The 72089-nt window shown below is 35.4% G+C and overlaps 4 protein-coding genes and 1 pseudogene across 6 annotated transcripts; 2 read left to right on the forward strand and 3 right to left on the reverse strand.

The window, feature by feature from the left end:
• The first annotated feature begins 21345 nt into the window (after positions 1-21345).
• On the forward strand, positions 21346-26706 carry LOC127102418 (synaptotagmin-2). The gene is made up of 9 exons (XM_051039787.1): positions 21346-22396; positions 22995-23236; positions 24204-24222; positions 24616-24833; positions 25080-25189; positions 25273-25371; positions 25670-26120; positions 26242-26367; positions 26470-26706. The coding sequence occupies exons 1-8, from the start codon at positions 21600-21602 to the stop codon at positions 26328-26330; spliced, it is 2025 nt and encodes a 674-aa protein (XP_050895744.1). The 5' UTR covers positions 21346-21599; the 3' UTR covers positions 26331-26367; positions 26470-26706.
• A 1288-nt stretch (positions 26707-27994) lies between these two features.
• On the reverse strand, positions 27995-36047 carry LOC127102420 (uncharacterized). Of its 3 annotated transcripts, none has more exons than XM_051039788.1 (6): positions 35929-36047; positions 33621-33764; positions 33111-33225; positions 28985-30253; positions 28652-28883; positions 27995-28573 (listed from the first exon to the last, which is right to left on the reverse strand). In XM_051039788.1, exons 4-6 carry the CDS (start codon positions 29405-29407, stop codon positions 28086-28088), a joined length of 1143 nt encoding a protein of 380 aa, XP_050895745.1. In that variant the 5' UTR covers positions 29408-30253; positions 33111-33225; positions 33621-33764; positions 35929-36047; the 3' UTR covers positions 27995-28085. The 3 variants fall into 3 exon arrangements, with proteins under 3 accessions (XP_050895745.1, XP_050895748.1, XP_050895747.1); XM_051039791.1 differs by lacking the exon at positions 35929-36047 and adding an exon at positions 35814-35904 and having other exon boundaries at positions 33621-33754; XM_051039790.1 differs by lacking the exons at positions 33621-33764; positions 35929-36047 and having other exon boundaries at positions 33111-33597.
• Positions 34174-36580, reverse strand: LOC127102419 (pentatricopeptide repeat-containing protein At1g09820-like; annotated as a pseudogene).
• A 721-nt stretch (positions 36581-37301) lies between these two features.
• On the forward strand, positions 37302-53880 carry LOC127102421 (pre-mRNA-processing protein 40C). The gene is made up of 17 exons (XM_051039792.1): positions 37302-37503; positions 37652-37729; positions 37839-37933; positions 38014-38169; positions 39474-40101; positions 40196-40356; positions 40737-40774; positions 41535-41613; positions 45234-45704; positions 47565-47648; positions 48106-48246; positions 48358-48464; positions 50296-50419; positions 52024-52167; positions 52572-52718; positions 53076-53198; positions 53375-53880. Exons 2-17 carry the CDS (start codon positions 37666-37668, stop codon positions 53690-53692), a joined length of 2880 nt encoding a protein of 959 aa, XP_050895749.1. The 5' UTR covers positions 37302-37503; positions 37652-37665; the 3' UTR covers positions 53693-53880.
• Positions 53881-59467: 5587 nt separating this feature from the next.
• Positions 59468-60659, reverse strand: LOC127102422 (U11/U12 small nuclear ribonucleoprotein 25 kDa protein). Its single transcript, XM_051039793.1, has 3 exons — positions 60174-60659; positions 59994-60093; positions 59468-59896 (listed from the first exon to the last, which is right to left on the reverse strand). Exons 1-3 carry the CDS (start codon positions 60464-60466, stop codon positions 59801-59803), a joined length of 489 nt encoding a protein of 162 aa, XP_050895750.1. The 5' UTR covers positions 60467-60659; the 3' UTR covers positions 59468-59800.
• Between the last annotated feature and the right edge of the window lie 11430 nt (positions 60660-72089).

Below are 72089 nucleotides of genomic sequence, written 5' to 3' on the forward strand. Positions count from 1 at the left end.
AGTTCGGCTCACGCACGCCGAAACAAAACACACGCAAACAGGCAAACATGGAAACCGAATGCCAATCGTTGGACTTACATCAGACTCTGAACTAAGAAACCCACACTGGAAACCAAACGCCAATTGCTGGACTTACGTCGGACTCCAAGCACACAACAATAGGATACGGAATGCCAATCGTTGGGCTTACATCCATCTCTTAACTCACACAAGAAGGTTAACAAGCAACAAGTTACTAAGGAGTCTGGCACTCGAGCCTAGCAACTGTCAAGCAAACACACACAAAAAAGAAAAAAGGATGCCCGGAGAGATCTCGTACGACCTCCTGCCTACGTACCTCATCTGGTATGAGGATCAGGGCAACGTAGTTCCCCTGAACAGGGGAGAAACTTTCTCCTAACCAGAGACTGGGAAATGACCAACTAGAAGGGAGACTGACTCGAGCCTAATAGTTATCATGTATTCCACAATGGTCCTAGGTTGAGTTTTCTATCTAACTTGCATCGGCTGCAAGCTATCCTAAACAGGTAAAGCAAAGCATGCAAGCATAATCAAAATAAAGCAAACACACACAATTAGCACACACTATATACAGACAAAGTGGGGCTCACACAAGGGTTAGGCTGCAAAAGCAAGCCAACTGTATCAGGTGATGTTAGCTCTTAACCCTAACATTGAGAGTTAGGGTGAAGCAGATGAAATGGGAAGTGAGGGGTGTGCCTCACAGCTCTTATCCCTGGCCAGGGAGAGCTTCAGATAATAGGAAGTGTGGGTTCAGAAAGTGGGAACCCTTCTACACTTATGACTGACTCAACATAGATCTTGGGTTAATATCCACAATGCATCAACACCAGTTGTATGAGCAAAGGGATGACTCAACTGAATAGCAGGAGATGGATTGCACATCTCTTGTATCTTCCAATTGCCTTATCAAAGGACTTTTCCTGCTTGGCACAAATATAAACAAACACAAGCATTGCCTCTTAAGGAGGACTTCAGACAGGTGCCTGACCAAGTAACAGGCCAGGTCTTCCAGACTACATGAAGTCAAAGAATTCTACCTCAATTGGTTAAGCAACCAAGCAACAGCAAAAGCAAGTTCAAAGAACTTAAGCAACTAATGTACCTGAAAAGAATCTAGCTCAGTTAGTATTCAACTCAAACAGTCAAACAGACAAACTAATGGTCAACAGTTAACTGTACAAACAGACAACAAGCAATGCATCAAAGCAAAGCACAAGCTCAACTCAAATGACTTAGAATCCACCTACAAAACAAACTCAAGATTAGTTCAACATTGACCAATTAGTCAACTCAAGCAAGTGAATCATTTCCCTCATAGCCATATGCTCTTTGTCCTGAAAACACAACTCAAACATAAGCAAACCCCTAGGACAAGGCCTAGGGTCAAAGAGGGAGAAATAATTCAAAACAGAACATGAAAATTGACAATAATCAAGTTCAATCAAATTAAAACATCATCCAAAAGGTCCCATGTTCATATCATGCACCAAAATTATTTCACAAGTCATCTAAGGCAAAGCATGCAATTTGAAAGCTCATTGGACCAAACAGAATGAATCAATCCAAACTAACTCAAAAATAATTCAATAAATCTCCAGAAAAATCATGGCTAAACAGCACACATCACATGATCATCATACCAAAATTCAAGTCATTTGGACAAGTGGAAGCAAGGCAATTAAATTCTATAAGGCAAGGTAAGCACAAACAAGCTCAATTAGGGCACAATTTCATGCATCAACTTCACACAAGCCTAAAACAGAATATACACATGATAAATGTCTCAAACCAAAGCCAAGATAAACTTCAAAGTGTCTAGAATCAATGTACAAAAGTTCAAGCTCATAGGATAAACATCAAGAATTTCACAAATCATCTAAGTTCATGACTATCAAAAGGTCCACAAATGACAAGCCAGAAGAGAAAATCTCAAACAATATGGAAATCATTCCAAAAATTCCAAGAAAATTCACAAGCAATTCTAACATCCAGAAGTAGCATCATGCAAAAATTCACATCATTTGGCATTGAATTGGCATGGCAAAGAAAATCAACAAGTCAAGCAAGCAAAGGTGTGACACACATTGTCACACCTACATTAATCATGTCATAACTCATCAACCAGAAATGGGAAAAATACAAACTCTATACCAAAATGTCCATTAAGGTGTCTATTTTAAGCATGCAAAATTTCAAGAGTGTTGGATAAAATCTCATCATTTCACAATCAAAATGGCAAGGCATGTCAAGAAAACACATGTACACATAATCCCTAGCCAAAACTAAAATCCAACAGTGCACAATTTCTGGAAAAATCATCAAAAAAAGTAGAGATCATGAGGATCAGCATGCAAAAAATCCCAGGCAATTTGGATCATTAATCAATGAGATATGATTTTTTGAATGGAAGAGAAAAAATAAAAAAATGCATGGAAGCTTGTACATGAATATGGATAGCATGAGGAAATAAAATACAAGGCATGGTTGGAAATTACATGAGCCAGGGATCGAACCGGCTAGGTTTTTGAAAGTGGCGCGTTCACAAAGTGAAACGCTGCGTTTCACTTAAAGGCCAGGACACGTGGTCCAATACATGGCCAATAAACACGGAAACGCATGCAGGCAATGCTAAAGTGGATCAAACGCGTTCTGGATTTGAAAATTTTAGGGTTTATACGTGTTCTTCATCATTCATCAACTCAAGAACATTTTCTCACAAAAATCCACAACACCTATACCATTGCACTCCTCTCACAACAAGCAACACGAATCTAAGCTTGCTTTTACCTAATTCGACCTAGGTTTAAAGATTCGAAACAAAACATTTTCACTCATCAAACTTCTAATCAATGTAACTACCTCATTTCTCCATGGAATTCAATGAAACAAAGTGCAGATTCATCACCTAAGAAGGATCTACAAGATACATCCATTAATTTCAAGAATCATGCAAGTCGAAATCTAACCTCAATGGAATGGCAGAAGTGAAAATGTTGGATTCAGGCCTTGGCAAGCAAAAACAGGTGATCTAACACTCTTGTATGATGCTTTAGATGAATGCTTGAGAGTTAAATTGGCACGATCTAGCTCAAATCTCCATTTCCCATTGATGAACACATGCTTCAACAGTTCCAAAAGCTGCTCGAAAATGGAGGATTCTTGCTTCCATTCAACTCAATTATGCCTCTTGATGATGGTTTGATCAAGGAAATCGCAAGGCTTGTGAAGAAAATTGAAGAAAAAGTGAGAGAGAAAATTGAAGAGTTTTTGGAAAACTAGATCTAGATCTGAATTCTGTTATCCTTATGAAGAAACAGTTATGATTAGTCTTATATATGTTCTGTTAAGCATGTTTGCTAATCATGATTAGGCCAAACCAAAGTAATTAGTGGAAATGCAAGTGTAATGCAAATTTGGTAATTCACCCTCATATGCATGAATCCAATGGAACAGTGTTCGTGGCTTGCTGGTTAATTCACTTTGAAATATGGTTTGGAGGCAAATGCAAGTGAAATTATCTGTGGAAAATGCTTAATTTTTGAATTGGACTTTTTCCCTCCAAAATTCAAATGCAATTCAAATGAAAAATGCAAAAATTTTGTAAAGGAGATGTGTGGTTTTTGATGCATGTTTTGGATAGCTCATGTTGAAACAAGAATGTGGCAAAAAATCCCACTCCATTTGGCCTTTTGGTTCAAAAGTTATGCACTTTTGAAGTTCAAATTTTCTTGACCAAGATTTGACCATAACTTGCCAACCATACATGAGAAATTCATGTTCTTGGACTTTTTGGAAAGGTGAGAGCAATATCTTCAACTTTCATGTTGGACAAAATTTCATTTGAAGCATTTTTGGACATGTAATCTTAAGGAGAAGACCTTTCCATTTTTGGCAATTTTGAATTACAAGTCACTTTCTATTTTTGGAAAGTTTTCATCTGACTTTATTTTCTTCAATGTTGATGTTTGAAATGTCAAATGAAACTTGTTTGGACATGAATGAAGTGTTTCTAACCCTCTCCCACCTCCAAAACCAACAATTGACTTGTGGTTGACTTTTTTAGTTGATAGATGAATTGGCTATGCACAGATGAACTTGAGCCTCAATCTCCTGATGAAATGGCTCCAAAATAAAACCCTAGTTTACACAAGCTCCAAAAAAACCATATAATGACCCCCATCTCCATGAAAGACCCCATCTCCTTGCAAAACCCTGATAGGCATAATACAACTGATTAGGGTTGACCAGAGGTCAAAACCCTAATCCCAAGGAATCTGATCAGGAACAATGAACCTCTTGGTGATGATAAGACCATGATGATTGTGATGTACCATTTTAACCAAGATAATACCCAATCTCCTTGAGAGACCATTAAACCCTAATCGAAGCATAATCCTCAGATGATTAATGATCAATCCATGAGACCTTCAAGCTTGAATCTTTTAACCTCTTTATTTTCTGAGCAAGACTTAGGAGGATGACTTGCTTATGGTTTCCATATGATATGCAAAGATGTAATGCCTAATGTCCTAAAAAATGAAATGCAATATGTTAAGCTAGTCCCAAGAGAGGAGGGCAAATTTTGAGGTGTTATAGTAACCCCGAGTAGTTTATAAGAGAAGTCGGCACCATCTTAATAGCAAACTACGTGGAGAGTCGATGAATATAAGTGAATGATTCCCAAAATAACATATTAAAAATCAGGAAATGCACTAATTAAGTTAGGTGATCCTTACCCGATCATTTAATCCAAAGGTTGCGGACCCTACAAAAAAAACATAGTATGAACGATTCATTGTGAGTTGGTTCAGCGGTTTCTGGTGCTGAACTTGGTAGGACGGACTACGGTCCGATCCCCCGCAATTTGCAATGGACTAAATAACGAAGTTATCCAACTTATGTACCAGAACTTCTAGCTAAAAGGGGATCAGAATCGCTAACCGGTTACTCCACTATGTGCGCGAAAAGATAAAGGGCTTAATGTGATTTCGCTAGAATGAAAACGGGTGAAATAAGAGTAAAAGAACTAGGCTAGCTATAATAGCACGACTCAAACTGGTTTGCATAAGGTGGGGTTATCTGATGTTGTGACGGTAGTTGTTGATGTTAAGACTAAAATCAGGTTATTCCTAAACGAGATTTACTTGCAATCTAGTACGAATTGATGTGTGTTTGGAAATTTCATCTGGCTAATATTTTAAATCAATCTCTACATTGTATCTTGCTTGAGGACAAGCAAAAGTCTAAGTATGGGGGAGTTTGATAACATGAAATAATATCACATTTTTGGACTTGATTTAATTAAATTATAGTGTTATTTGATTCGATTTATTTTATATTATTCGATATTACTTGGTATTCTATTATTATTTATTTCAGGTAGCATAAACTGAAGCATGTGTGAAAAGGAAAGAAAAGGGGTGCAAAAAGAGGATTCTCTAGGAAAAGCATTTCACTAAAGCCCAGCCCACGCCAACTACAAGGAAAATGGCCTGTGACGACCGCCACACTCATGTGACGAACGTCACGCCCCTCTACTTAGTGTTACGAGCGTAACACATGGTGTGACGGACGTCACACCCCCCACTCCTATTTTTCTGCCTTTGACGCGCGTAACAGAAGCACTTCTTCCCTATTTCTCCGCTTGACTCGTTGACGCGTTAGAAACCATACTGAAGGAACTTTTGGGAAACGGATACTTTATGGAGGAATATAAATAGACCTTAAGGGATCCAATTGAAGCTCTCCTCTCTCTGCCGTATCTCTCCACGCCGTGCAATATTTTTACACCAATATATTTTCTTCAGCATTCCATTTTCTTCAGCATTTTATTTTCTTTGCTTTTGCTTTTCTTTTCTTTGCTAGCTTAATTTACTAAGCATTCAATTTATTTTCTCACAATAGTTTCTACACCGGAAACTATTGTGTACTTTTCACTGGATCTAACCTTACGTCGGATCACAGTATTTTTATTTCTTTGTTTTTACCTGTCTTCTCAAGAATTGTGAAGAACAAATCCAACCGACTTGTGGTGGAGTGTTCGAACATCGAAGCTAGGAACAAAACCAAGATTTCTAGTAATTTACCAGGTTCATTAATTAATTGAGTTATTGTTTTAATTTACATATGCTCTGTGCTGCTGTTTATACATATTGTCTGTTTGATATGGCTGTATTTATGCATGATTATTGTTTATGCGTGTTTGCCATGTCCGACTAATTAATTTAGATATTGGTATGTAAAGTAAGCGGAATAAAGGAATCAAAACTAGTTGGTTTAAATTTGTTTCAAAATTTAGTCACTCTTTTTATGGTCTCAATTTAGAGAGTTAATACCAAAGTTTTTGTACGAGAGTAAAAGACATAAAGAAGTTAAAATCAATAGAACGGCAGTTTGAGCTTTTAACTGGACATTGTAAATTGAACATTAATTTTAAATCAGGGCTAAAGCAATTTTTAAAGTTAATTAAATTCTAACCATTTTCAAAAATTATTTTTAAAGGTTAAATGTGAGGACGAGAGTTAAGCATTTAAGTTTAATCATATAGTCTAAGTCAACAGAGCGAGAGTTTGAGACGAGGGCGTTTAAACGGTTAGTATTTTCTTAAAAAGAGTTTCTATAGATTCTATTGTTTTCAAAAAGTGATTTTAGATTTAACTAAATAGTGAGAGCGTACGTTAATATAAAGTCATAGTCTGATTCAACAGAGCGAGAGTTTGAGAAAAGACTTTTAATTAATAGTGTCTACTGAAAAGACTTATTTTAAAACTAAGAAACCAACGAAGATTTGATTCCCTAATTACGACGAACTACATACCGATATCCGCATTATTTGATATTTAATTTAGATCCAATTTTAGTTTTACTTTTCCCCCTAATCATCAAAGTATCATCCGCCTTAGCTTTACGAAGTAACCCTAGAAAAATGGTATATCGATTCATTAAGTCCCTGTGGGATCGATATCTTTTAAAACTACGCGATTAGACTGTGCACTTGCAGTTAATACCCCAATAGACTCATAAAGTCGCGATCAATTAGTCCGCAGAGCAACAACAAAGATGAAGACAAACCTAACAAAAACAAATGAGCATAATGTTATGAGAGTGAAGGGTTTGGTCACATTAAAATTAAATGCACTTCTTTTCTAAATAAGCAAAAAAAGGGACTTCCAATCACTTGGTCTAATTCTGATGATGAAAATGAAGGAGAAATAGTAAATAAGTTGATGGCTTTCACTAGAAAATATGACTCTTTTAGCGAGTCTAATGATAAAGATATCTCAGAAGAAGAGCTAGCTGAAACATATTAACATTTGCTCACTGATTGGAAGGAATCTTGCTTAAGATAAGTTAAATAAAAGAAGACCATAAATGATCTACTTTTGGAAAAGGAGAAGCTTGGCTCAACAGTTGTAGGTATACAATAGGAAGTCACATTGTTAAAGTCCAAACTTGAGAATATGACAAAATTTGTATGTATGTTGAATAGTGGTTCTGATATGTTAGATGAGATCTTGGAGATTATGGAGAATAAGGCTATAGGATTTTACTACAGTTCCATGAACAAAAAAGTCAAAATTCCCACTAAGAAGTTTATTGCTCCTGAAAAGAAAAATGAGTTTCTGATGAATAACCACATGTCCCATCATCCTGCTCGACATGTGTACCCTTATAACAAATGAAACAAAAGATTGTCTTGGAGGTGTCACAAGTGTTGTAGATATGGTCATATAAGACATTTTTGCTATAGACTTTATGGTTATCCTCATTCTTGTAGTCAACCAATGCTCAATAGAAGGAAAGGGAAGAAAAATCAAGCTAAGAAGGTCTGGAAACCCAAGGAAACTGTCACATATCTTATATGACATATATCTCTTAGAGTTTCTACAAGAGAAGCTTGGTATTTTGATAGTGGATGCTCAAGGCACATTGTCGCATCTCGAAAAATACGATTCCTCGCGATGGTCGCAAAAAAATTTAATATTCGAACAGAGTCGCCACCGAACTTTATTTATCCCAATGAAGGAATAGGAAAATATCGATAAAACCTTTAGAAAGTAGAATAATGGTCGTCGCAACGATATTCGGGTTCGGGAGTGGATTACGTAAGGGGAAGGGATTAGCACCCCTTACGTCTGTTGTATTCAATGGGAACCTTTTAGTTCTAATGTGCGTTTCGAGTGTTAATTTATGTTTGTTTGTTATCATTGGGTTATAAATATATTGAAAATAGAAATTGATGGGAACCTCAGAAAGGGAAAAGGGGAGGTTTTTTTATTAGTGTGCTCGCGAAGATACATCAATCTCCTGCCTACGTATCCTTAAATAAGGAAATCAGAGCATTCGTAGTTCGGGGAACTATGGTTGGTTGGTGTCTTTTACCGAACAGTTGTTTAGATCGCATTTTAAAGGCTAAACATTGGCTTGTCTACTCTTGGTGGAGGCTTAAGCACTAGTTTGTTGTACGCATTAGAAAGGATTAAACAATGTTCTTTCTGAAAAGAGTTTTGGACACACGGGGGTGACAAGTTAAGTTAATATGTTTGATGTGTTGTATGGTTGGTTTCAATCATATGAGGGCGAGAAAAGATAGATTGGTTATGTTGAGATTTTTTGGTTGGATGGTCGAGTAAGACAACTCGTATCCTAATAGTCGGGAAAGGGAATAGAAGGCTCTAGACCGCTTTCTGTTTCATCTGAGTAATTATGAAAAAGATTGGATAATAATTAAGGTGTTTTGAATGGATGACGATTACTCGGATAATCGAGTAAGACAACTCGTATCCTAATAATCGGGAAAAGGAATAGAAGACTATAGATCGCTTTCTTTTTCATCCTTAATTGTAAAAGGATTTTAATGATGATTAATGTATTTTGAATGGATGACGAATACTCGGATAATTGAGTAAGACAACTCATATCCCAATAATCGGGAAAGGGAATAGAAGACTCTAAACCACTTTCTTTTTCATCTGAGTGACTATGAAAATAGGCTTGTGTATGTTTGATGTATTTTAGAATGAACGACAAGTACTTGAACGACTGAGTAAAACAACTCACATCCAAGCATTTGAAAAGAGGAATTGAAAACTCAAGACCATCTCTTTTTTCATTTCACTTATTATGACAGTGTTTTGATTTCATCGGGTTTAGAAGTTTGTAGAGAAACGACAACTATTTGACTAACCAAGTAAGAGAACTTGTATTCAAATAACCGAAGAGAAAAATTGAAAACTCGAAGTCATCTCCTTTTTCGTTTCTTATTATAAAATGATTCGATTTGTTTGTGCTTAGGTGGATAGAAGTGACGACCATTTGACTAACCGAGTAAGAGAACTCGTATTCAAATAATTGAGGAAAGGAGTTGAAAACTCAAAACCATCCCCTTTTTCATTTCCAAAGGAAATGATGTTTAATTATGATTAGGTATTTCAATTTAATTTTAAATAAGAATACTCGATGTTGGATCGAGGTTTTAAATTTGTGTTTACGAATGAAATCGATTTTATTAGTGAATCAATCATCTATTCGACTAAAAAATCGAATAGGTCTCATTGTAAGAAAGCCCAAGAGTAAGCTATATGAGGTTGACGGTGATGATTTAAAAGCGATCGACTTACAAAGGTTTTTTGAAAATGGGATCGATATTAAATCGAGAGTTGTGTGATTTTTTATTTTGAGATTGGTTTGAATTGATCGCAATATGCTCAAAATCGATTTGTACGAAATGACAAAATGATTAATGTCGTACGCAAAAGTCATAACACGATGAAAATACCAAATTAATTCGATGATATGACGACACATGACTTACATTGAAACCAACAGATTCAACCCAATTAACAAAAAAACTAATTATCTAATTAAGATCTAATTAAATAGAAGTTAATAAAATAGTTAAATACTAATTCAAGTAGTTAGATTAATAAATAATAGAATAAAAAGGTAAAATTAAAAGGGAGGAGATTAGGTGTATAAATAGGCGGTGGGGTAAAAAATTAGGAAGTCTGTTTAAGCCCAAAATTGACAAGCTCATATTTAACAATGTCTCATAACCTAAATTCTAACATAATATGAAAACAAAATATATTATGCACAATAGAGAAACCGTAAATCCATTTTATAACATTCAAATAACCATAATCCATGGGAGTAAGACACATGGCACGCCCCTATTTGTGAGAAAAATAATATATATAAAAAAAAGATAGAAAATTGTAATGAACGAGAATTGAAGCAGAATACATTTATCACTGTAAAATAACAATCCTCCTTCATGCTTCAATATCTCTCTATTAAAAACAAAATCATATTCAAACAATACTTCTAATTTGAAAGCAAAAACAATAAGTTGAAATGAAGAGAATGCAAGAAAGTTACCGTACCGGAGGATTGTAAACTATCGGATGGTGAAGGTGACATGTGGTTTTGTTATGAATGAGAGGCGTTAATGGAGGCGGTGGTAGACAAGGATGAAGGGAAGTATGCTCCGGTGGCAGTTCGTAGTTGTTTCCGGAGTGATTCGCGGCGGATTACAACTTGTGTTTCTCAGGCGTGTTTCTTCGTCGGCGACTAGTTTGGAGGTGGTGTGTTATTTTTTGTGAAAGAGTGTTGTTCAAAGTTTGAAGTTTGGTGGTGATAGTTTATTATGCTCGTAGGAGATTTTACTGTGGTACATCGAAGTTTCACGGTGATGCAAAAAATGAAGATTCACAGTTTGTATCAAACATTGTCAGTGAGCATCATTCAATAATTTGCTACATGAAAATAAATGGTGAAGTCGAGTCTTCGACGAAGATGAAAGAGATGTGTTACAACTTTTTCTTTTGACTTGTTTTCCTTTTCTTTTTGGAGAAGTTTTGGTATATGTATATGGCTTTGATGAAAAATAAAGAAGGTTTTGTTTTTTTAATGGAATGACTATGAGGTTTAAGGTGGAGAAGTGGAAGAGAAACAATGGATGTGAGTGTGTGAAGGTTCCAGTGTTTAGTTCGCCGGTGATGGCGAAGGAGCTTCGGAGGTTATTCACGGTGTGAAAAGTGTATAGGTTGTGGAGATGTGGAAATGGTGAGGAGTGATGGGGGTGGTTACCGGCGTGCAATGGTGTTGGAAGGTGGACGAAGGGCGTCGGAGGAGGAAGACGACGTCTTTCTTTTCTTTTTTGATTTCCTTTTTTTTCTTTCTCAGAGTGTGTGGTGGGAGATTGACATGAGTGGAGTGAGTAGTGTTAGGTGAAGTTTTTATTATTATTATTTTTTGTAACGTTGGTCGGAGAGAGTGAGTAGAAGGGTGAGGTGGTAATGAGTGTGAGAGAGGGTGAAGTCAGTGTGATAGCTGAGAGAGTTGTGAGGGAAACGTGAGAGGTAAAGGGTGTGATGGAGACGTGTGAAGGTGATGAGTGGTAGGTGTTTAGCTGGCGCAGAGAGAGACGTGTGTGAGACATCAGTGAGAGACGTGTGGGAAGCGTGAGAGAGTGATGCAAGCTGGATTTTCAGTACTGTTGGAAGTGTACCAGCAGCAAAAAAAAAGGAATTCAATGTTAATTTCATTTTATTATTTTTTTAAAAACAATTACTATTATTTAGAATTTCCTATTTAAAATTTCTAATAAATATTTTGATTTGAATAAATTCTAATTATTTTAGTTGAATAATTAACCTAACAAAAATAGTGATCGATTATAAATATAAGTCGGATAAAAATTTGCTCGAAAAATTAAATCAGACACACTAAAATGATCAGCACAAAATATACTTATTGAAAAAATACAGCGTTTCTTCAAATTCTGAGATAAGTTTGCACCGGTTAAAAGGCTCAGGCAGGTCAAAACGCAACTGAAATAGCTACTGAAAAATACAACGAGCACACCAGGTTAAACTACATGAACTGTAGATTAATAATACTGGTGTCTGTAATTTTAATTCTGAAACTTTTTACCCGCTGATTTTACATGTTCTTGAGAAATGATTTAATCAATTTGTCTGTATTTTCAATAAATTTATTCTGACTGATATTTTAGGTTTTATTCATGATGAAATGCATGTCATGTTGTGCGTATGATGCAAATTAAAAATGAAATCAAATTTACGAAAATTTAAATATGGCCGGACAAAATTGGGGTATGACACACATGACTTGTGAAAAGAGATATCTTAAATAAATGAATTCATATTCTAATAGCTATGTCAATTTTGATGATGGAGCTACAAGAAGAATCAAGGAATAGGAAAACTATTTAGTCCAAGTTTTCTTTGTCTTAATGATGTGTTATTGGTAGAAGGATTAATTGCTAACTTGATCAACATAAATCAACAATGTGATCAACGTCCTAATGTGAGCTTTAACAGGTGTAAATGTATTGTTTCCAACAAATATCAAGAGTTGTTAATGAAAGGATCTCAATCCAAAGACAATTTTTACATGTGGATATCTTAAAACAAAAGTCATCCCTCAACATGTTTGATATCCAAGGTTAATATGACTAAGTTATGCCACCAGAAACTTGGTCATCTTAACCTTTAGAGTATGAGATATATCATATCTGAAGATGCTATCAGGGGATTGCCAAATATCAATATTGAAAAAGGTAAAATATGTGGTGAATGCCAAATAGTCAAGCAAACCAAGATGTCCCACAAGAAACTCCAACATCTTGTCACCACCAAAGTTTTAGAGTTACTTCATATGGACCTCATGGGGCCTATGCTAGTTGAAATTATGGGTGGGAAAAGATATTTTTTTGTGCGTGCAGATGATTTCTATAGGTATACTTGGTTCAAGTTTATCAAATAAAAATATGACACTTTGATGTTTTCAAAGAGCTATGTCAACAACTCCAAAGAGAAAAATAGAGTGAGACAGTGAGGATAAGAAGTGACCATGGCAAAGAGTTTGAAAACTCACAATTATCTGAGTTTTATTCCTCTGAAGAGATTGGTCATGAATTATTAACACCTATCACACCTCAGCAAAATATAATGGTTGAAAGGAAGAATATTACCCTGCAAGAGTCGGCTAGAGTTATGTTGCATGTCAATAACCTACCTTACTAATTCAGGGTTGAACAAATTAACACAACTTATCACATTCACAATCATGTGTCAATAAGATATGGAACCAAAGCTATTAAGTATGAAGTGTCTAAAGGGGGAAATCCAACTATTAAATACTTCCATGTATTTTGTAGCAAGTATTACATCTTGTTAGATCATGAACAAAGAAGGAATATGGATCCAAAAAGGGACGAAGGAATTTTCCTTGGATATTCCATCAATAGTGGAGCTTTCATGGTATATAACAATCATACCAAGACAATGATGGAATCTATAAGTGTTGTCATTAATGATAATCATGAAGATAAGTAAGAAGATGATGTATCTCCTCAACAAATAGATGTCTCAACAGATGTCCCAGACAAGGGGTCTGACATTGAATCAGAAATCAACAAATTATGAAGATACTCTTATCAATAAAGGACCATCTATAAAAATTCAGAAGGATCCTCCCATTGTAAATTTCATAGGAAATATGAATGATGGAGTCATCGTCATATTTAGATACATGATTTCCAGCTCTCGCTTCATTTCCAAGATTGAACCCAAGAATATCAAGGAAGCACTGACTAATGAATTATGGATTAATAATATGCAAGAAGAGTTGTGTCAACTCAAAAGAAATAATGTATGGGAATTAGTTTCAATACTTGAAAATGTAAATGTCATTAGAACCAAATGGATTTACAAGAATAAATCTGATGAACATGATAATGTTACAAGAAGCAAGAAAAAGTTGGTTTCCCATGGGCACACTCAAACATAATGACTTTATTTTGGTGAGACTTTTTCTCCAGCTGCTAGACTTGAGTCCATTAGGTTGTTACTTGGAATTTCATGCATGTTGAGAAACCAAAGGGATTTGTTAATCCTGGTTTTCCAAATCATGTGTTAAAGTTAAAGAAAGCTTTGTATGGTTTAAATCAAGTACCAAGCGCTTGGTATGAAATATTAACTAAGTTCCTGGTCAAATGGATATAAAAGAGGTGGAATAGATAAAACACTCTTTGTGAAGAATGATAGAGGAAAGCTCATGATTGCACAAATTTATGTTGATGACATAGTCTTTGGTGGGATGTCAAACCAAATGGTGGAAAATTTTGTTCAACAAATGAAGTCTAAATTTGAGATTAGTCTTGTAGGATAACTCATTTACTTGGTCTTCAAGTTAAGCAAATGGAAGACAATATTTTTTTATTCTCAAAGCAGTTGTGCTAAGAGTATAATGAAGAAGTTTGGGCTTGAAAATGAAAGTCACAAAAGAACTCTTCTCCAACACATGTGAAAGTAATCAAAGATGAAAAAGGTGTTAATGTAAATTAATGTTTATATAGAAGCGTGATTGGGAGTCTGCTTTACCTCAGAGCAAGCAGACTTGACATCACTCTCTCTTTAGGTGTTTGTGTAAGATATCAAGCAAAATCCAAGGCTAGTCATCTCACTCATATAGTACCAAATAAATAATTGTAGGGTGTTATGATGTTGATTGGTCTGGAAGTCAAGATGATAGCAAGAGCATATTTGGTGGATGTTTCTCTCTTGACAATAATCTAATCTCATGGTTTAAGAAGCAAAATTGTGTCTCATTATCTACTGTTGAAGCTAAGTATATTGTTGCATGGAGCAGTTGCGCACAACTGCTCTAGATAAAACAAATGTTGAAGGAGTACAATGTTGGACAAGATATCATAAAATTGTTCCATAACAATTTGTGTGTTATTAATATTTCATAGAATATTGCTCAACACAGTAGAAGCAAGCATATTGACATTCTTCATCACTTCATAAGAGAGCTTATGGAAGATAAAATTGTAAATCTTGAGCATATAAAAAATGAAAAATAGTTGGCTGACATACTCAATAAGGCTTTGGATGTAACTCAGTTTGAAAAACTAAGGAGTGCAATTGGTATTTGTATTTGTGAGAATTTGTAGTAGTCAAAGCTAGGGAGGTGTACAAGGAGAACAAGAAAATGTCTCTCTTCTATGGTTTATGGTGCATGTGAAATAATGTTGATTACAAAGTTGTTTTTTATCTAGTCCATCGTTACAAGCAAGGATACACTTTTTCTCTTTCTCTTTTGGACGCATAATATTGTTCACTCTCACTTGTCTCTAGACTTTCCACTCTTGTAAAAAATGAATCAATCATCTAGAAAAGCTAAAGCTACAATGCTAGAAGACAAGTCTGAGGAGAAAGATATGGCTTCATAATCAAAGAAGGTTGAAAACCAAGGTGAATACATATGTTGAGCCATCTGTTGGAGCACTTGTGACTAGGAAGAAGTCTATGACAAAGATGAAAGTCTTTGAAGAAGATACATGTTTAAACACATGATTATGATTCAGATGTTAATGAATATTGGGTTATGTTTATTGAATCAGGTGGTTGGTTTGAAGATCAAGTCCTAAGGTTGATTTTTACAGGTGCTTTTGTTATGTTCCTTTTGCCCTTTTATTTGGGCAGGTTTTGTTGTTGGATCTGTAATAATTCCTAAACATTCTTGGATATGTTATGTTATTCTCTCTATTTGGCATTCGACCATGTTTGTGGTTTGATACCCTCTGATCTAATTCTATTTTACCTTTGCCAAATTATGGCAAAAATGGTGAGTAATGCTAATAGTAGTGTGTTCTAACTACTAACTATTATTGTAGAGCATTGTTTAATTTTTATGCTGCAAGGTGTATGTATTATAGTATAGTTGTATGCTCACATGTTAGAGCATCTGGCATGGCATCTTGCCTTTGAGCATGTGTGAGATGATCTATTAAATGTGTATGAACTCTTAAGTTCTGATGCTTGATGTGTAGTGTAGCAGTATATGTCGACTGGCCTGACTAACTACTAACTACTTATTTGTGTGCATACTGACTAATTATGTCCCTGAATTTATGAAGCATTATGTTTGATGTATTATGTTGTAGCAACCATAATTCACGTCTTCTGATTGTCCTACTTTTTATGTCGTTCTTGTTTGCTCTGTGTGCCTATGTGTGGTGTGCCTAATGCTCAACTTATGTTGCATATCTTGTATGTTTTTTGAAAAGTGTTGTTTTGTCAAAAGTTTCCAAAGGGGGGATTGTTGTTTCTTTTTGGGTTGGTTGCATTATGCAAAACAACATGGTGTGCAACATCGGACCCTTGTCAGCATGCCAATGTTGTAGTTATTTTATGTGTTATTTTCTGGTTGTTTCAATCAAATTTGTTGTTATATTTTAGCAATGCATTTACATGGATTTGTTTGATTAGATTAGACGTGATCAAATCAATTTAAATGTTGATTTAAATTTGAAACAACTCAAATATTTTTGGAGGATATTTGAAAAACAAATCTTAACAAGATATCCTACAATTCTAGATGTTATCAAATGCCCATTGGAAAAGTCCAGAATATACATTGCTATTTAAAAAGACTCTTTCTAAAATTGAAGACTATGAGTTTGATTGAAGATTCTTCGTGTTAGGGTTTTATTTGAGTCATTTGTTTGTGTTTCTTGTATACCACACTAGTGACCACATTCAAATCATAATGCATATTGTTTGGTTTCTTTAGTTGAGTTGTAAGTCAACATTCTTTAAGTTGTTTATTGGAGTTGATAATTAGGGTTAGTGATTGAGAGAAAGTGATAGGGATTCTCATATTTAGGGGGGATCCTGAATAGGAAGTCATTGGGTAGTACTAGGAAAAGTCAGTGAACAAGGTGTGTTCGTGTAATACTAAGTGTACTAATACTATTGATAGTGAATTTCCTTTCTTGGGTTATAAGCCCCCCTAAACGTAAGTGTTGTTTTCACCTAATTGAGTTAACAATTTTGTGTGTTATTTTATTTCTTTTTTGCATTGTTCATTTTGTTTATCAATTATTTGTTAATTCTAGTGTAAGATGTTGAACACGTTGGCTTATGCATCTACTCCAACATTTGTTCCATGTGAATAGAATTTCAATCCCTAAGATATCTTAAGTAAATAAAAAATTCTTTCAAAATAGAAATAACTAAACTTAGAAATTGAAAAGAAGAATGTAAGTGATGTGACTCCATTATAAAATAAGTAATTGATCTACGTGAAATCCTAAGAAAGTTTACACAAGGGAAAAAGAAGTTTGACCTAATTTTATCCAATCAAAGATCCTCCATAAATAAAATATTTTAAGATTTTAAAAGAAAAATAAGACAAAAAAAAGAAATAGATCGAAAATGAAAGAAGCACCTAGTCTATAAGTGCACGCACTTCAAAAGAATAGGTCACTTATAAGCTTTTTGTTTTGATACATTGAAAAGGTTTAAAGGTAACAACCTTATATCTTCTGTAACTAATGCACTTGGGCCCATGATGACATGGGTACCAAAGGTGAAACCTTAGTGTTTTATAGGTAAGCTTTTCATCTTGGAGTTTCGACGATTATTAATAAAGCTATACAAAGCAATATTATACTTCTAAAGTATTCAATATTTATGAATCTGAGTATGAACAATGATGACAAATATCAACCGTTGTGATCAAAACAATGTTTTTAAGAATATCTTAAAGTATATGACCTTTAGCAATGACTTTAACACACATTCTATAATAAACCTGAAATCCCTTTTGCTGCCAAGATAAAGAGAAAAGGGGAGAGAGGATCCCATTGACGAAGACCTCTTCTAGCTTGAAAATCAATCGTAGGGCTACCATTATTCAAAATCGAGAAGGAAGAAGAACAAACATAGACCTTAGTCCATTTTAACCATTTTCTTCTAAATTTCATCCTTGTCAAAATGTAAAATAAGTAATCCTAAGAAATGGAATCAAAGGCCTTTTCAAAATCTACCTTAAAAATAAATAAGCCTTTCATGTTCCTCCTTTTGTAATCAATCACTTCATTTAGCACTAAGACACCATCATGCAATCCTGTGTTAGGAACAAAAGAATATTTAGTAGCCGAAACAATCTTGTCCATCACACCCTTTAGTCTCCTAATTAATTTCGAAATAATCCTATAAATGCTATCAATTAGACAAATTAAACGGTAGTCATTTAAGCTTTAGGGGTTCTGACATTTGGGGATAAGAGAAATACAAGTTGATGATAATTCCTTATGAAGATGTGTCTGCATAAAAAATTCACTGATACAATAAAAGATATCATGTTTAGTAATTTCCCAACTAGCTTTGAAGAATTCCATTGAAAACCATATAGGTCAGGGTTTTTCCCACTTGTATCATTCAAAATAACTTCCCTTACATCATGCATAGAAAATTAAGCTTCCAAACCAACCTTATCTTCATGAGAAAGTTTATTAAAGGGCCCCCTCTCAAGCAAAGGACTATTAGGAAAAGGCTTTTGGAAACGATCTTTGATATTATCAAAAACCATTTTCTTTACACCCTTAACACCATCAACTATCACCTCCCCTGATTTGAAACCCACAATATTGTTACAAAAATACCTTTATTTCATGTAGGAGGAAGAATTTATAATTTTGATCTCCTTCCTTCAACCAATGACATTTAGACTTTTGCTTAATCATATATTCTCAAACATGTAATCTGTCTCAAACCAAAACTTAAGCCTCGATCCTTTTACGATTAATTTCTGCTAATGCCACATCACCATCGACTACTATCATCATGTCTAGATCGTTGAGCTATTTAAAAGCAAGGTGGAACTGTAAATTCTGAATACCGAACACTTTCGTGTTCCACACCTTCAGTTGGTTCTTATGAGCCTTAATTTTCTATTTAAAATAAAACATTTTTCGCCCTTGAATGTTAGAAGATTGGAAAAAATCTTCTATCAAAGAAAGGAAACCAGGATGCTCAATCTACATCGTAGAAAATTTAAACATCTTTTGGCCCCAATTTAACATGTTAGATTTAATCGATGTAGGACAATCATCTAAGATGCTACGCTTATCAATTGATTGTCCATTGAGCCCTCATTTATCAATCAACTCCTCATAATCAGGAAAAGATCCAAATCAACCCCTCATTTATCAATCTGAGATGCCACGCTTATCAATTGATTGCCTATTGAGCCCTTATTTATTCCCCAAAGCTTGTAAATCCACCAAATTCATGTATTTAATACATTATAAGAATTCGTGCATTTCGGCTTGATTAAATTGAGATCTAGGGAATTTTCTCTCGGTAATTCTTTTAATTGCATTAAAATCCCCTCTTACACACCAATCACTTAAATGGAAGAATGATTTTAACTTGATAAGCTCTGCCCATAAGCGTCTTTTGCTTTGAATCGCACAAGATGAATAAATATTCACAAAATAAATAATCACCCATCTCCAAACAACTTAAATTCCAATAAATTCTTCCCCTCAAAATTGAGAAAAACATCAAACAAAAAGGCATTCCACAAAAGTAACATGCCTTCCGACCTTCCAACTGCATTTTTGGCACTTCACATGACATTGATATGCCTTCAAAAAGAATGAGCCAGAGAATTCACCATAATTTACATCTTTGTTTCTTGGCATACATACATCTACTTTTCCAGAGTTGAGAAGATTCAGAATAACATGCTTCTTGGATTAATTCCCCCTGCCAATGTTAAAGGATAACACATTTATGGTAAACCCAAATTGCTTTTGTCCTTTTGAGTATTCGCATCTTGATCCCTTGCTTCAAGACACCGAATTTCATCTATGACCATTATTCCATTGTCGCCTGACTCACCTCCTCTAATACCCAGTTCAAATGTTTTTTTCCAAAAAATGTACGCGACACCATCTTCCTCCTTGTTCTAGAATCTCGAATTTCCTTGTTGAACATCAAGATCTGAAGTTGACTCATAACATAATGTTGAACCCCTAGAAAATTGTCCTTTGAATGATTGAAGGACTCATATTTCGCTTTCGATTTGGATAAGGGCGAAATCAATGAGGAAAAATAAGATGGTTTAAAAAGAGGAAAAGTTTCTCTTTGAATCCCATGTGAATTCTCAGATGAGATGAACACTTAAGTAACTTATGAGATCCTATTCAAATCACCTATTACTGAGATAAGCTTTCATTTCCTCTTAGGTTAGACCTCAAACCTTGAAGAGGAATAAGGCCCACCATTCACTGACTTCAGGCCCCAACCTGTTCAACGAATCCAATTGATTTGGGCTATGCAAATTCGGTCCAGAATCATTCTCCAGGCCCAATTACATTGGACTTACATGTGACTTCTGACTCATGTTTATTTATCCAGAATTAATCAACACATTGACTTTTTAGACTAATTGAATATTATTGTTGAGAAACAAATCCCCATTTTTCCCAACCTAATGTGACTTGTTTACTACTATCGCACCCAACGCCTTTTTACTTTTGTCTGACATTGGCAAACTTACACCTTTATAGGAAAAGATCAAACTCTGTTATGCCACAATATCCTCCACATTTCCACTTTTTCACTATTTCCTACTAGGGCAGATGCTACAGTTACTTCTCCTTCCTTTTCCAAAACATCAACTTCATCCTCTTGTCAAAAATTTATTTTTCCGATGAGAATTCTAATTTGACTAAGCATGGAATTTGAATCTTAAGTGGACTTTGGGCATCCTCTACAAGTCTCGTTGTGAAGCTTAAATCGTTGATAACAACATCTGTTTCTTCTAAGACTACCTTTATTTTTACTAACAAGCGTGCCGCATCCATTTTAATCTTCCACCTCCTCGCATCCAGACATAGAAACTCCCTCGATGGATTTAAAAATGTCTCACATCCAACCATAACATGATATATAATTAATTCACTTATTAAAAACTGGATCTTACTAATGAGTATCTTATAGACACTCTTTAAAGATTCCAAATAAAAAAATACTATATAAAAGAAATTGAAATTGACAATTTTAATTTTTAATATATTGAGTATATATATTTAAAAAAATTATATTATTTTAAGGTTAATGCTAACTTATGCCACAATGACACAAGTTAATGACTTATTTGTAAAAGTATTTTCTTGGAATGCATGCATTTAATTTTTTGAAACTTAAAATATTGTTTTATTCCACACAAATTTTTTAATTGTAGTATCCTTAACTTGTGTCTTAAGAGCACAAATTTACAATACCCTTATTTTAAATTATTTTAAAGAGTATTTCATTAAGACTAGTTAGCATTTCCATTAAATATTTTGGTCGGTACATAATAAAAATCTTAATCATAGTAAAAATAGTGTTTTCTCTTTTTAGTGGTAGAATTTATTTTGCACAAATACTAAAATTGAAAAAGCATAAAGTGGTAGCTCTTGTGAGACCCATGTCATAATGATAATCCACGTAGTCAAAATTGTAAGGCCAAAATTCTAGGTTGAAATTCCCACTAAAACGTGTCCAATCTTTCTTCAATTCAATTCAATTTCTCTCATTTTTCACACCATGCCTCTTCTTCTTGCCACTGATTACGTTACGTTTCTCGTAATCACACAATTCAGTTCAATACTCCACAATCCCAATTTCAATGTTGGTTTGTAAGATTATTCATATTCATTGTCATGACCCTATGTTCTTTCACTTCTCATCAATCCATCCATGATTCTTCAACAAGCTTCTCCCACTTTTCACTTCTCTCTTTGTCCCTGCAACAACAATGCTTTTCCTTCTAATTTTCCCCTTTCCAAAACCATGAAGAAACGCTTCATTTCAAATTATTACTCGTATCACAAATTCCGAAGAAAAAAATGGATTATTCACTCCTCTTCGATTCGCAAACAAGGTTCTACTAATTGGAACGCCAATTCCACTACACGGGGTGCTAAAAGTTTCGTACTTGATAATAGGGTTTCGAATGATGAACTTGAAGAAGGTAAGTTGCAAGATTCACAAGTTCAATTGGGTTCAAACTTCACTACTTTTCAAGAGGATCCGATTGTGGATAAGCTTAGAACTCAGTTGGGTGTGATTCACCCGATTCCGTCGCCTCCTATAAACGGAAACATTGCTGGTTTGTTTGTGTTTTTTTTCTTTGTTGGTGTTGTTTTTGATAAATTGTGGACTTTTAGGAAAAGGAGAAACAAAATTAGTAGTAGTGAAGATAGTTTTCGTGGTGTGTGGCCTCAAGTGCCTACTAGTTTTTCTTTGTTTTTGGAAAAGGATTTGCAGAGGAAAGAGTCGGTTGAATGGGTGAACATGGTTTTGGGGAAGTTGTGGAAGGTTTATAGAGGTGGACTTGAAAATTGGGTTATTGGGTTGCTTCAACCTGTTATTGATGATTTAGAGAAGCCTGATTATGTTGAAAGAGTTGAGATTAAGCAATTTTCATTAGGGGATGAACCTTTATCTGTTAGGAATGTTGAGCGCAGGACTTCTCGCCGTGTCAATGATTTACAGTATGTTTTTCTTCTCTCTTATGCTTTATTGTATTGTATTAATATTTCTTGACTTGATTGATTGCTATAAGTTATGTTTTTCTTCTTTGTTTATGTTATATGCTGAAAGAGATAATTTTTTCAATTGTCATTTTCAAGCTGAGGTTTTTTATTTTTATATATGCATGTGTTCTCATTGGAATAATACTCATTAAATTGTCATCCGGGTATGTTTCAGTTATTGTAATGAGAATTTTAAAATGATGATAAGGCAATGACATGGTATTTCATTTTTTGTGGCATGAGGCAAGGGAATAGACTCGCTTTTTTCCGTGTGGTGTGTTGTCGGTCGTCATATTGTAGCTTAAGTTAAATGTTTTGTTGGCTATCAGATATTGGAAAAAATTGATCTTTTAGCTTAGTATGCTCTTCATTTGAACTAGAATTGCTATTCTGGTAATGTTTTTGATCATATCTTTTTGTAGAAAGGATTAGTTCTGGATTTTGGATAGTAATTCTATTTTTGGATTTATATTCTTAGATCCAAGGCTATTGTGTTATTTATTCTTTATTATCATATGCTTAATATAAGCAATTTATTTTCCTTGGTGTTATCTAGGTACCAGATAGGCCTTAGGTATACTGGAGGTGCCCGCATGCTTTTAAGTCTTTCTCTTAAATTTGGCATTATTCCAATTGTTGTACCTGTTGGTGTTCGAGATTTTGACATTGACGGTGAACTTTGGGTAAAATTGCGACTAATACCAACAGAACCTTGGGTCGGTGCTGCTTCATGGGCTTTTGTTTCACTTCCAAAGATCAAATTTGAGCTGTCTCCATTCCGCTTGTTCAATTTAATGGGTATGCCATTTTTTTTGTAAATCTTAGAAATTATATTATTTATATTTACTTGGATCTGAGTGACTTTGTAGGAAAATCAATTAGAAACATAGCTTTTGTAGAAAATTGTAACAAAAACAAGATGTGCTGTGAATATCATCTGTGTCTGCTCGACAAAAATTGATAATCTACACTACACCATGGTCCAATGTGCTAGTTAACTACAAAAACAAGTGAATATTATCTTACTTCTTAAAGCTGTTTGACAAAGAAAGAATAGTATAACTGTATGAATGAGTTAGTTTAGTGCCAATTCCCTAAGCATCTTTTGACAATGGACTTGCACATGATACCTGGTGCTGATGAGAGTTATGTATTGGTTAGTATGGTTGTTGTAAAAGGTTATAAAGACTAGTTTGATACCCCTTCTTTACTTGCGAATTTGGAGTCTTAATGGCCAACTTAACAAATTAAACCATGTATCCTCCCTTTTCGCCGCCAACTTACATTGTGTCACAAATCAGCTCTCCCAAACACTTAGGTTGTTACTTGTTAGGTAAAGGCTCTTGATTAGTGTTGAACCGAAGTGTCTCCACACATAGGATTCTTTTAATGTTATGGACATTACACAGGCACAACTATGTTGCATTTACATTTATTTAGTTTTTATTTTAGAGTGATGGTGGCAATGATTATATTTGGGATCACTTGGTCATAGAAGCTTTTATACAATAATATGAAGAAACTACTCTCCCAAAAGCCTAACCTATTGGGTTGAGACTTGTTTTTTTTTTATATTTTGATATGCTGTATTTCACATCTGGTATTTTAATTTGATAATATAGTCTTTTTTAATTGTTGTTGATATGTCATAGGTAACATGTAATTTCCTTGCATTTCAAATACATATTTTTGAAGAATATCTAACATATTGTTGCTGACATTTTTTGTTTTTTTTCTTCTTTTGTGCATTGTTGGGCATGATCAGCAATTCCAGTTCTCTCAATGTAAGTTCCATTTATTTTTTTAGCTGTTATAACTTATAAGTTCATTGCAATTGATGCTTGTGAAGCAGAGTGTGTGTGTACACTTGTGTGAATGCATTTTTAAAGTGGTACTACTATCTATAAAGTATTATTAGAGCATGCATTTGATGCTAATTTTACTATTATAGAAAGTAACTGCACTTTGGAAACTTTTTTTACTCCAGATCAAATATTTATTTGATTAAAAGTCGATGGCGTTCAATTTTTTAAAATTTAGAAGTTGAGTTTTCCTTTGTTTCTCTTTAGTCCGCAGATTTCATGTTCTCTTCAGGCTTATGGATTTATTATCTCTAGATTTCATGTTCTCTTCATGTCATTAGTTGTAATGTAATTATTCTGGCCTTTCTGTTGTAGGTTTTTGACCAAACTTCTTACAGTAGATTTACCTAGACTATTTGTACGGCCAAACAAAATTGTTTTGGACTTCCAGAAGGGAAAAGCTGTTGGTCCTGTCATTGTTGGTCCCGTCGCTGATGGTGTTAAAGATGGAGAAATGCAAGAAGGAAACATGGATTCTGTTGGTGAACTATCCGTCACTCTTGTGGATGCTAGAAAGCTTCCTTATCTTTTTGGTAAATTCTATAGTCTTGTATTTTCTTTTAAGTAGATTTCTGCTTTTTTTTGGATTATTTGTACTCCATTGGGACTTTCTTTTCTATTTAATAGATTTTTTTTTGCAGTCTATTTTGTAATTTATGCTATGTGAAGATGGTTTTTGTTTTATCCCTTATTCAGTATCCACAAAAATTTAGTTACAGAATAATGTGAGTTATGCTGTATTGTCTACCTTACTCAATTTTTTTCTTCTGTTTTTTCAGGCAAGACAGATCCTTATGTTATTCTTAGCCTTGGAGATCAAATCATACGTAGCAAAAAGAACAGTCAAACTACTGTCATTGGCCCCCCTGGAATGCCAATTTGGAATCAGGTGTTGTTTTTGGATTTGTTGATTCATCTTTGTTTTTACTATTTCTATATTTTTCTTCGTATTAATATGTGCTAGCACTACAGGATTTCCATATGCTTGTTTCCAACCCTAAAAAGCAGAAGTTGAATATCCAAGTAAAGGACGCATTGGGATTTGCAGATTTGAGTATAGGTACAGGAGAGGTATGTATTATGCAATGCCTAAAGTATTCGGGTGATGTTTTATTCCTCATTTTCTCTACTTATTAGTTATGTACTTCATTCACAATCTACTGTGCATAGATAATACAATTAGTTTTTTTCTTTTTTGAACTTGCTGCTTAGCATCTTGTTTGTCATTTGTCAACTGTCCTCCTTCAACGGCAGGCTTTGTCGTATTGAGTTTCAATGTCGGCACTTGAATAAAAAGTGAATAAGGGATTTTATAGTTAATTTTGTATTTTCCGCATGTGCATGTTTTCTTATTTGAAAATGTTTTCAGGTTGATTTGGGATCTCTTCAAGACACAGTACCAACGGACATAATTGTGGTCTTACAAGGGGGTTGGGGTTTTAGAGGAAAGGGCTCATCTGGGGAGATATTGCTTAGGCTAACATATAAAGCCTATGTGGAAGACGAGGAAGATGACAAGACCGGGGAGGATTTGATTGATATAGATGCTTCAGATGACGAGTTGTCTGATACAGAAGAAGCAAATGTCACTGATCAAAAGGGTGTAAGAGATTCTATGTACCAAACAGATAAAGAATCATTTATGGATGTTTTGGCTGCAATCATTGTTAGCGAAGAATTTCAAGGCATAGTAACATCTGAAGCTGGGTTTACCAAAGGTTCGGAAAATGGCTCAAATACAGCATCTAAAGTATTAAAATCTCCTGTTGCCAATGCGGAATCAACTCCTTCTAGTTCTGATAAATCTGAAGGTTCTGGAGGTACCATACTTTTATAATCTCTAATATAACCTTGTCTAACATGGATATGTATTATGTGAATGTTTGTAAGATTCATAAAGCTTCTCGTATTCACGACGAAAATAAAAACTTTGAAATGCAGAGTCAGCCCTATTTTGGCTTGCTGTGATTACCGGCATGGCACTACTAATTGCTGTCAATATCAGTGGTTCAAGTATCTTCAATCCTTGAGACGGTCTTCGACAATCTTCACCTTGGTTCAGCTAAAGTAATTCTTAAGTCTTGTGCTCTTACTTCCATTGGATAGTTCAACTGCTTTATACTTCTTTTGTATGTTCTCCACAAAGTTAATTTTTTTTTTATCTTGCAGGTTGTGCAGAAGATTTTTAATCAGATCTTTCTTTTAGCTACTAGTATAGTTTAGTATATTCATGAGTACTGCTGTGGAGCAAAGCATCTACCGGCGGCGGGTGATTCATAGCTTCTTTTTGTGAGAGCTACAGATTTTAATTCAGCTTAAATATAAATTTATTGTTCGTATATATGCAAATACAACGATATTGTTTTTTACCAGGCAATAATAAAATAGCAGGTTTTTTAACCATTACATTTGTCTAGGACTTCTTTTATAACATTTCCTATACGTGAGAGCTACAAGTATTTAAAGATAAAAAAATACAAGACAGACAGGATCGTATCTAATCTCACGTCCATGCATTTCTTACACAGTTTAAAAACGATAGTTAAGAAACAACATGTAAGAAAGAGACTCCTCTATAATCAGACAACAATAAAACTAAAGAATGGTGAAGAGTTAAAAATTCTATTAAATCAAACTCGACATTGTGATCGATTTTTACAAGGTGATCTATACAATGATTTGTTTGATTCATAAGAAATAACACTTCAAATAAAAAAGAAGACAAATGAAGATTTTGAGTTTTCTGAGAGATGATCATATAAACCACAACAGAGAAACCTAAACTACTTATCATTCACAAACTGGACTAGTGGAGTTGGATTTCTTGAAAAAATTAGTAGGAGGCATCCATTTAACATTTATTATATGTTACCTTTGCAATGAATGAAGAAAAATATAACAAAATGTTGGTACCTCAAAGATTACTTAAAAAATGCTCATGATTTTGAGAAAAATTGTTGGTTTGTCACAACACATGAATTTAGAGACTTAATTAAACGGTGGTTACCTATTCATGGACCAAATTACTTATTCATTCAAAGTTTAATCAATTTTAAGTTTGAAAATATCAATCCAAACATGCATGAAGTGTATGGAGCTTTTTGTCTTTTCCTGTTTAAAGATCGAGTAAGAGATGATGAAAATGTCTATAACACATGAATAAAGATAGAGTGTATGCATTATTCCTACTTTTCTCAGCAAAAAAAACAAGATATTTACAGGTTGATATTTATATTTTGAATCTTTGATGAAGCTCTACTCTAAACGGTAGATAAATAATATACTAATAACGAAAATTTAGGATCCGTTTGAGTCAGTTTTGCTTTTCCCTTTTTAAAATATATTTTATAAAATTGTTTTGAAAAAGTATTTTTAAGAAGAGAACTATTAAAAAATTTATTTGATAACATGACTTTTCAAAACTGTTTTAAAAATGAGAAAGTAGAAATATTTGTTCGGTAAATTATTTTTAAAAATAGTTTTAGAAATGAGAAAATAAAAAATGATAATTCAATTTTTAAAAATTACTTTTTTAACTAATATACAAGTGTAAATTTTATTACTAAATAAAATCGAGATAGAAATTTCTTATGATTAAATATATGATTTAATTCCTTTTTAGAGTCAAGTTAATAACTTGTTCACACAAAAGTTATCAAAATTTTATAGCGTATATCAATATCTGAAGCATACATATGAAATCAAACTAACATAAGTATTTAGAAATAACCACTAAAATTCAAAGTTGCTTGTATGAAAATGTAACATAGAGATAATTAATTCACTTAATTGCTACGGTGTACCCACATCTCATCTCTAATATGATTTCTCTTCATTGTCATTTCAGCTGCACCTTCATTAGATAACCTTGTTAAGTTGTCGACATTGGAATTTGTTCCTTCTATGATAGGACCTTCTTGTATTCCCTCAAGTTCGATAGGATCCATTTCTTCCCATATCCTAAACAACTCGTCCGGTAAATTCCACTTGCGTATGTAATTGTGAATAGCACAACACGCAATAACTATGAGTCGTTGCCTAGAAGGCTTATAAGGAGGCATCAACTTTAAAATAGAAAATCTATTTTTCAGCACCCCAAAACAACGCTCAATTGTCATCCTTAGAGACGAGTGTCTATAGTTAAATAACTCTTCCGGACTTCTGGGTTGTCTACCTTGACCTCTATATTCTTGTGCGTGATACCTTTCACCCCTATAAGGGGGAAGAAAACCTCCAATACATGGATACCCAGAATCAACGAGATAAAAGGAATCTTCATCAAATAAAATATATATTAGTTCAACTTTGTTAATTTCATTGAACATAATTTTATGTTGATACCATGACTTACCTCTAGGTGGCCAAGGAAATTCAGCATTTTGATTTGTAATTGCATCCAAAAGAATCTTTGAATCATGTGCACTTCCTTCCCATCCCGAATATACATACGTAAACATCATGTTAAAATCATAAGCACACATGACATTTTGTGTGATTGTTGCCTTTCTATCTCTACATGAAATTTGTTTTTCTGCAGGAACCGATGCACTGATATGTGTACCGTCAATCGCACCTATGCAATTCTTTAAGACATAACCCAAATAATATGAATAAGTAAACCATAATCAAATTATGTTGAAATAAATATACAACTACAATAGAAGAATCTGAATTATGTGCATACCTTAAACCAAGGATAGTATTTTGAATTATTTTTAATTCTTTCAGGAAACTCTTTGGACTCTTGCTTTATTAGTTCCTTTCCAAATCGACAAACTGCCCTTAATACCTCCTTAAAATTGCATGATATTGTTTCAGTGGAATGTTGAAAGCGGATTGAAGCAACTCTATGACGAACATTATGACCAATTATGAATAAAAATGTAGCAACCTTCTCTTCAACAAGCACATCTCTTGAGTCACATAAGTAGTTCTTCTCCCTCAATTCATTACAGAAATTAATAAAACATTCTTTCTTCATTCGAAATAAATCAAAACAACTTGTTCCAGATCCATTTAATACTTCAGCAACAAACTCACGACCAGTCAACGAAGATGTCAACACCTTTGCTTTGTTAAAGTATTTCTGATGATAATTATAAATCATACTATTAAAGAGAAATTTTGCGAATTCATCATCACTTGCATCAGAAGTAGAATCATCACTTTCATCAATATCAATTCTGGTTAGAACCTGTCATACAATTTAATAACAAAACTTTAAGAATGGTACATTCAATAAAAAGGTTTTATAACATAACTATAAAATTCAAAATAATGCATAAAAACACAAACAATTGTCAGCAAACAGAACAAAGTACACAATCATAAAAATAATAAACAAAGTACTAAGAGAAGTATGTCTCATTACTATCACCATAAGTTTAAGACTTTATCCTTAAAGTCTAAGTACCCATCCACGTTTCCTCTCAACAGACATGGCGATGAACACTTCTCTCCAATCAGGATTCATAAACTTTTCCAAAACTTTTCCATATGCATCATGTGGAATGTCTTCCATCTCATCCAGAACAGTCACACACTTAGTAAGAGAGCAGTCTGATGTTACACGTGAAGTAGCCTCCACACTCCTATCCCTATACCTCTCAGCTTTTGCCAAAGATGCTTTAGCCCATGCCGAAAGTGCCTCTCCCATCATATGTGATGTAGACTCTTTCTTGGATCGTACTTGAACTTGTCTCTTTCCACTACGTGTGATGTGCTCAACTTCATGTAGATCATCGTCTGAACTATCACCATTAACACGTACATGACTCGCACTCCCATTGTTAAGGTATTGATTGTCAAGCTCATTTTCTTCATCTGTATTTGGAGGGTCTTGAGTAGATGAATGATGAAGTACTCCAGTTGCATTATTTTTGTTGAATATGATTTCCAACAACTTATAATGATCACACCCTTTCTTTTGAAATTGAGAAGCTTTATCATGTACCTAAAATCAATTGCAAATAGATTAAAAACTTTCAAAACATTATAACTATATTTAACAAACAGTAAATGCATTGTGATCAAATTGTTAAACAAACAATAAAATGTTTTATCACAGAGGAATTTAATGGTAAATTGACATAAAAGAGAGGAATCAACACAATTATATTGATTTTGGTATAACAAACAGAATCAAAGTGGTTCTGACGTGGATTATAGTGTATAAAAAAGTGATAAAAATGACATAATAAATGATAGGCTAGGAAGTTTGAGAAGCCTAGAATCTCCTAAGAATAACAATTATGCACAAGAACAACACATCTGCAGTAGGCAGCAAGCTAATAATAGGCAGCAAGTATTTTAAAGAAATTAAAACTTATTTCAAATTGGCCAAAATAACTTAACATGTGGTCTGCAGCACACCACACCATGGCCTGGAACCCTATATCTTGCTCATACCAAAACCTAAAGTTATCCCTGCAGTTCAGTTCACAATTATTACATGCGATATCCAACACCGGTCCAGGTACACACATGCTCAAAGCATCCACATCTTGCATCCAACATGAAGGTCCTATCGTAGAAAGAACAACATTGGAACTGTTTTAAAAATTCTGCATCAAACACCTACAACATGTGGTCTGCAGCACACCACACCATGGCCTGGAACCCTATATCTTGCTCATACCAAAACCTAAACCCGGATAATGTGATTCATATATAAATAAAGGACATTTTCCTTTCAAGTATCCCAAAAGCTTTGATGGGTATGTGCTGTTGTTTAGTTATGTAGGAGTACAAACTCAGGATGTCATCAATAGTTTGAACTTGTTTTCTATAGTTCTAGCATTGTATAGCCTATACAGTATAGGCTATGCATTGTTGTTTTTGCACTTATAAATCAATTTTGTACCTAACTTGTATTACAGGATTTGAATATGAACTTTTTTCAAGTTACTGGTAATGTGAAACAGAAAACTTTGGATATTAGGAAGCAAGCTCTGGTAATTCCACAGTTCCAAGCCAGGAGTAGTAAAAATATCAGAAAGCCATTCGATGAAGAGGTACTAGAGGATAGGATCAGATTTGTTACAGAGAGATAATTGATTGTGTGAATATTGGATGATCAAGGTTATAAATGGTATTGTAAAAACCCCGTTCCAATCATGACAGGACCATCGTAGTCTCTCCTCTTCACATCCACCGTCGCCATCATAGCCTTCACAATCATATTCCAAAGCAGATATCCTCTCATAGTCATGATCATTTCCAGAAATCGATTTGTAGTCCGGCACATCAATTACACTCATAATTGCGTGCTACTACCTTAGAGGATCGTAGTATCACTGAATATTTATCGCTAATGAAACATTTTGTTTTTTCTCTAGCCTTAGTTGGAGATCCTATTCCACCTTAGCAACACATTGATGTCATTCTCGAAAATCTTCCACAAGACTATGGATTAAGCTCTACTAATTGTGCATGATATGCGCCTCTCAAAGTTCAACAAGAAGGTGCAACTTGACGTAGCCTCCATCAATCTTACACAGCCTAAACCACAAATTGATATGCTCTCCTTCCATGATGCTTATCATTGCTTCTACCTCTGATGAATCAACTGTACCTTTTCAAAACACCTGCTCATGCTCCTGCTATCAGACCTAACTATTTTTTTCAATCACTCAACTAACCAATAACCTAATACTAACTTACAATCCAATTAAAATCTAACTTTAGTTTAAAGCTTCAGTTGACATTATAGTCCATCACTAACTACTAATAGCATAACACAAATTCACTAATAATTTTCTCATTACTACTAATCAACATAGCAGTGACTGATTTCACAAATTCATATAACAATCCATAACTAACAATCCTAACCGTTTAACTTACCTCCTAACTTCTAACTGATTCAAGCGTTAACACTTACTAACAGTCTAGTTAAAAACCTAACAAACTAAACTAACTTTTACTATTTGTTTCAAACTAACAATCCACAACTACTTTCAAAGCACTGACAACCTACACTACTAACTTCTTCTAATCCATAGTAGTTCAGTTTAAACATAACATCAATTAACTAATTCTAACAGTTCAATATAACTAACATATCTAGTCCCTAACTGGTTTTTCCAATTTCCTTTCCCTATAACAGTTCAATCAATCTTCAAACAAACTATTAACATCACCAACTGTCAGAATTTTAATTCACTAACAGCAAACTAACAGAGTTAATACTCTAACCAAATTTGTTCATGAGACTAATTCACACAAACGACTGACCTAACTGAATTTCCCTAGCTTCCCATTTCAGTTAGCTCCAATTCATATATATACATTACATCGCCATCTGCAATCAGGGGAACCATTCACTCTGCAAATTCATTATGAGATCATTCTCTCTCTGCACTCACTTTATCATCATTTTAATCAACAATTTCAAGCTCCTGCTCATGCTCATTATCAAGGCCCTTAAGGTTTTTCACAAGCCAATCAAGACTATTTTTCTCAAGGAAGTGCTCCTCTTCGTGGTTATCCACCTCATTGTAATTATCTTTTCACTCCTATCCGGGCTACAGATAATTTCTGTCAATGCAGGAGGAATGATGTCACTTTCTATTGACAATCTTGGAGCCCTATGGATGTGGGGAAACTGTCCTAATCAAAGCAAAGACGGTATATTCTCAATAGTAAGCAATTTCACTCCAACGCCGATTGGGGATTTTCATGGTCACGTTGTAGTAAAAGTTGCTTGTGGGAATGAACACATTATAGCACTAGAGTAATATAATGCATCATGCCGTATGTAAGATATGTATATTATGAAAATCACTAGAGTAAAATTATAAGCAACATACCTTAAGATAATTTCTCCAGACCTCTTCACTTGCAGTAACTGTGTTTGTTTCTGCGTTCCACCCAAATCCGGTATTTTGCAAGAGTGAATAGAACTCACGATACATGGCCCGCAACCTATACATTTTTGCCTTTAGTTGTCCGGCTTTAAATGATCGATTAGTTATGGAACTCAACTTAGTAGTCATTGAGGTCCATGTTCTATTATGAAACACACCATTTGGCATATTTCCTTTTGTAACTTCATCAACCATAATGTCAATGAAAGCTTTAGTTACAAAATCAGGCCAAAGTTTTGAGTCACTAATGTCAACATTAGTTGCCATCTATCATAAAAATAAGCAACTTAGGAAATCTAAAATAAAATCACACATAGTCATTCGCAAGAATAAAAAACATAAACATATTTTATTGCCTCAAGTCCAATGAAAACTATTTCTCAACAAATGAATTATTCAAAAATTTGAAGAACATACAAGATTATCATGGCATAGAAACTGAGAGTTTGTTACCTGTGCACCAATGGCAGGTGCCCCAATAGAAGTAGGTGCAATCGAGGAAGAGGCAGGCCTGGTCGAGGAGGAGTCTGGCGCAGCAAAATACGGACGATAGCTATTATTCTTCATGCTTTTTCAAAATCTCAAACCTGTTTAGAACTAATTAATACAAAAATTTCCTTACAACCAAGAATTGCTATGATAGTAGAATGATAGTAGCATTGAACAAAATTGTTTTATTCTACTGTAAAACAACATCCTAAAATATAATTTCCTTACAACTAATCAAAACAAAAAAGTAACAAGTGTTCAATACTCTTAAAAAACAAATAGCCTCATGCCTATCTTACTGAGGCAAAAATTGAGTTATACTCTAAGCTCATTTGAGTTTAGCGATATAAAATCCACTTTATTGGCTTCACTCATAGTTGTCAAATTAATTATTCATTAAAAGTTTAATCAATTTTAAGTTTGGAAATATCAATCCAAACATGCATGAAGTGTATGGAGCTTTTTGTCTTTTCCTGTTTAAAGATCGAGTAAGAGATGATGAAATGTCTATAACTCATGAATAAAGATAGAGTGTATGCATTATTCCTACTTTTCTCAGCAAAAAAAACAAGATATTTACAAGTTGATATTTATATTTTGAATCTTTGATGAAGCTCTACTCTAAACAGTAGATAAATAATACACTAATAACGAAAATCTAATCTTTCATCTCAAGTTCTTCCTAAGACATGCTAGAGATATTATACAAGTGTCCTTCTATATCAGGAATAAAGCCTTTCTCCAACATTTCCAATCTTACTATATCATATGTATTACGGTTTGGATTCAAACCCTTTTCCAACATCTCATTAAGAAGATTATTTGCAGCCTCTAGCTTGTCAATTTTACAATACCCTTTAATCAAAACATTATAAGTAACAACATTCGGCTGCTTTCGTTCTTTCTCCATTCTCGCCCTCACGTTCAACGCTGCCTTAAGATTCCCCTCCATACAATAACCATCCATCAAAGTATTATATGTCACATGATTAGGTTTCAAACCAAGGTTGAACATTTCATTAAGTAACTTTTCTGCATTTCTTGGTTTGCCGATTTTGCACGATCCATCTATCAAGATGTTGTATGTCACAACGTCGCCTTTTAAACCATTGTTCTCCATTTCATTTAGAAGCTCCTTTGCAGCCCGTAAATCCCGTTTTCTGCACAGGCCTCCAATTAAGCAGTTATAAGTTGAAACATTCGGCAAAATCTCTTCGTCTAGCATTGAACTACGCAGTGCAAACCCTTCCTCCATCATCCCTTCCTTACAGTATGCATCAATCATAGTATTGAATGTTATAGCATTGGGAACCAACTCTTGCTCGGTTATATCATCAAAAACCTTTTTTGCTTCCTTCATCATCTTCTTCTTACAAAACCCATTTATAAGAGCATTATAAGTTACAATATTTGGCTTCAAACCCAAACCAACCATCTTATCCCACAGATCAACCGCCTCTTCTAGCTTACTGTTATTACATAAACCGTTTATCAGCGAGTTATAAGTAACTGTATTAGGTTTCAATCCCTGCTTTTGCATCTCTTCAAAAGCCTTCTCTGCAGACAATACATTCTCATCCTTATAAAACCCATCAATAAGAGTATTAAAAGTAACTTCATTCGGACAAATTTTCTCAGCAACCATTTCCTTCATAATAGCTTCAGCTTTGTACATTTTTCCAGCACCGCCCCTCTTGCAATAACCATCAACGAGAGTATTATAAGTAACCACATTCGGCAAAACTCCCCACGCCTTCATATCTACAAAAAACATCCTCCGCCTTGTTCAACTTACCACCTCTACAAAGACCATTAACGAAAACATTAAACGTGTTCAAGTTTGGTCGAATTTTTCTCTTTATCATCTCCTTATACACATACTCCACATCACCAATTCTATTCTCCTTCACCAAAGCACTCAACAACGGATTACACGAAGTCAGCGATAATTTAAATCCATAATCTTGAGCTCGCTTAAACCCTTCATAAGCAGAATGCATCTCTAAATTTCTAACATACGCTAACACCAACATATCGATTATCAGAACCGTAGCACTGGATTGACGACTGCCTAACAAAAGGGAGTGAAAAACAGAAGAAACAGTATGTTTCCTGTTTTTAACAAAGCTGTCCAGAAAAGACCTAACTTTAGAGTACCTTTTCGAATTCGCTAGAGAATGTAAAAGTTTGGCAGTTGGTTCAAGATCATATGAAAATCTGAACTCTTTCTGAGACCAATTAAAGAACCTAAAAACAAGGTCTGAATCGATACCGGAATTAAGTAATTGATCTAGAAATGTTGCAGATTTGGTTACTCTTAGATGAGATTTGAGCTCTGACCAGTGCTGTTTACTCAACAGCTCCGAAATTGTTGATATGCAGAATGAGTTGGAGATTGGACCTGTAAGCAGAAATTAGAGAAATACTTTATCAAAAAAACAACACATTAACAACGATTCAGTAGATTAACATTTAAGAATGAAATCTGTGTCACCTTGAATACATTGAGAAAGTTTGTGAGTAGTCATTGCTCCTGGTGTTTTTTCCTTGAATCGCGGCGTGATTCAATCGGTGGTGCGGGGCTTTTTGCGGCGGCGGCGTGATTCAATCGCGGCGTGAATTCACTTAAACAGAAAGAAATATGCCACATGTAAAACTCAATCATGAAACATACTAGAAAATGGGAAACCACAGTTGGAGGATATGAGCTTCAAAGATGCATAATTTCACGATTTTGAAGAACAAGCGACGATGAAACATTACGATTTTGAAGAATAGACGATGAAGAAACATTAAGATGATGATGAAACATTAAGACGATGAATCAATTTTTCGAGAGAAAGACGCAGAAAGAAAGACACAACCGTTGAGAGGTGTGAGATGCTGAGATGAGAGCAAAGAAAACCATATCTTGCTATCTTGAAAAGAATAAATGATATCTTACTTTTTTTTTTAAATAAGGGCATTAAAGTAAATTTATCATTTTTTAATTAATCTAAACAATGAAGCATACATTTATATCATTTCATCCCATTTCAATTTCATCAATCCCAATATATATATATATATATTTTTTTTTTTGTTTTGTTTTGTTTTGTTTTTGATTGAATTGATGAAATCAGATGAAGCCAAGTAAATGAGATAAAATAAAATTATATTCTATTGTTTGAATTATTTTAAATCGGATGGAGCGGAGCGAAATAAAGTGGTATGAATTCCATTATATTTCATCAGTCACCACCATATTCTTTCCTTTTCAATTTGGGCGGAATGAATATTTTACTTTGTTTCATCATAAAATTTACAAATAATAGAATGATATATTTATTTCGTTAGACTCCATTCTGCTCCGTTCATTTTATAATATCCAAATATAATTTTCTAGAGCAAATTAAAGAAACATTAATGATTCCCCTAACTAAACAATAAACTATGTCTAGATTGATGAACTAGAATTAAACAGAACGAAATGGAATATGATGAAATAAAATAATATTATGTCAAATCTTATTGTGTAAGTGTTTTTTATTTATTTATAATTTGAAAGAATTAAAAGAGAAATACTACAAATGAGATGGAATAGTGAAAATTAAGAAGAAAATAATAAGAATAATAATTGTAAGAAATAAATAAAAAGAGAGAGATGTTAATCAAGTAGACAAACCCTTGAAATGCAAATGGTCAGCTAGCTAAGCCCTAACTCCCAACATAAACAAACAACTCACTTCGAGCCGTGACTGATCTGCTACTCCATTCTCATTTCCCTCACTTCCCAACCCAACCCAACCCAACCCAACACCCTCTTCACTTCATTCTCAACTGCTTCCCCTTCTTCCCCAACAACCAGGTTAACACACACTCTCTCTCTCTCCCGACTTCAATTTCATTCCCCTTTCTCGAATTTTCGAAGCTTCATATCCGTCGCGTTATAAACTGCGATTTGCTTTTCCGAAATTCACCTACTCTCCATCGCTCAGTGATTGTTTTGAATGCAGATATATCAGTTTTAATGGCTCAACAACCACACTCTACTGAAACGCCTAATTCCATCCCTAATTCTTCTTCTTCTGCAAGTATGTCTCATTAATTCACCTTTACGTTTTGTTCTATGCTTCTTATTTATTCAATATTATTTCTAGAAAATCAATTCATGATAATTTCTATAATGCAACTGTTTTACAGCTCCTGCATCATCATCACCGGCGCCGCCAATCTCTTACGGGGTACATCAAAATGTCAACGTTTCTGGGAATTCTCACCCGCTGTCATCACATTCTGTGAGTATAGTATCAAGTTTTTTGAATTCTCACCAATTTATTAGTGATGTTGTAGTTACAATTGGTGTCTTTTGATGCAGGGGATGAAGCCGAATTCGGCTGTTAATCCTCCTCATATGTCTGTTCAACCTCCCGTTCATGGTCTCCCTCCACATGCCACTGCCCCTTCATTTTTGTATAATACTCCCCATAGTATGCCGGCTTTTACTGGCAACCAACATGCGCAATCTGCCACTGTAAGGCTCATGCTTTTACTCTAAATTTATGAGTGTGCAGGTTGAGGAGATATTGAATATATGTTTGTTACTTTGTTTTGTGTCTGTGTGTGGGGGGATAAGTTTGGGTGATTCAGAATCTTAGGGAATCAAATTAAAACTTTAAGCTATGCTTGTTCGAGTAGGCAAAATTATGGAATGAAAATTGCTCAGGCCATATGGGACCGTTGGAAATCAAGGACCCCGCCTTGCAGCATCTGGTTCAACCTCTACCTTTGAATTGAAGTGGGTTGAAAGTAATTTTCCTTTCTCTTCCAAGCAACGATTGGTTGCAAGTGAATGTTGAAACCTTTGCCATCTTCTTAATGAACTCGCCGGGTTGGAAGTAAACATTGTCCAAGCAAGGCTTTGCTTGAGTAGGCTTGACCTGTTATAAAACAATTCAAGTCCCAAGCCTGCTTGCTCAGGTTTCTTTAGCTATGGTCTGGCTTTTTTGGAAGTTTCTTTTGCCCTATTAGTTATTTTAAAGACATATTTCATATCAAGATATATAAATAGGTCATTCAATCTGTTTCTAAGTTGGCTAGAGGAGAAACATTATATACATTATAAGACCTTTAATTAGGCCATAAGTTTATATCATTAAATAGCTTATACACTCAAGTCTTTATGTTGGTCAACATGCTCAAATCTCTGGAAGGATATTGAGTGTGATTTAACATATCACAAAATCCTTTAATATATAGCTCTGGTAACTAAAAATATTATATTATTTGATATCTACTTAAATAGGTCATTGGCCTAAAAGGCTTTTTAGATAACTTAAAGCCTTGCCATTTTTGCTAATTAGACTTTTCAAAAAGCGTTAACCTAGTTTATTTAATAAATAAGCCTGGCTTTGTATAGTGACGTAGACTAGGCTATAGGCTTTTGTCAGATGGTCTGACATATTTTCATGATTTCATCCCTATTTAATGTACCAACTCAAATACAAACACCTATTGTGCCTATTGAATATTCCCATTGATCTAAGTGATCATGGACTATAGTTGGGACTGACATAGATGGTAGACATGCTTTAGGAAATTGGAATTCGCATAAAGTAAATGATACAAAGTGCAATTAACTTTGTATTTGATGTACAAAGAAGTCTAAGTAACAACGGAAATGTTTGATTGATGTTAAAACTGGGTGATGTAATTGTAATAGCATCGGTGGGGGGATTAATGGCTGACAAACATTGCTATACACTTTAATTGGTGCAATACTCATGAAAAGAGCTAAATTAATAATATTTTCCTCGTATTTCTATTTGCTAATCGCAGAACATGTCCGATTCCGTTACACAAGATTTTAGTAAAATGTCATCTGCATCAAGTAATCTACATCCTATTCCCCCTCTTACTTCTACATCTGCAATGCTGCTGCCATCTGACCCTAGCTATCGCCCCACTACTTTATGGATGCCAACTGTCCCATCTTTTCCCGTCCATCCTGTAATGCCTGGAACTCCTGGTCCCCCTGGATTAGCAAAACATGTGAGAATACCCTCCAATCCAGCTGCTCCATCTCCAAGCACAGACTTTTCCTCAGCTGCAGTACTGAGACAAAATATACCTACTGGTCCCATTGCATTAGATCCTAATGCCTCACATAAAGGCTTGCCCTATCCATCCATACCTTCCATGGTTGCTCCCCCTCAGGGATTTTGGTTACAACCTCCACAGATGAGTGGTATACCTAGGCCACCATTTCATCAATATCCTGCTGCTTTTCCTGGCCCCTTTCCATTTCCAGCACGTGGTGTTACTCTTCCTACAGTTCCAGTACCTGATTCTCAACCTCCCGGTGTTACTCCTGTGGGCCCTGTTGGTATTTCTACATTTTCTGCTTCCGGTCATCACTTTAGGGGAACTCCTGGTTTGCAGGCAGAAGTAATTTCAGAACATGCTGGTATGCCTGCTGCTCCACTGAAATGTACTAGTTCATTGTTTTGGTTTGAAAATACAATCCATGTTCCTTACATTTGTGGTTCTTATGGTTGCAGATGACAAAAAATTAAATGCCATTATGACTCAAAGTGAGGATGCCGCTAATGATCAACTAGATGCTTGGACTGCCCACAAGACTGAAGCAGGAATTGTGTACTATTATAATGTCGTGACAGGGGAATCGACGTATGATAAACCTACTGGCTTTAAAGGGGAGGTATTGATATTGACTATCTACACTCTTAGTAGATCTCATATCTTTTCATGTCTTGGATCACCAGACATTTTTATGTTTTTTCAATAATATAAAATTTTCAAATATTCTAGATGTCATGATATTCTTTAATATAGTTTATGTTATTACTTATTAGTATATAATGTTTGAACATTTTAGATAATGGACATCGATACACTAATAGATAGAAAATTTTAAATATCTGTAGACTAAAACCAATACCATAATAGTACAACTATACTGAATAATTTTGGTTGCATATTCTTACAAAACAAAACCGTATATTTTAATAATTGATAGTATAAGTTATGATCAATTTGTTTTTTTAATACAAATCATTTATATTTTGCATCTGTATGCAGGCTCACCAAGTTTCTGTGCAGCCTACTCCAGTTTCAATGTAAGTACCTTGCTTATCTCCTGGTGGGAAAACTTTTCCATTGTAATATTCATTTGTTTATTTCTCTTTTTAATCTATTGTTGCTGTTTTCTATGACGCCTATACAAAATGTTCTTACTTACATATCTTTATTAAAACATGTATGATTCAACCGTTTAAAGGAGTCATTGACACTGCAGGTAATGGATTGTCAAAACTCTGTCAGTTGCAAACCTAGGAAAGAGGATCATGGTATTCTAATAAGTTTAAAACAGAATTTTATTGATATATTTGGGAGTTTGGAGGGAAAGAGGGAATCACTGGAAAAGAAATAGAGGATGAAAATAAATTTTCTCCCATACTTTGAATGACTAAAATGAATAAATAGAATTAAATGGAGGGGTACACAATGGCATATGAATTATTGCAGACTATTTTTACCTATCATCATTTGTTGATACACGGGGGGCCGGGGTACTAAACTAAATGTTGCCATGCAATTTTAGTTCTGCAAAAATCTCATCAGCCAGCATTCCTAAGTTTCACACCCTACATGTAGAGATATGAATTTGTGTTTGATATTCTAATAGACAAATCAGTCTTGGATAGAACATTATGCCAAAATTTGATCCATGTAGCCGACCTTACTTAGTGGGATAAGGTTTGGTTGTTGTTGTTCTTGTATATCGACGTGGCAAATTGTTATTGGTTAGGCTGAAAAGTATTTGTTAGTTTGAAACAATGATTTACAATCTTACGGTGCCATTTTTTCCTTTTGTAGGGTAGATTTGCCTGGTACTGATTGGCAGTTGGTCTCTACTAGTGATGGGAAAAAATATTATTATAACAAGCGAACTAAGGTATGATTCATGTCCATCTCTTAACTTCATGATCTCGGTCATTTTTCTATTTTGCCTGCCATTTTCCTTGCATATTTGTCTCTCCAGGATGTATTAACTCTTTTTGACGTAACATTGCCTGTTTTGTCTTGTTATTTTTTGTTTTATTTATTACGGCTACTTCTGGTCATGCCATTTTCAAGTGTAATCTGCATCACTGTGACAACCCCTTTTCCCTGGTCCTCTCTACAAACTCATTATTATCCTTAACCTCTGGTAGCAGGTGTAATATTATTTGAGTGCAATGAAAAGAGGAGGAATGGAGTTGTTTCTCCGACGAGAGATTAGATGGTGACGGGGGTGTATTGGTGTCAAAAACCTAGGAACTAACTAAACAGGATTTGAACTTCTCTAGTAGAAGGATAATTTAGAATAAAAAGGAAAGAAAAACAAAAAACCAGAATTAAGCATTTTCTAATGCTAGATGTCATTGTCTACATGAATCAAATGACATTCTTTGAAATCTGTTAAGAGTCCCACATTGGACAATATATGGCCTGAACATGAGTTTATAAGTGGGGGCAACTCTCACTCTACCAACTGGTTTTGTAGGATTGAGTTATGCCCAATCACACATTCTTAACATGGTATCAGAGCATTGTTTAAGATCCGGTGGGCCACCTATTATGGTTTTCGCTATCGGGCCACCCATCATTTATTTCCACACTCCAGATGTCCAGTCCTGGGCGTGAGGGTGTGTGTTAAGAGTCCCACATCGGACAATATATGCCCTGAACATGAGTTTATAAATGGGGGCAATCCTCACTCTATCAACCGGTTTTGTAGGGTTGAGTTAGACCCAAACCACCTTTAGATTGGGCTACCTCAATACCCAAGAAATAGCGGAGTTTACCAAGGTCTTTTGTCTGAAATTGATTTGAGAGATGTTGTTTTAACTGGAGTATACCCTGTTGATCACTACCAGTTATGACAATATCATCTACGTACACAATAAGATAAATACACCCTTTGGCTGAGTGACGATAAAAAACAGAATGATCAGCTTCACTACGGACCATACCAAACTGTTGTACTACAGTGCTGAATCTGCCGAACCAAGCTCTCGGAGATTGCTTAAGACCATAAAGAGACCTGTGTAACCTACACACCATATTCAATGACTCCCCTTGAGCATCAAATCCAGGTGGTTGCTCCATATATACTTCCTCTTCAAGATCACCATGTAAAAAAGCATTTTTGATGTCAAGTTGATGAAGAGGCCAATGTCGAATGGCTGCAATGGCTAGAAGTAGTCTAACAGGTGCCATCTTGGCTACAGGCGAGAAGGTATCACTATAATCCAATCCAAAAATCTGAGTGTATCCTTTGGCTACCAAGCGAGCTTTAAATCGACCAATCTTACCTGGTATCGGAGCAACAATAGATGGAGGGGAAACCAGACCAAATGCATGAGGTGTAGCCAAGTGCAACAGTTGTCCACTAACTGCATCATTGTTAGGAACAGTAGGAACAGTAGTACCTGATAAAATCTGGTTACGAACGGACTCGAGTTCTGGTGGTAGTCCCTTAAGTGCCATGACCATGAAAAATTTACTCTTTTGTTCGGAATGAGCTGCTGCATCTTTTGCATAAGGCATGCGGGTTTCGTAACTCGCTTTCGAGGCATCAAGCTTATGCAAAAGATGGGGGTGTGTTAAGAGTCCCACATTGGACAATATATGGCCTGAACATGAGTTTATAAGTGGGGGCAACCCTCACTCTACCAACCGGTTTTGTAGGGTTGAGTTAGGCCAAATCACACATTCTTAACATGGTATCAGAGCCTCGTTTAAGATCCGGTGGACCACCTATTATGGTTTCCGCTATCGGGCCACCCACCATTTATTTCCACGCTCCAGATGTCCAGTCCTGGGCGTGAGGGAGTGTGTTAAGAGTCCCACATCGGACAATATATGCCCTGAACATGAGTTTATAAATGGGGGCAATCCTCACTCTATCAACCGGTTTTGTAGGGTTGAGTTAGGCCCAAACCACACATTCTTAACAAAATCTTTGAAAAACAAAAATCCTAATAAATTCATTTTGGGCAAGCTTTTCAATGTTGGATCATATCGAGAGAGGCAAAATAGGGAAACAAAAGTTATTTGATTTGGTTGAAGCAGTGTGCAAAAGTTATGAAGACTTCCTTTACCATCGACTTAATTCGATGTTGGGCATGTTTTCTTGGCTTCATTATGGGATCATGTTAATTATATCTCAAGTTATGACATCTTACTCAAAGTGATAGCACCAACAACAACAATAAGCAACATTTAATTGTATTCCCATCGTATATGAAGCTCATATCTCATGTTTAAGTTAAAACTCATAATATATAACAAATATTGACACAAATCTGAATGACTGGAAGCAAAAAAAACTAACTAATAAATATCTGGTTGGATATTACATGCCACAATCAGAGAAACCAAACAGAGTCTGAAAACCGTTGAACCATACTTCAACAAAATGAGCACGGGAAAATAGCATACCAGCAAGAAGGTCACTACAACCAGAACAGAACTAGAAGCAGCACATCAAAGCCAGAAAGGTACCTAAGTGTGACCAACCCTCTCTCTCAATCTGATCGATCACCATGCCTTTCTTTCCCAACCATAATCCACAAGCCACTTCAAGTAGAAGCTACAAATCAAATGAATGACAAGAGTTTATAGGGCTTGGAGTCTTAAGATTTCAGGTGGCCTTGGTTTTCATTTTTTGGAATTGGGTGACTCGACCATGGGATGATCCCAGGCAACCATACCAAATTGCCTTTTTTGCTCTGATTGGGATGATCCCAGCCAGCAAAACTCAGAGAAACCTGCGATACTAGTATCTAACATGTGACTTTTTAAGTTTTAACTACTCGGTTGTCTGCATTTCATGCCCAAAGATCTCATTTGCTCCGGGGTGTATTAAAGACATGAAAATCATTCTTGGGCCTAACAGTAGCTATGAAAAATCAGAATAGGAGTTTGGTAGTATAGTTGGAGACATTTGGAAATCTCAAAGCACTGTTATTTTTATTTGGAATAAAGTTATTAATAGAATTAGCTAAATAAGTTTTTGCAGGCTCTTCTGCATCACAATGTTCTTTCCCTCTACATGTGTATAGTGAGCAAGTCAGGTTCAAAATCTGTATCACAGTTAATTGCTGCCCCGCAAAATAGATGCTTTTCTATCTAACCTTTTAGTGTTTTTTTAATAATTTTTTTTATCAGCACTGGGTGTGTCCTACCTTGTAGAGGTTTTTTTGTTGGTATGCATGAAAGCAATGAGGCATACATTATTTTTTTTTTTGATGAAGGGGAGGGCCTAAGCCCAAAAGAAGAAGATTACAAACTAATAACACTGAGTTTGGCATACATTATTGTTGATATAACTAAAAAAGTGGTTATTAAGTCAATGCATTAATGAAACATTAACCACGCCACCAGTTTTCCTAAATAAGCAACATATTCACTAGAATTTTTTAAATTGGCTAAATTTTATTTCATATATATACTGGTACTGCTTTTAATTAAATTGTAATGGTATTTCTCTATTATGTTTTTTATTCTTTGGCTTTTGTTTTGTATTAGACAAGCTGCTGGCAAGTTCCAATTGAGGTGGCTGAATTGAAGAAAAAGCAGGAGGGTGATGTTACGAAAGATAGTTTAATGCCAGTTCCAAATACTAATTCATCTTCTGATAGAGGGTCTGGAATGGTTGCTCTGAATGCTCCCGCTATTACTACTGGTGGTCGTGATGCTGCAGCTCCTAAACCCTCTAGTGTACAGAGCTCACCATCGGCACTGGATTTGATCAAGAAGAAGTTGCAGGAATCAGGAGCACCTGTTACATCCTCTTCCATTCCTACACCATCCGTACAACCAGGATATGAATCAAATGGTTCAAAAGCAACCGACTCTACAGCTAAGAGCATGCAAAATGATAATAGTAAAGATAAACAGAAAGATGCTAATGGTGATGCTAATGTCACTGATACATCTTCGGATTCAGAAGATGAGGATAGTGGGCCTTCGAAGGAGGAGTGCATAAATCAATTTAAGGTAAATTTCTTTCTATCGATCTTTGCGCTGATGTAGTTTCGTTTTTACTTCTTTCCTTTTATTGCCTTTATTTCTGTAATGGGAAACCTGATCCTTTGCCGATTGCATTATTTTTTTAACCATGCTTAAATATCATTGAAATATTCCTATGGCTTCCTTGTTTTTATTTTATTTTTTTCTAAATTTTTCTTCCACCCTTATATTTATATTTGGTCATACTTTTAGTTGGATGTTACATACTGTTTTAATTAATTTTATTTCTATATATTTTATCATTTTATTTTTTGTAAAGTTAATTTATGGTCCATGGAAGAATTTCAAATTTCTTAATATTTGTATTTAAAATTGATATCCCTAGGCTATTACACCATCTGGGTTGAGAAAAGAAAACTTTTTTCCAGAATCACCGCACATGCTCTACTACAGTTTTAATTTAGGTATCCTACCTTTGGTTGGATGTATACATATGCAGTGTTGTCTATGGCGGAGCGCCAAAATCCCAACATACCGGACACATTGCGGCGCCGTTATATCGGATTATGGCGGAAAAACCCGCAATATCGGCTGATATTTACCATTGTGGAGAGCCCAATAACAGCCATGTATATCCGCCATAACGGCCATGGCGCCGCTATTTGATAAATAACACCGCATATATGGACGGGGATCAACTTAATCTAGGTTTGATGGAATTTGATGTCTTCAAAGAGTTATTAAGTAGAGTCACTATGACAGCGTTCCTTGTAATACTTGTGTTATCCTGCATGGCTCAATAACTTTTTACTGGGTATCTGTATCTTTTTACTAGATATCTGTATTATTAAACTCACTGTTGGATTCTAAGTTACAATCACAGATCATATTTATAGAATTTTAGTTTAATCTAAAATCATTTGATGTCAATGGGATACTCTGTGTGAAGCTCAAGGATCTAATTAACTTCTGTTAGTTAGTTTCCTGATTTTAAGTAATTAGTTAGGCATAGGAAGGGTACTGTACAATACTTACAATGTAGCAGACCTAGTCTAAGCCTATCTAGAATAGTTTCAACTAACTTATTGTCAGTTGAACTGATTCCCTTAATAGTAGCTAATGCCTATTAGCTTCAAAAGAACTTTGTTTTTGCTATTGCTCATTGGGTTTTCTTCCTGACATTTCCTTGGTGTTTCATCTCGTTTTTCTCTTGGATAAGCATAATGGTTTGATGGCTTTGTTTATATTAGCTCTAGCTCTTATTAATTTTGTCTCTTCTGGTTTTTTACTTTGTGAAAGATATCTTCTGTCTTTGTACTTACTACTTCCATTTCCCCGTGTAGTAAAACTACTGTAAAAAAGTTAAAAAGGGTTTTGATAGCACACTTATGTCTCACTTTGTATCAGATACTAGAATTCTATTTGTTTATTTGAGTATGAAACACAAGGTTTCTCTATTTACAAATGGGAAATCGATTGTCTGATAAGTTGGTCTCACATGTTCAAGAGAATAAATTAACCTCACATGTCCAAGAGAAGATGCTTGAACTTTTAGAAGAATTTGCTAATGCATCTGCTCTTAAACAAGAAGTAAAAAGGGAAAATGTAAGTACTTCATATATACACAATGTGTACTGATAGTTGACTGCTTGCATGTCAAAAGTTACACGGCGAATGAAAATCTTGATAGTATGGATTGATTCCTTTCTTACATACTTTTAAGATCTGATAATGCAGTTGCTCTGGTTGAAGATTTTAGTGTGTTCTACTTCTCGTCATATTAAACATGTCATGAGTAGGGCAATACACACCATGATGCAATATCTAATGTGCCTTAGTTTAAATCTAGTATTATTTTGTATTTATTTGTTCCTATGAATTTTGTAGGAGATGCTTAAGGAGCGAGGAGTGGCACCATTCTCAAAGTGGGAGAAAGAACTACCAAAGATAGTATTTGATCCCCGTTTTAAGGTATTTTGTGACCAAATATTTTCCATTGTTTTATTTGAAAATTAGAGCCTTCCTTCATCCGGAACTCATGCAAATTGGTTTGGCTGTGCATGAATCATGTACAAGCGCAACGGGAAAATCTGTCGAACTTTGTCTTACATCTGTTTTTCTTTGTGATGTTTGATTGATATCCTTTTTGGTGTGGTTAGCACGTCTAATTTGATTCTTGCAGGAAAATTTTTCCTTACCTAGTTTATGGTTTAAGGTTACCTTTCATGGGTTTCAGTCAGTGCGTTGGGACTCAACTATTTTTTTTGTGATCATGTATCTAGTTTTAAAGTTTAGTCAATTCTTTCCAAAAGATGATATACCCTCCTCCATCTTTGTAGGTCCGTGTCTATTAAAATATTCTTTTAACCCCATTCTTTTTGTAGTCATCTTCGAAATTTAATATTAATGGTAATATGTGTCAATACAGGCTATCCCTAGTTATTCTGCTAGGAGATCCTTGTTTGAACATTATGTTAAAACACGCGCGGAAGTAGAACGGAAAGAAAAGCGTGCTGCACAGAAGGCTGCAATTGAGGGGTTTAAGCAGTTATTGAATGAAGCCTCAGAGGTCCGTGTTGCCTTAATTTGGAAATCATTTGTTCTTATAATTGTTCTGCTATCAAGTCTATCTAGCTTCAATTTGTGCAACCACTGAGTTTATGGATAATTTGTTTCTCAGGATATTAATGAGACCACTGATTATCACACTTTTCAAAAGAAATGGGGAAACGATCAACGGTTTGAAGCATTGGACCGCAAGGAACGGGAGCATCTTCTTAACGAAAGGTGCCACTTTGTATTTAATTGAATATTTTTAAACTTTCTAACTTCATTTTCTTTGTACGTAGTGTGTTTTCGCATAATCACCATCATTGCCATTGAATTAGTTATTTGGATTTTTAGGTTTCGCACTGATCTTAACTTTAGGGTTTGCTAGCCTGGTCACCAAGTTGGTCTGTTGCACCGGCCAAACATATACTTATCATTCTTATTGTGAGAATCTAGTATTTGTTTTTCATGCTCAAGTCCTTGAGTTTTATGGACAAATTACTCATGTATGTTGGATATAAAAATTAGAAAGAACTGGTATTTGACTATCTTGGTAGGCTGTTTTTATTTTTTATTTTTTTAATCATGGTTATAATACATCCTTGAGTGGCAAACAAATTTTATTGAAGTTGTGTTCAAACTTGGAGATGAACGCAACCATGTGCTGGTAGATGTTCAGAAGCTCTGTTCATGTAATTAGCCTCTTGCAAATGCAAGGCCTGCGAACAATTAACCTATAATGGGTGACCCTTCACTGGCCCCATCACGGTAGGAGGTTTGTAGCACCAGTTTCCTTTATAGTATTCAACCCGAGAGAGAGGTTTATTTCTAGTTCAGCCATTTTCTTATGACATTGCAGATTTGTCACAGCAGTGTTGGCAAATGTAGATCTTTTGGCTTAAAAATGAAACATAATGGCTGGGAGCCACAAGTCCTAAGATGGACAAGGATGATTAACAACCTCATAGCGAGATGATGTTGTCAGTGTTCTGATATTGCTTTATGTGAGAATAATAACATAAACTATTGAAAACCAAGATTCTGTCATCTTTTCAGTTGAAAATTCAATATTTTGTCAAAATAGGAGTACATGTACAGTATACATGTTAATGTCTAGATCTGTATTATATGTTTTCTTTGGATTTCCCCCCCTATTAATTTGCTGTGATACCCATGTGGTCTACGACACTGCATTCAAGTTTTAATCTTGCCATATTGCTTTATTAAGGTCTCAGATTAATAGTGTTAAATGAGCAAATCACTGAGGCAGATCATGCACGGTTCAGCTTCAATTAATACTGGGAGATATTTTTGTTGAGAAAGTGGGATTGAACAGTAATACTTGCTTTGTAGTGGAAACAGTGATATTTGTTTTTATTTGAGAATGACCATTTTCTAGGCTCTAGGGCATCTAGTAGTTACCTTAGGAATGAAAGCATAATATTTCCTTCATTACTCCTTTATATTCCACATTCTCTTCCAAGGACATCAAGAGATGGAACATCTGTTAGCGTAACTCAATTCCTTATTACAAAAGGTTACTCCTTTATATTCCACATTTGCTTCCAAGGACTTCAAGAGACGGAACATCTGTTAGTGTAATTCATTTCCTTATTACAAAAGGCATAGAGGCAAACAAATCAAGTCATGCTTGCTGCATGCGGGTGTTTTCTTATTTCACCAGTGTCAGCTTGTTTGTTGTATGCAACAGTTCATCCAAAAAGAATGCCACCTTTCAAGCCATCCTTTTTGATTTTTGTTTCTCAAAATTTGGTACATCCAACTCAGCTAAGTCCTTACTTTTGTCTGTATATATCTATATTGTTTTGGTTTGCATCCTCATTTGCATTGATATTGAACTTTTTCCTAGACAGCGAAATGATTTCTAATGATAATGCTTGAAAGCAACATGAGTCAGCAGGTAGTAGGCTAATGACAGACTCTCGGATTCACTGTGGGTGTGTCCTTATGCCCTCTAAACTCTTTGGATTTGGCATGGTAAATGGTTTCTTATGTCAATGTGATATTTGCAGAATCCTAGTTGATGGGGTTCATGGTTGTGTTTCAGAGTGCTTCCTTTAAAGAAAGCTGCTGAAGAAAAAGCTCAAGCAAGGCGTGATGCTGCTTCTGCCAGTTTTAAATCAATGCTTAAAGAACAAGGAGATATCACTTTTAACTCCCGTTGGTCTAAGGTATGGGAACACTATGAATAAGTTGAACCGGTTCATATGCTTAATTAGTATTGGTGGAGTTCTGTTGAAAGCTCTCTTGTTTTGGTGACTGAATGACTTCTGTTTATTTTTCTTTTTATTATTATTATTTTTTTAATTTTATTATATGCGCATAGAATTGTAATGATCTGTAAACAATTGAAGAAGAGGAAAATAGATAAATTCCAAATAAGAAAGATAACTGTTGCTTACAGTGTTTAGTTATGTTCAGAGTGGAAACTTTTCTCGGTCCTACAAAAGAAAATGGTAGAATTCTGTTGGAATTTCCGCCCTCACTGCATTCCACCCCTAGTCGCCTTAAATTGCGGCATTTGACTTGCCTTCATTGCAGTCTCCAACACCTTCATTGTGTTAGATTTGAAGTGGTGGATTTTGTCCCGCATTGCTTAGAGATATGACCTCTCTTGTGTTTATAAGTGGGAGCAATCCTTACCTTATAAGCCGGTTTTGTAGGGATGAGTTAGGTTTAACCCTCACATTCTAAGATGGTATCAGAGCCTATCCTAGATCTTTGTTGGGCTTCCCGTATCGTCCACGCTCTAGGCTCATTGAGGCCCAAGTGTGAGGGGATGTGTTGAGATTTCTGCCTTCATTGGGGTCCGTCCCTAGTTGCCTTAAATTGTGACATTTGGCTTGCCTTCATTGCAGTCTCCAACACCTTCATTGTGTTGGTCTGAAGGAGTGAATTTAGTCCTACATTGCTTAAAGATATGACATGTGTTGTGTTTATAAGCGGGGGCAATCTTCACCTTACAAGCCGGTTTTGTAGGGATGAGTTAGACTCAACCCACACATTCTAAGAAATTCCTTTTAGTAGTAATCAATATCTTTACAATATTTTGAAGCTCAGCTACATATAAACTGTTATACTTTTAGGAGAAATTATACTTCCTCTGTCCCAAAATAATTGTCGCATTTGTAAAAAAAATGTGTCCCAAAATAAGTGTCGGTTTTAATTTCCAATGCAATTTTAATCTTGATCTTCCAATTGTAGCCTCTAATTAATACTCCTAATTTACTATTTCTCTCACCTTGCATTAATGATAATTTGAATACACCAATAAGCAACAAGGATAGTTTGGTAAAATTGTTATTCTCTCTTTCATTTATCACATTTTTTTTAAGGTGTGTGAATGTGTAAGTATGATAGATATTTCGGGATGGAGGGAGAATTAATTTTTGGATAAAGTTCCTTTGAGTAGTATGATGTTAAGCTAATATTTTCTATAAATCCTGAACAAGTGATTTTGTGTACTTTCTAATTTCGTTTTCCTATGAGTTATTGTTGAACTTATTTGTGATAGATTTTGGCCATTGATTTTAATGATGTCTAAAAGGCCAGGTGTGACGAGAAATTAAGTCTTACTTCACAAGTGACAGTTTATTCGAGGCTAGCAAGATAAAAATGTTTTCTTTGTTAATCATATTGGTAGTTGAAAAATCATATGCTTTTCCTTAAGATCTCCATTTACATCCACTTACATATATGTATGTTTAGGTAATTTTGGTTCATGTTAATTTCTACTTTTCTGTGGGGTGTTTAATTTAGTGTTTGGTTGATGCAGGTTAAAGAGAGTTTAAGAGATGATTTGAGATATAAATCTATGAAACACGAGGATAGGGAATTTTTGTTCAATGAGTATATATCCGAGTTGAAAGCTGCTGAACATGCAGCAGAACGAGAGACCAGAGCTAAAAGGGACGAGCAGGTACTAGGTGGTTAATACATAATATGTAATGAATGCCTTTGAAATCATTAGAACGTTGGTAAATTGTGAAGAAAGAATAACTGTCGGTCCACTTTTTTTTTAATTGATGCCTTGACATGGTGCTCCGGTTAGTTCGTAGTGGGTAAATACTGTTTTTTTTAGTAAACGTGGGTAAATACTGTTAAACTACTTCAAATATAGGATTTTTGGATAAATTGAAGCTTAGTTTGCTAGAGTGACTTCTATGACAGGCTCTATTGATGCCTTTTCTGTTTTATGCTGGATTGAGTTGTTTAAGTCGGTGTATCAATTTTACTTGTATACAAATGTTCTCCTAGTAGCTCATTTTTAGTAACTTATTATAACATTGGTTTTGAACAAATTAAAACTCAACTGATTTGCAGGAGAAGTTGCGGGAAAGGGAGCGGGAGTTGCGTAAAAGGAAGGAAAGAGAAGAACATGAAATGGAAAAAGTACGGATAAAGATTAGAAGGAAGGAGGCAGTTACGTCTTTTCAAGCTTTACTCGTAGAGAGAATCAAAGACCCTATGGTATAAAGCTTTTGTTCTTCTTGCTACTGTTGTTATTTTGAAGATTGATTTCCTTTTTAAAATCTGAAAGGATTGGAATATCTTTTAGATGCTAGAGTTTTAAACCAGTCATTTTGGTTTCTTAATTATTGATATTTTTCCAGATTTATACGCATGAAACACATTATTCCATTTAAATGTTGTTTACTCCCATCTTGAATTGGACTAAACTGCATTCAGTAAATTATTAGGAGGGTTTGGTTGAACATCAAGAAAAATAGATGAATGCAAATGAGTTTCTCAGACTTTTGAAGGCTAAATTATACTAGGAAATTTGCTGTTTATAATAAATTTCATATATTTTGTGTATGTTCTTAGGCGTCATGGACAGAATCAAAGCCCAAGTTAGAAAAAGATCCGCAAGGACGTGCAACCAATTCTGTTCTTGATTCAACTGACATGGAAAAACTCTTCTGGGATCATATAAAGATGCTTCAGGAAGTAAGTGATAATATTTGATGCAATTGATATTTGTGACGTTCTCTCTATTGTTCCCTGTACTTAACTATATATGCGACAGAGTGCCACTTGAATGGGAGTGAGGCTCTGTTTGAGTAGAAGTGTACTTTTGGTTTAAAAATGTGCTACTTACATTTGTGATTCTTGTGATTGGCCAGCGTTGTGTTCACGATTTTAGAGCTCTTCTAGCTGAAGTGTTGACTTCTGAAGCCGCATCTCGGGAAACTGATGACGGGAAAACAGTGCTTAACTCATGGTCTACCGCTAAACGTCTTTTAAAACCCGATCCAAGATATAACAAGGTTCAAAGAAAAGATAGAGAAGCCTTGTGGCGCCGGTATGCAGAGGATATGCTGCGGCGGCAAAAGTCATCTCATGATTCAAAGGAAGATAAATATACAGATGCCAGAGGTAGAAAGTCTCTAGATTCTTCCAAACATACATTGGAATCAGGAAGATCGCACGAGAGAAGATAATTTTGTTTGTAATTCTTGTGTTTTTGTTTTTCTCAGAATTCATAGATTAGGTTTCACAAGTCATAACCTTGAAGCCTAACATTAGAACAGTAACATATTATACATTGAAGAAGTTCTAAATGCTGTTGTAGTATATCACTTTTATTCTCTTGTCGCTTTAGGATGATATGAATATCATTTATACTGTACTTCCTTCGTCTCAATATAATCATCGCTTTAACAAAGAAAATTTGTTTCAAATTGTTGACACTTGACATTTAATTAATATAGAGGTATATGCTGTAAATGTAAGAATATCACATTCTCTCCGTATCAAAAAAAGAAAAGAAAATTGTAATTAATGCTGTTGATATTTATGTAGTTGAAAGACACGGTTTATTGAGAACTGTCCATACACCAAAAATATTGTTTCGTCTTCTCTCTCCCCCTCTCATGATGGACATTATAGTATCATGTCGAATCTCGAGAATGGTTTTCCGCCTCAAAACATCGCTCCAAATGTGAATTGTCATCATTTAAGATCTAGTCTTGTTTGCTCTGGGAAACATGTCCTCTTTCCATGTCCTTAGATTGCACCATCTGACACTATTTGTACCATATATCCTCCTACGACGTTGACGGGATTTTCTTCAATGAGTAAAGCATCGCCGGAACTCATGATCGCAGATTCGAACTTGAATATACCTTTGAATCAAAACTCCAAAAACTCCCCTCTTTTGCAATTGAAGAACATCATCCATAATTCATTCTTATCTTTAATTCAATAAAAGTGTTTTATGTTATGGAGATGACAAAGATGGAAGTTTATGTCCTAATTTGATTTAGGATTCAAATGTGATGAGACACTCGGCAAAAACAATGATGGTGATGACAAGATGCTAATTGGGATGTCATGTGTGCCAAAATAGGTTTCTTTTGTGAGAAATAGACACTAAGTACATACATGACAAAATTCGAAGAAATAAGGGATCAAATGGGTCTTTTTAAAAGTTAAGACACCAAAATGAATTTCGAATTAAATATAAGAAACGAAAAAAGGATAATTCACCTTTTAGAATCCTATCACAACACCTAATCAGTCTCACCCAAAAAAAATCAGACACTAAAAATTTCCCCTCAGGGATCCTGCAAAAGACTGAGTGGGCTTTAGGAGTTCGAGGGTACCCCCAGAAAGAACAGTCTTTAAAATCTCCCCAATTTTCGACAGACATCAAACCGTGACCTCTTGTCGTAGTGAAATCAACCTCTGACCATGGAGGTTGTCCCAGGAGGTATACACCCCAGCAAAAATATGAAAGAAGAGATTCATATACGACTTCCAATTCCGATATTCACACCAAATTGGAACACTTTCACGAAAGCCCAATCATTTGGGTGTAACTGAGAGGGCACATTTCTCAAATGTTTTGACACTTTGTCTTCAAATTGTTGAAGGAAAATCTAAAATTCAGGTAAGTATTCATACACTCGTAAAAAGGGACCAAACACTCCTCAAAATAGCTACAGATCATTTTTTCGAAATCAACGAGGATAATCATACCTACTTTTATAAAAGCAACTTCTACTTTTGTCGTATCCTAAAAAAGAGAAATAGTCCTTAGCAGCTCATGGTCTACACAATGATACTGGTTCGCGTCAATGTTTTCCAAGTAGAGTATGTGCCCGACCCTCAAGCGACAAACAATACCAATCGAGAAGGGAAGTTTGATTTGAAACTTTGATCTAGACCTCGTTGGGATCCCGACCCTGTGCAATTCTATAAGACCTAACAAAATATTGAGTTCTCTACTCGTCTCGGAAAATAGTCGATGCGTGCGTTAAAGGTTGGGCAGATGGGGAAGAGTTATTAGTTACCCTTGGGAGACAGAGGTAGCATTGTCGGTTCGAACACTACCAAAGAATTTTCCAGCACTCTCATCATAGAAAGCACGAGAAGACTCATTAGAAAAAGGATTGTCGAAAAAAGATTCACTAGAAACACCATTAGACTCAAAACTATTGGAAATAACTATTGGTTTCAAGTTAGGGCGATTATGTGTTGAAGACGTAGTATTCGAGTTATATCGGGTTTCTGCCCCCACATATGATAAAGAATTGTCAGCATCGAACCTACTCCTAAAAATCGCAGGTTGGTCATCTATATAGACCATAACAAAGATAAAGAAATATAAATTATCGAGTTATATGGGGTTTCTGCCCCCACATATGATAAAGAATTGTCAGCGTCGGACCTACTCCTAAAAATCGCAGGTTGGTCATCTATATAGACCATAACAAAGATAAAGAAATATAAATTATGAAGTATGATTCAAATGATGGAAATGATACCAGGGAGGAAGGTGAATCAAAGAAACGAAGATGAAATTTTGATGATAAACCAGAGGCAACTGTCGCCCCTAGCCTATGAGCCTAGGGACACATATGTGAAATTAGTTTGAAATGTTATAATGATAGAAAAGACATTCAATGCATATGTTCCCCACTACCCCTGTAATCGACGATCAAACTCCTCCACTCTTATCAGCATTCAAATCGATATCATAAGAATGTCATAGATACTAAAAGACTTCCCATTTGATACCTCACGACAAACCTCAAAAGCAACTATTCTGTACCGACCAAAGGCTCAATAAAGAAAGACCTATTTACTGTTCTAAAAGAGAGATCCAATGACTACTTGACTTAGATATAGATATCCACATTCGTAAGGCTGAAGGTACACACACTTTTATATTTCACTCTATCTATTTTTTGGACTAAATTACTGTCTAACTTGCAAGTCCACCTATACATTCATCCGCTCCAGAGAGTTGCATCATCACATTAGAAATCCACCAATTCAAGTCACTCATAATTATGATTCCGATAAGGAACATTAAGATTAATATTAATATGTATGTATCCAATTTAGCATTTTATGCTATTAAACTTTTAAAAAAAAATTGTTGTAGAACGGTTATCATTTTTCCCACTGTGTTTTGAGATGAAGGTTCTTATTTTTTTTCATTTACAATTACGGAAGGCAAATTCACAATTAGATAAAAAAGACATGTTAATGAACAATAGAACAGGTGAAAGATAGAATGATGAACTTAACTTATTTATTTATTATGGTGAACTATTAAAACTATCATTGATTTAGTAAAAAATACATTCAATTGTTATAATTGACTGTGAATGACCTATTGTTCAATTAATTATAAAGAAACAAATATTTACATTTATACTCTAACATATATTTTGAACTATACTTCAATATTTATCACAAATTACCATTACAATTTTTGTGTTTTTAAAATTCATTTTGAAAGCAAAACTTTTTATACATTGAAAGAAAAAGTAACAAGTGTTCAATACTCTTAAAACACCAATAGCCTCGTGCCTATCTTGCCGAGGCAAAAATTGAGTTATCCAAATCAGATTGAAGGGCTTTAATTAGAAGACCATGTTGCAGATTGATCCCTTTTTCATTAAGAAACTTGGTATAAGGTCTAAATTCACCTCCCCAATCAGATTGAAGGGCTTTAATTAGAAGACCATGTTGCAACTCAACCATGGTTTTTTAAAGATTAAAATAGCCTCAACTTTGAATTTGAGTAGATAGATCTAAGTGAACTTCGAAGAGGTATCTATGAATGACATATAATACTTAAAGCCTAAGGTTTAAGTATAGGGGAAAGTCCCCACAAGTCATTATAAACAAGTTCTAATGGAGAATAGTAAGTGGTGTGTGAGGCAGGAGAGTGCATACTATGAGCTTTACTCATACAACAGGTTGAACAAAAATCAATATTAGCTTTATAATTGAATGGAACATTAAAGATTTGGAGTTATGATGACCTAATCTCAAATGTCACATATTAGGAGAAATAAGATGCATAGAAACATAATTAATGCTAGAAATAAACTGATTTGGACACACAAACTGAGGTAAAGATTTAGTCCCGATCATAGTTCTAGAGAGGGTGAGGGAAAGGAACTCAAAGAGTCCGTCATTTCCAACCGGCCTTCAAGCAAGATATCATTGGTGACCTGAGATGACAAGACATTTGTCAGTAGAAAATAAGAAATGAACATCATTATCATGACAAAACTGACTGACACTAAGGAGGTTCTTATTTATAGTTGGAATAAGTAATAGATTGTGAAATGTGAGAGGTGTGTGAGGATGGATTAGGTGAAAACACTAGAGCCTAATGAGTGAATGTGCAAACCTTGTCCATTTTCCATGAAGATTTGATCAGGACCTTCAAAGAGAGTTAGGTGTTGGAGATTTTTGGCATCATTGGTAAAATGAAATGAAGCTCTAGTGTCTGGAAACCACGAAGCAATGGCAATAGGAAATGTGTTTACAACAAAGGCACTTGGTGATGGAGAAAATTTGGTTACATTCCTCGAAAGAGCAGTAGGTTTCATCCACACATTGGAATTATAGGAGCCAAAACCAACACCAGAGGTCGACCTAGTTCTTTGATTGTAAGGATTTACATATATAGATAGATTATAGCCAATAAGACAAAGTTGTATGACCAAACTTGGAGCAAACTTGACACTGCATATTGGAGCCAAAAAAACTGACCTCTACCTCGACCAGCTTGACCACCACTAGCACCCCCGTGACCACCATGAAACTGAAGCATATCCGGATCCATACGAGGAGCAGAAGGTTGAGTTGATGAGGATTCAACACTGGTAGACTGCACATTCTCAAAATTGGCAAGGGTTGGTGTAACATGAGTCAGGTTAAGAGAAATTAGATTCAGTGTAGATGATTTCTTAAACTTGTTCAGTTGAAGCTCATGAGCTAGAAGAAGAATCTCTACTTCATCTAGATCCATACAACCAAATTATCTTTAAACTAAAGAAACAACTAGTGCAAATTAAGCAAAAAGACCTTCCAAAACCACATCTATGTGATGAGAAACAGGAATGACATCACCAATAGACGCAAGAGAATCAACAATATTATGAATCTTAAGAAGATACTCTTGAACAGAAGAATTATCAAAAGTGAGAGCTCGAAGCTCAACATGCAACTGTCTAGCACGTGCAAGAGTTTGCTTTTGGAAATAACCGCATACACAGTCCCAAGGTTGGTGCGAATGAGTGCATCCATGCACACGCGAGAGAATCTCAGTGGGAAAGCGTAGATTAAAGCCAAGAAAGGAGTATTTATCCTTTTGAATCCGATGAGAATATTCAGGATTAACATTACAAGTTGTACGCACTTCATCATCAATAAACTTCAGCGAAACTCGAGTACATAACAAATTCAGTAGAATTGTGTGCATCGATATACGATTCAATCTGTTGTTGCCATAGATGAAAATTTTTCTCGTCAAGTTTTTTAGCGATCTTGAACGAGAAGTGAAGACGACTTGAATCCTCGACAAAATTCAAGGTCAAGAGTGACAGAGAAGCCGAAAGATGAGTGGAAGCCACTGTTGCAGTGTCGTATCCATGGAAACGACCTAGATCGCAACCTAGCAAACTAATATCATGTTAGAATCAGTAGGTAGAATCAATTTTTTCATCTTGAGTCTCTGACTAACTTTTGATTTCTGAAATGTTAGTTAGTTACAAATTGGGATTTGTTACACTCAAGCATACAAGTGTCACTCTTGAGGTCAAGGCATTTGCTAGACTAAGAACTACATTGTCTAATAAAATTGAAAAAAACTTATTTACCTTGCAATTGTAAGTAATTTTTTTAGTTCACATAGACCAATAAATATAGTTCACCCTCACCCAATAGAATAAACATAAACTACAATATATAGCAATTATACACTTCCAATATGTCGGTGGCTTCTCACAAGATAGTTTCAGTTCAACATAGGGATTTCACACAATATCTCTAAGTACTAAGACAAAACTTATAATTTTCCATATAGCACATGTTCAGACAAAAATGAGTGTCACTAGCTTATCTAATTCTATGCTAGGAAATGCCAGTCGCAAACTACAAACAACCTGAAATAAGAATCAACGATGAGGCGGCTGTTTGTTGGGCATGCTCAGCCTTTTAAGGCAAGTAATGAGATAGAACTGAATACTCAACCAACACCGATATCAAAAACGACAAGGTTAAACTCTCAACATGTTTGATCAGAAAAGCTTACTAAGACCATGAAAAAACCGATGATTTCTCCTTTTTGAGTGTCTTCTAGATTCTTTTGTCATCACATATGGTACAAAATGTACCTGCATTGGCATAAAATATCAGTAAACTCCAACAAAACATTGAAAAAACCTACAGCAATTTCACAGTTCCATCCATCATTAGAAAAGTAGAACAAACCTGAGAATTATTCCTCACACCCAAATCTTGAAGCGCATCATCATCATTTAAGAGCTTGTTATTATCAAATGACAAACAATAATTAGCCCACACACTCTTCCTGCAATTAAATCACAACAATTTTAACCACAAAATAACAATTTTCATAAACAAAATCAAGTAAGCAAACGAGAAACTGACCAAGAAATGTGACGATGACCCATGCTAGATTGTTCCATGTAATTCACTTTCTTCTTGATAGCAAGTTTCAAAACCTTCACCGTTGCCGTATTCATAACAATCACATCCAACGAAGTTGAATCCAATTTCAAAACGGAAATTCGCATTGCACTACCCAATTCAAGTCCAATCAGTGTTTCCACATCTTCCAAAGATGGATTCTTTGGTACATCACTGAGTATTGGATCTTCCAATAAAGCTTTCAACACCTTCTCCTTCTTCAAATCGCTCTTGTATTCTGCACCTTCACCCATCACACCACACTAAAAAATGAAGCGGTGGCAATGAAGGGTGGCTGAATAGAGAAATTTGTGTGATTGGAAATGGATGAACAGAAGGTGGAGTTACGCCGGAGGAGAGAAGAAGAGTTTGGGTCGATTAATTGAACGGATAAGCGGCAAAAAGAAAAAACAAAGTCACTCGGAAAAACATTTGGACAGCATAATGTGTCTCCTATAAAACTCTCTTTTTAATCTTATTTTGCATTTTTTAATAACTAATTTTTGTTATTCATATTTTTAATATCTTTAAAAATTAAAATAATATTAATAACACATTATTAACTAGGATTTTTGACCGAAACAAATTCTCATACAAAAACAAATTCTCATCAAACAGGGACAGAGTCGAAGACGTCTTGATTCGACCGGGATCTAAACTAAGTAAATTTTTTGGATGTTATAAGAGTTATTTCGATCATGTGGAAATATCGACCCGCTCCGTCCTTGCGACAGAGGTCAAGTGGTCTACATGTTGTTTATTTGGGTGTGTAATGTTACATTCAAATATCAATAACTGTCTATAAGTTTTCTTCTTAAAAGACACGTGGAGAAAACACAAAAACGCGCTGCATGCAGAACTTTACGCGGTGGAGTCTGAAGATAGAAACGTTAAGAGCAGTTATTTCATATATATATATATATATATATATATATATATATATATATATATATATATATATATATATATATATATATATATATATATATATATATATATATATATATGAGTTCATTATGTTGAATTCGGGGTATTAATTATTTTATAGAAATCTCACTAAAAACTCAAAGTATCAGCATATAGAGAAACGAGTGAATTGTTGAGAGAATGTAAGATCAAATTCCATTCTTTACTTTCAATGCAAAGTTTCTAAGTTTTACCTTCTCGATTCTTGTTTTATTTCATTTAATTTCAGTTTCATTTAAATCACTTTATTCAGCATTTCCAGTTTTTTTCTTATCAATTCCTTTAAACATTATTGTTAGTCGAAGTCGACATTTTAACCTTTTTCTTACAAGTGTTTGAAAACTCATTTCGACCAAGTCGATAACTGTCACATGAAAACAAGAGAAACAAAAAACTAAATGGTTATTTGGCACTATGTCATAGGATTCACTGGTTGATCCTGCAAGTAACCCGTAGCCAGAGACCAACGGTTGTTTATCATTTTTCAGCGTATACACATACACGGTGTTTTTATTGGAATTTCGTCAAAATTTCGATGTGGAATTTCACCAAATCTTATAGAATTTTGAATCAATATTGATGAATAAGAATCAATATTGATGAATAAGAATCGATCTTTATGATTGATTACTCCTCTTGTTCTTGAATCTTCACTCAAGTGAATCAATCAACCTTGGTTCAAGATTATTCTGCTACATAATTGACAATGAAAAAATAAAATAAAAGATGAATTAGGGAAGAAAGAGAAATTAGGGTTTGAGAGAAAAGGGGAAGAAGAAGAAGAATTTTGCAAAAAAAATCTCTGCTTTCAAACTGAAATTTTATTCAACTTTTCTTCACACAATTGTGTTACTACAATGATAAGGAACCTCCCTATTTATAGTCTGAGATTGCTTGCACACCAAGCAAACTTCAATTAACCTAACTAACTCAGCTAAAACAAACAAATAAAGCTAAGTCTAATTTTCTGTCGAGATACACTTCTCTTATATTTCGACAGTTAATAAAATTAGACACACAGAGCATTTCGACAACATCAGACTCTGTTGAAATGATGCGTTGACACAAAAAATTGCATTCTCAACACACTATCTAATTCATTGTGTCTAGGCTATCTAAATTCATCGTAAATCTTAATTTTTTAAATACTTCGACTTGCACTTCTTTCCTCATGATGTCTGCGATCTGATTCTCAATTATGCAGTGTTCCAAGTTCAACTTCGCTTTTGTTACTTGGTCTCAAAGATAATGGAACCTCATTTCGATGTGATTGCTTCTTCCATGTGCTATCGGATTCTTCGCTAGATTGATAGCAGACATGTTGTCGATCTTCATGGTAATTGCTCCATGATTTTTACTTGTAATTTCTTCGACCAAATTCTCCATTCATGTTGCTTGACATGCACAGAGAGAAACAATTATGTATTATGCTTCTCACGGTGGCAGTGTTACCACTGGTTATTTTCTTGAGCTCCAAGCAATTGTTGCACCACCTAACATAAACACATATCTAACTGTGGATTCTCTATCCTCAGCATCACTACACCAAATTGAGTCAGTGTAACCCACTAGTTTGCATTCTTTTCTTTCATCAACTGTAGGAATCAAAATGCTATAGTCGAGAGTTCTTTTCATATACCTTAGTATTTTCTTCGTCGCTGCTAGATGTGATACATTTAGATTTTGCATGAATCTACTCACCGTACCTACACTTTATCCTAGATGAATCCTTGTGTGGCAAAGATATCTTAATGACCAAATAAGTCTTATCTATTGTGTTGGGTTGACATCATCTTCATTTGAGTTTTCCGATAGTTGCAGTCTTGGTTCACCAAGTGTCGAAGTCGAATTGCAGTCTTCCATCTTAAGTATCTTGAGTATCTTGCTTGCATATATTCTTTAATTCATCATTAATCATCTATTGCTCTTGTATGATTCAATGGCAATGAAGTATGAAATGTTTCCCAGATCATACATTTCGAATTCCTTGCTAAGATCACCATTGAAGTCTTCGATCTCTTTCATGCAACTACCTGTAATTAACAAGTCATCGACATGGACACATAATATAAGCAACTCACTATTGCTTCTTCTTAAATATACTTCATGCTCAGTTATGCACTTTACAAATTCCTTCTCCCTTAGGAAACTATTTATCTTCTTATTCCAAGCTCTTGGAGCTTGCTTAAGTTCATACAGTGCTTTATGCAGCCTGTATACCTTGCTTTATTCACCTCGTTTCACAAACCCAACTGGTTGTGCAACATAAACTTCTTCATCTAAGGAGTCATTCAAGAATTTACATTTCACACCCATCTGACACATATGTCAGTTGTTCGTGTTTGCTAGACCAACAACCAACCTGATTGTTTTGATCCTAGCAACAGGTGCAAAAATCTCGTCAAAGTCTATTCCTTATTTCTGAAAGAATCCTTTTGAGACAATTCTTGCCTCGTGTCGAGTTACTTATCCTTTGGGATTCAATTTCACCTTGTATACCCATTTCACATTTATCTCATTCTTTTCTTGAGGCAATTCGACAATTGACCAAGTGTTGTTGACTCCGATGGACTTCAGTTCCTCATACATTGCTTTCATCCAATTTGAATCCTTCAATGCCTTAGTTTTATTGGTTGGTTCAACATCTGCATATATAACATAGTGTACCAACTCACCTTCATCATCAACCACATCATCTGATGTAATCACACATTCTTGCAACCTCGCAGGCATGTGTCTTGTTCTTTGAGGTCTACTTGTGCTTGCTTGACCTCTGATTTCTTCTTGTGGAACTTCTCTTTTAACATTACTTGTTGGTTCTTCACATAAGATTCCCATTGAACCCTTCTTTATATTTTCAGTACAATCTCATTCCTTAAGCTCATATATGATCACGTCCCTGCTGATCACTACTTGCTTCTTCATTGGATCGAACAACTTGTATCCATCAGTCGAATGATATCCTATAAGAATCATTTGACTCAACTTATCATCAAGGTTTCTTCTCAACTAATCAGGCACATGTCTATGTGCTATAGATCCAAATAGTTTCAATTGACTTAAGTTAGGCTTGACACCAGACCAACATTATTTTGGTGTGATTCCTTCTAGCCTTTTCGCCAGACATTTCTTCAGTATGTATGTTGCAGTCGACAACACTTCTCCCTATAATTCTTTGGGTATGTGTTTGCCTTTCAACATACTTTTCACCATATTCATGATATTTTTATTCTTCCTTTCAGCAGTTCCCTTTTGTTGTGGAGTGTAGGGTGACACCACCTCATGCATAATCTCTTCTTTCTCACATTATGTGTTGAAGTCTTTCGACATATATTCTTCACCACCATCAGTCCTTAGAATCTCGAGCTTCCAACCACTTTGTCTTTCGACCATAGATTTAAACTTGGGAAACACCTTAATCACTTCACTTTTCTTCTTGATCAGGTAAGTCCATAGTTTACGACTGAAATCATCTATGAATGTGACAAAGTATTTGCTACCTTCAATTGAATCTGCTTGGATACGACCACACACATCTGAGGATATGATTTCAAGAATTTCCTATGACTTGCTTCATGTATCCTTGTTGAAGTTGTTCTTGTGCTACTTTTCCTACACACATTCTTCACACACTTCATTTGAAAGGTCGATTTTTGGTAACCCTGAAACTATATTTCTTTTCTTTCCAGATCTCTGATGTCTTTGATGTTGAGATGACAAAGTCTATAGTGCCATATCCATTCATCCTTGCTAGTTGCACTTGTAAGACACTTGTGCTCCATCATATTAAGTTCAATCCTGAAGGTTCTATTCTGAAACATATGAGACTTTAAGATTAGTCTTCCACCCGAGTCAATAACTCTCATCATCTTGTCTTTAATTGACACTTTGTAATTCTTTTCGACCAACTACCCTATGCTGAGCAAATTAGTTTTTCATGCCTGGTATACAAAATACATTGGAAATTACGGACCTTTTTCTATCTTTCCACATAATCATAACATCACCAATATCTTAAGCTACTAGAGTATTGTCATTTGCAAATTTAACCATGTTCTTCATCGAGGGTTTTATATTGACAAACCAATCTTTCCTACCAGTTATGTGTGATGAGCATCTTGAGTCCAAGTACCATTGGTCTTGGAACCTTTCCTCGTCTCTTGCTCTGATCATCAACAACATTTTTTTCTTCATGCTTTGTAAATTTTGCATTATTTTCTTGATTCTTTTGGTTTTTAGAACAACCATTATCTTCTTTGGTTCGACGAATTTCCTCCTTGCTGGTTTCCTCTACTAGTCGAATAGTTGTAGCCTCCTCTACATTTATTGTCGAACCAATTTCTTTTTCCTTCCTTTTCTCTTTATGATTGTGCCCGCAAAGCCACATCACTTTTCGACTTGCTTGCAGCTCTTTCTGCCATCCTTTGTTCATGAGATTCAAGCGCCCTTTCAAGCTCTTCCTATGTCAATGCTGACAAGTCTTTTGGTTTTTGCTACTATCATGTGATTAAATTTTAGGGCCAATGACCTCAAGATTGTTGCGACAACTGATCCTGATGTCAACGTTTCTCCATATATCTTAATTTGATTCACTAGTTTCATAACCCCAATGAAAAAAATTAGTTATGATTTCACTTTCTCCCATCTTAAGAAATGCATACGTTCTTTTGTGAGTTTTTAACCTCACCCTCTTTCACCTTTTCAGCTCCTCTAAATGATTTCTTCAGAATTTTCCATGCTTCTTTTGTTGATTCTACATCCTTAACCTTTTTGAAGTTGTCTGGATCAATGTATTGATGAATCATAAAGAGGGATTTATAATCTTCCGTCTTCAATTCTTTGTATGCAACCTTTTGTTCATCCGTCACATTTTCTGCAAGCGGCGTCACTCCCTCCTTCACAAGATCCCAAATATCTTGATAGCAGAAAACAATCTTTATCTACTTCTCTCGCCTTAACCCAATCTCACAAAACTCCACCGTATCTTTACAAAACTCCAACATAACTTTTCCAATTAGTATGAATCAAGGAAAGGTGTTGTGGATCCTTGCAAGACAAAATAAGTAACTTATTTATTTGTATCCATTTTCCAGGAATCTTTTCAAGGAAAGGTATGCACGTGAAACATCTTTTACCATTCATTTCACGAGTTATTATGTTGTTATTGTTCAAAATATTTGTCTTGTTTTCCTTGTTCAAAATATACGTGAAATATTTGCCTTGTTCTAAACATTTGTCCAACATAAAGTTTATTGTTCTTCTTGTTAAGATGAGATTAAATCTTATATATTGTTTTTTTGTTGAGATAAGTAAAGAGTTTAAGTTACTTTTGAGGTATGTTTTTTAAGGTAAGTAGTTGTTTTTTAGGTATGTTGATGTTTTTGTTGAGGTATGTTGTTGTTTTGTGAAGGTAAGTTGTTGTTTTTGTTAATAAATATAGTTGTTTTTGTTATTGTAGATGTTTTTTTATTAGGTATGTTGATGTTTTTGTTGTGGTGTATGTAACACCCTAAAAACCCGCGTGTAATTATCAAATAATTTAATTAACAAAATACAATCACTTAGGGTGTCACTTACAACAATCATAGCCTGCTCCATAACAGAGGTTACAACAAAACATTTTACTGCATACATTTGCACTTAGGATGTTTACACGACATCCAATTCATCTGAATAACTTTGCAACAGAACCATAATAAAAAAACATACCAATTTAAAATCTCATAATAGTTTTCATAACAAAATTAAAAGCACTGACTCATGAGTCTTCTCCAAGTACTATCACACCAAAATATAAAACAAATACGAGAGCATGCATTGTCTCTCAGGGAATTCCAACGCAAAATAAATAATTCGCTTCCCAGTGTTACATATCAAAGCATACCAAAGTGTCATACCCCAAAATTTGCCCATTAATATTTCAAGGCATTTTTCAGGGCACTCCGACTCATTTTTATGACACTGATCTTAAAGGAACGAAGGCCCAGCTCACGAATGACCCAAACTGGCCTGTTCGCTACACGCTCGCCTAGTGATAACATGAAATTATGTCATATTTTAGGACTTAATTCAATTAAATTTTATCATTATTTATTTCAGTTCACTTTATATTATTAGATATTACGCGGTATTTTCTTCCTATTTGTCTCAGGTGGCTTATTTGGAAGCACAAGTAAAAATGGAGGAAAAGAGGTGCAAAAAGGAGAGAAAACGAACCAAATAGCAAAGCCCAGCCCAAAGTACAACACCGGTGTTGCACCTGTGACGAGCGTCACAGAGGCTGTGACGAGCGTCACGCCTTGCACACCCCAGTGACGGACGTCACACATGGTGTGACAAACGTCACACCATCCCCCTACTTTTTGGGCGCAAGCAACGCCTCAGAGACTTGAAGAGACGTTGAGGAGTGTTGGGCCCTATATCCACGCCATGCAATTAGCCACGTTGAAGACCTTTTGGCAGCAGGCAGTTACTTAATGACATCAATATAAATAGCCACTTTGAAAACCTAGAGCGGGAGAGGCTTTTCCACATTTTTTTTTCTTTGCCGTTTTCACTTTTGCATATTTTCCTTTCCAGCAGCTTAGGCATCGTTTTTCCTACGAGTTCTACACTATTTCCCTTGCAATTTCCTATTTCCTTTTAGCATTTAGTTAATTCCTTTTCGCACAATAGTTTCTACAACGGAAACTATTGTGTACCTTTTTACCGGATCTAACCTTACGTTAGGATCTAGTTTATTTCCTTCGTTTTAATTTGTTGTTTAGTTGAAGAATCCAGGAACAAACCCTACCGGCTTGTGGTGGAGTGTTCAGGACTACTGTTTAACTTATTCCAAGTAACCCTAAAGGAAACCCTGAAGGAAAAGCCGGCGGCACCGCTCAATTCGATCCGATCGGCCAATTCAAGATTGCAATTCAATTGCAAACAGGTTTGCGTTACTATCACCGCTTTATGTTCCGAATTCACATGTGATACCATAATTGAATGCATAAATATATTTGAGGTTTTGCATGTGGACTTAAGTATGCCTGGATACCTTGAATTGTTGTAATGGACGCCGTTGTTTTTTCGCTCTGTTTTGATCTTTGCCCAACTGACCTGTTTTATCATAACCATGCTCTGTTTACCTGATACTATTACTGCTTTGGTGCAACTCTTGATTGCATCCTGATTGGTATTCTAACCCGTTTGCTGAATTTTGTAAAGGCTCACATATCCCAGGAAAAGATTGTTGTTTAGGTCTTCCACTTTATTTGTGGGATACCCTTATGAAGATCCACCCTAAATTGCTTAATTAATTTTAATGTATTAATTTTAATGTATTAATTTTAATGTATTGATTTTAATGTGGAGATTCATCCTAATCACCTAATTGACTTTAAAATATGACCTTTAAATATGTGATCTTGGACCTCTCTTTTGCCTTACGATATTACGGTATTACGGTCATGTCCCGCGAATGTGGGGATACCCTTAGCAAAGACCCCTCGATTAAATCATCATGTCCCTTTAAAATAAATCATAGTCCCTCGGATGTTGCCTTCGAATATATGATTTTGTCCCTCGATGACCCTTCGGTGTAGCCTACGGTTAAATGATGATCGTCCCTTCGAATGCTAAGGTATCCTTACAACTGTTGCCTTCAATGACCTATCGATGACCCTACGATGACCCTTTTACATCCAAAGGATAAAACTACTTACTTCTCAATAGTAAGGACAGTTTTACCCTCACAAGGATAGGAAATGCCCATAACGACCTTAGGAAGGTATAACTCTCAATTACTGGATCATAACCTAAAACATTTTCCACCCTCACACTTTGCAAGTCCTAGAAAATCACCACTTGGTATACATTCATACTAGAATCATTACCAAGTTATATTTTTCTAAACTGTTTTCCAAAATCAAACGAGATAAATACTTTGTATACATTCATACGAGAATCATTACAAAGTTGAACTCTCTTTTCGAAACATTTTTAAACAATTCACCAACACTTTTCAGACAAAAATATAAGTGATTCAGCAATTAAGAGCCCATGGATAACCATGGATACAAAGGGTGCTAACACCTTCCCTTTGTATAATGTACCTCCCGAACCCAAAATCTTTTGAGGTCTTTCCTGTTCTTTTCCACCTTTCCTTATTGGATAAAAGAAAAGTCGGTGGCGACTCTTGCTATCCGCGACATTGCGATAAAAAGCAAAACACCCCAAGTCAGTTCACCGTATGACAGAACTGGCGACTCTGCTGGGGACTATTACAAGAGAGGTTACCTTAAAAAACAAGATCACTTATTCCAAATTGTCTGATTTACTTTTAAGGGATTGCTTGGGTATTTTTGAGTGAAAGATCCTACACCCGGATCTAGTATACCTTAGGTAAGTAGCAATAGATCATCGCGACTATCCGGCGTATACTGGAATGGTTAAAATGATGGCTACGGTTAATGTGACACTTTGGTTGTCCTGATGTTCCTCATGTTACTTGAGGAAAAATTTGGCTTCCGCGTGGTGTCATTAAAGCATTAACCAGACCTTTAGAACCCTAATTGACTCATCCTGGCCATTAGAAAGTAGTGAGATAACTGACTTCGGTTCCGACTGGGGTTGGTTGAGACTCGATACTACACTCCTTGAGATTGGACTTTAGGGAAGCTTCGGTCAACCACTTGGTGTTGCACTGAAGTGGACTTGAAGGAAGGTCAATGATTGGAGATCCTTTTAGAACCCGGTTACTATTCTAGGACAGATTGAACCAACCAAACTTCAGTGGGGAGGGTACTTACCTATGGAACTCATGCAAGCCTCAAAACTTAGGAATGATGGTTGTGTGACTTGCTTGTGCTTGTTACTTATTTAACCTCATAACATCATAACATCATGACATCATAACATTGTACTAACCATTTCAAGGACTTAGGGATTTAACTTTGCTCTGTTTTGTAAAGCTATGGCTCCCAGGAAGACCATCCGGATTAATCTTGTAGCAATCTCTCCTCAACTCAAGGATTTAGTGTCAGAACTTCCCGATCATGCGCAGTTCATCAAGAGACATGGTTCTCTTCTCAATTTAGTTACCACTGGGTTCAAAGATGATATGATGAGAGTTTTATTCCAGTTCTTCGACCCTAAACATCATTGCTTCACATTCCCAGATTATCAGTTGGTACCCACATTGGAAGAATTCTCCGGACTGCTTGGCATACCTATCCTTGAGCAACTACCGTTCAGTGGTTTAGAAAAGGTTCCGAAGTCTGAAGAAGTTGTCGCAGCTTTACACATGACGAAATCCGACATTGAAGCTAATTGGGTAACAAGGAGTGGAGTTAAGGGTTTACTTGCCAAATTCCTGACAAATAAGGCCCAAGAATTCTTAAAAGTTATGAATGTCCGTGCTTTTGAAGACATCCTGGCATTGCTAATCTATGGCTTGGTGTTATTCCCTAATCCAGACCAATTCATAGACATGAATGCTATTAAGATATTTCTCACTCATAACCCTGTACCTACCTTGCTAGGAGACATTTTGCATTCCCTTCACACTCGTACTATGAAAAGGCAAGGGACTCTCATGTGTTGCATACCTTTGTTGTCTAGGTGGTTTATTTCGCACCTTCCTCAATCAGTCTTGAAGAACGAGCAGAATTTGAAATGGTCTCAAAGGATAATGTCGCTCTCCCACCCAGACATCTGTTGGTGTCCTCAGTTCAAGGAAAATGTTACCATCATTGACCATTGTGGCGAGTTCCCTAATGTACCGCTCCTAGGAATAAGAGGAGGTATTACTTATAATCCTGCTTTAGCTCTGCGACAGTTTGGTTGTGCTCGAAGAGATGGTCCACATGAAATGATCATCGAAGGCACTGTGTTTGACTATGATAACGATTCCCAAGGTCTTCGCCAAAGGTTTGTACGAGCTTGGGGCATGGTGAAAAGAAGTACTTTAGGACAGAAAAATTCCATTCCTATGGAACCTTATCTCAGATGGGTACGCGCCAGAGCTCGTGAACTTGTCATGCCATATCTTGCAATCGGACCTCAGATTGTCGAACCTGAAGCTGAAGGAGGTGCTCCTCAGATCATTCCTTATCCAGATATGCCTACCAACGTTGAGGAACTAAAGAGATCCTGGATCCAGTTGAGAGAAGAAAGGGATACTTTCGAGGCTCAGTTCGTCGCAGAAAGGAAGAAAGTGTTAGAACTTACCAGTCAGCTTAATGAGGAACGAAGACTCAATGCGTATCTTCGCCCAAAAAGAAGCCGCCCCTGGGAGACTTGAGCTTTCATTGTATTTTTATTATTATTCCTTTTGTAATGAACATTGATCAAAGAAATTAGCAATAAACATTTCTCTCTTGTTGGTGATTTACGCAAAGTTAAATTCCAAAAGTCCTTGAAAACATTTCATACATTGCATAGCATAACATAACACTGCATAACAGGTATTCTACAAGTTCAATGTTCTCACGGTCTTCATTGCAAACAGAAAAATGGATCTCGAACAAACTGTCAAAGATCTCCAGACTCAGAATGCTCAATTCAAGGAGATGATGCTAAGCTTATCCAAGGGGCAGGAAGAACTGAAGGCTCTTTTGGTCGAAAAGAAGAAAGACAAGAAAGCTGTGAGTTTCATTAACCCGGGAAGAAGGCGTCAAGGACAGGCCGCAGGAGTCAAGTTTGGAATCCCGAATGGTCCAGAAGAGGGGGCGGAGAATGATTCAGAGGAAGAGAATGCTGATTTCTCCAACCCTGAGGATGTCGATGAAGATTATGAAAATGAACAGTACTCTCCAAGAGATGATAAGTACAAGTTGCTGGAAGAACGTATGCTAGCTATGGAGGGTCAGAAGGCGCCCGGTCTGGATTTCGAAAGTTTGGGTCTGGTCTCCGATGTGACCATTCCTC

This window comes from Lathyrus oleraceus, chromosome 7 (assembly GCF_024323335.1).
Source record: "Lathyrus oleraceus cultivar Zhongwan6 chromosome 7, CAAS_Psat_ZW6_1.0, whole genome shotgun sequence".
Taxonomy (NCBI): domain Eukaryota; kingdom Viridiplantae; phylum Streptophyta; class Magnoliopsida; order Fabales; family Fabaceae; genus Lathyrus; species Lathyrus oleraceus.

Coding starts and splice junctions, on each gene's coding strand:
- LOC127102418 (XM_051039787.1), top strand. CDS start 21,600: ATGATTCTTCAACAAGCTTCTCCCACTTTTCACTTCTCTCTTTGTCCC. Junction 22,397..22,994: donor CGCCGTGTCAATGATTTACA/GTATGTTTTTCT, acceptor GGTGTTATCTAG/GTACCAGATAGGCCTTAGGT. Junction 25,372..25,669: donor TGAGTATAGGTACAGGAGAG/GTATGTATTATG, acceptor AAATGTTTTCAG/GTTGATTTGGGATCTCTTCA.
- LOC127102420 (XM_051039788.1), bottom strand. CDS start 29,407: ATGATTTATAATTATCATCAGAAATACTTTAACAAAGCAAAGGTGTTG. Junction 28,884..28,984: donor AATACTATCCTTGGTTTAAG/GTATGCACATAA, acceptor TATGTCTTAAAG/AATTGCATAGGTGCGATTGA. Junction 28,574..28,651: donor ATTTCCTTGGCCACCTAGAG/GTAAGTCATGGT, acceptor TATTTGATGAAG/ATTCCTTTTATCTCGTTGAT.
- LOC127102421 (XM_051039792.1), top strand. CDS start 37,666: ATGGCTCAACAACCACACTCTACTGAAACGCCTAATTCCATCCCTAAT. Junction 41,614..45,233: donor ATTATAACAAGCGAACTAAG/GTATGATTCATG, acceptor GTTTTGTATTAG/ACAAGCTGCTGGCAAGTTCC. Junction 50,420..52,023: donor TTAACTCCCGTTGGTCTAAG/GTATGGGAACAC, acceptor TGGTTGATGCAG/GTTAAAGAGAGTTTAAGAGA.
- LOC127102422 (XM_051039793.1), bottom strand. CDS start 60,466: ATGGGTGAAGGTGCAGAATACAAGAGCGATTTGAAGAAGGAGAAGGTG. Junction 60,094..60,173: donor GGTCATCGTCACATTTCTTG/GTCAGTTTCTCG, acceptor ATTTAATTGCAG/GAAGAGTGTGTGGGCTAATT. Junction 59,897..59,993: donor GTGTGAGGAATAATTCTCAG/GTTTGTTCTACT, acceptor ATGCCAATGCAG/GTACATTTTGTACCATATGT.